The 72,089-nt window shown below is 35.8% G+C and overlaps 1 protein-coding gene across 1 annotated transcript; it reads left to right on the forward strand.

Annotated features, from left to right (window-relative positions):
* Positions 1–10,133: 10,133 nt before the first annotated feature.
* On the forward strand, positions 10,134–35,987 carry LOC131860352 (uncharacterized). The gene is made up of 4 exons (XM_059214748.1): positions 10,134–10,154; positions 10,269–10,549; positions 35,243–35,654; positions 35,823–35,987. The coding sequence occupies exons 1-4, from the start codon at positions 10,134–10,136 to the stop codon at positions 35,985–35,987; spliced, it is 879 nt and encodes a 292-aa protein (XP_059070731.1).
* The last annotated feature ends 36,102 nt before the right edge of the window (positions 35,988–72,089 follow it).

Consider the following 72,089-nt stretch of genomic DNA (forward strand, 5'->3'; position numbering starts at 1 on the left):
ATTTAGATCACCTTTTCTAATCGATTGCTTTGAAAATTCTGTCTTAACCTCTTCAACCTTTTCTTTACCTTTCAAGCTAGTACTTTTGTTATCTACCAGTGTACCTTTACTTCTACAAAATTTAGCAATATGACCAATCTTGTTACATGCATAACAAGTTACATTATTTTTTTGAATAGCTTTCCCATAACCTACGCCGGTTTGTGTTCTGCATTTATTTGATAAATGACCAAATCTTCCACAAACATAACATCTTACATTCATTCTGCAATTTTCAGAGTTATGACCAATTTTGTTGCATTTGGTGCATTGACCAATGGGAGGATTGATGTTCTGATAATTCCTAGATCTACATTCATTTGCCCTATGACCAAATTTATTGCAGTTAAAGCATTTTCCATTGAATTTGTAATTATTAGAAGGTCTTACCGGTTTGCTGTGATCCTGGGTATTTGCAATACTGGAGCTTTCTCCAACTTCAAATCCAATTCCAGAAGTGTCACCTTTGGGTTTTTGATTCTTCAATAAGGTACCAAGTTCTTCTGAGCTTTTCTTGAATTTTTTTTTGTGTGTTGATTTGCAGTTTCCAATTCCCTTTCCAAGATCTCTTTTTGTCTCATTAGTTCATTTGAGTCATTCTGAGTATGCATCAGATCTGTCTTCAATATGTCATTTTCATAGCTAAGTCTTGTGTTCTCATTTGCTGCATCACTTAATCTTCTGGTCAATTCTTCTTCATTCTTCTTTCTATCCTCAATCTCTTTGCAGAATCTCATAGTCATATCCTGCATTTCATTTTTTGTTGTCATGATCTCTTGCTTCAATTTGCTTATCATATCATTTAGTGATTCCTTTTCATTATTCTCATTTTGCAATTTTTCACAAAGTTCTCTTCTCTTGTTTCTTGTAACAGTAAGATTTTCTTGAAGTGCTTGAATAATGTCTTGAGCTGCTTTTAAATCATCTTCTAATTTGATATTTTTCAACTTCTCTGCATCATAGTCAGTAAGAGCTCCTTCAAGTTGCTTCATCAGATTTTCCATCTTTACCGGTGTCAAGATCTTCCTCAAGCTGTTAAGCTTCTGAAAATAGAGAACTAGGCTCTGATACCAATTGTTAGGGTTCTCACAGATACTAAGAGGGGGGGGTGAATCAGTATCTGACAGGTAATATAATTTTCTTAAAACTGAATATGCAGAACATAAAGTAACAGTATACCGGTATGCAAGAATTAATGCAAATAACATAATCAAAAACATCCACATGAAAAGAACACCATAACACAAGAGGTTTAACAAGGAAACCTGGTGTGGGAAAAACCTCGGTGGGATTTGTGACCCACAATATTCACTTACTGGCCAATAAGAGAATATTACTTACAATAGGGGCCTACACATGTAGGAAGGCCAACTGCCTAGAGCTCACTGCTCAATAAGAAGTCACACTGACTTACAATGAGGATTTACACAAATCCAATATTCTGTACTGCTTTACAATAGCATCTTCAATGCCAGATTTAGTACCGGTTCTTGCTCTATTCTTTACATAAACCCTTGACCTACAATTCGCACATTAGGTCTTCCTTATAATTTATTTATGCTTCCTATCCATATCCCACAAATGCCTACAATGATCTCTTTTATATACAAGAGTCATTTTATAGTTTGCCAAGTCGGCTTACAATAATAAACAAAATATTACATATCAAAAATCCTGTCGGCCTTTGTGCCAGTGTACATCTTCTGTGCCGGTGCCGGTGTAGATTGATCTTGCTGATGCCGATGCACTTTTTTGTTTGAGTAATGCTTTGCTGGTATAATGTCTTGCCGGTGCCATAGGATTGCAAGGTTTCCTGAGTAATGCTTTGCCGGTGCCATAGGATTGCAAGGTTGCCTGAGTAATGCTTTGCTGGTGCCATAGGATTGCAAGGTTGCCATCAATGACAAAACCTTCAATCACACACAATGTCTCATTGGAGTGTCCATATGCCAACAAAAGTATGGCAACGTATACAATATGCACAACCATTTTACACTACTTTCATTACATGGATAATTTCTACTACCCAAAATCCCATAATTTTTCATAAATGACATTCTTTTATGTCCATACTCAATAATGTAATCACCTATTATGCAATGGCGCTTCACGATTCTCTTCTCGACCATTGAAACATGTTTTTTGTTGATGATATGGATGATCCATTTTAAGGTAAGCATGATGTCCACAATAAATACACTTGCACAAACTTCTTGAGTGCCTCACAAAATCCTTAAAGTTGCAAGCATGACATCCATGGTATCCATGAACAAAGAGACTAGATAATGTGCCATACGCAGGAAGATCATGAATCGTAAACAATAAGGAAGCTCTTAAAGTGAATTTGATTGAATGACCATCCCTTAAAGGTCCAATTGCTTCAATTACTTTCCACAATTCCATTAGCTCATTATAAAATAGCTCTAGATAAGAATCTATTGCTTCTGAAGTCACACTTTTTTTTCCTGGTATAATCAATGATAACATTAAGAAAAATGGTTTAGTTTCTAACCATGGAGGCAAGTTGTAATTTATTAGAAACACTGACCAAGTTGGCCATTTAGTACTTTGATATGAGAATGGGTTCACCCCATCTAGATCCAAACCCATCCTTATATTATGAGGATCTTGAAAAAAATCAGGTCATCTATTATCAAATTCTATCCACGTCCTTCAATCAAGCACATGTTGTTGTTTTCCATCAGTGCTCTTATTTTGGGCGTGCCACTGCATAAGTTTAACAATGTCTCTGCACCTATACATTCAGAGTAATCATGGGATTATCAAAAAGTGGCGAAGAACTTTTCTAGGAACCACAGCTGATTTCAACCCTTGTCTATACCTCACTTCATGACATTTCAGACATTCACTGTGACTTGAAAGATGTTTGCAAAATAATACACAACCACTCACACATGTGTGGATGTTTTCATACCCCAAGCCAAGCTTATTGATTTTCTTTTTAAATTGACTTCATTTTGTTGGCAATGTGGAGTCAGCTAGTAACAATGAACTTAATAATGCCAATAACTGATCTACACTCTCATTTGTCCAACCATGCACCACTTGCAAGTTAAGAATTTGAAGGATTGTTGTCAAATGACTTAACTTACAATTAGCATAAATAGGCTTTAAAGCATCCTCCATTGACTTGGCCCAATCATCTCTTAGACCCTCATTCAACATTCTATCAACTTCAAAACCTTCATCAAACATTTATGCCTCTTCATCTATGTTTGGTGCCACTTCATCCATGTTTGCTGCCACTTCATCTATGTTTGCTGCCTCTTCATCTTTCACTGTCTGCAATTATATCATATCTTCATAATAATTGTAATCCCAAGGGCTTATACCACTATGCCCACAACTTATCATATGTCGATAAATCACATTTCTTTTTTTCACCTTTCCACCAAGACAATCATTACATGGACATGGATATTTGTCCAAGCTCCTCTCATTAGCTACTCTTTCATCATGTGCATTATATTGCTCCGTAGTCAACCTTTGACACTGATCCATCTGTAATATTCTACAATCTAGTATTGTTTTGAGATCTATCTTACATTCTGAGACCGTAATAGAAAAAAGAGGATACAATGAGTCATTGTTTTGAGATATATCTTACATTCATTTGAATTTTACCTACTAAGTGTGGATTATGTGCGTGTTTCCTATCAGCTTACTTTCAGAAATGAGGGTTTCAAATTACCTTTGAATTTGCTGCAGAGGGCCTCACTGACTTCAAATTCATTGCAGCAAACTCTGATTTCCTTCCCACCTTTCAAAAGTCTCCAGGTCCTATCCAAACAAGATTTATCACCCATGCAAGTGCTTCAATACCTGTCCATGAGAATAACAAATGTAAAAAATAATCCAAAGATAACACATTCAAGTAACTAGTGATATTCAATGACGACACATTAATGATTTATACTCTGATCCAAAGAAATCCAAATACTACATAATCATGAAATTTTTGTTCAATACATAAATTAATGCAAGATTAAAATCTTATTTTACATATCTTACTATACGTAATCGTTGCACTTTATTTGGTACAAGTGCTAGTTATTTTGTGGATGACTAATGGAAAGAAGACGAAAGCTATGTACTTTACAGGGTGCTAGTCTTTTCAAGTTACAGTTAAACTTAATTAGATTAATTGTCGTGACAAGAAAATAGTGGAGTAGTATTGGAAGTTGGAATAGTTGATAGATCCATTCCAGCAGTGGATTCAAAAATTGTCTCACAGGAGTTATACATGAGATTCTAGGAATTAGTGAGGAGGAAGGCATTGATCAGTCATTAAGTTACATTTAATCAATTCAAATATTTACATTTTCTATTTTAGTTTGGAGATATAAGAAGGATTCAAAAATAGGAAGTAGGGATAAATAGAAGAAGCTAAAGAATTTTATCTCAGAAAAGAGATATCATTTTGAGATAAACAATCAAAATCAGAATATAGTAGAGAGGCACAATCTGCTATACAAAACATCATCTTGAAGAATCAGTTGGTGAAGAGGTATACCTGCCTAGGTCCTAGGGAACCTAAAGTGTAGGGAGTGAATAATCCTAAAGGAACACTCTGTAAGTTGGCCAAATTAGTTGGAGGGTTTGAAGATAGGATTTGGTATAACCTTATAACTTTCCAATCTGTTGATTTGGGAACCAACAGGATCCATGAAAATTTAAAATAAATTATCAAAATGGACGAATATAATAATATATATCCTCTTAAATATTTAAAAAATTCACTTGAATCACTAAAAAAGCAACTAATTTTCACATTTCCAAAGAAAGAGCCCAAAACAGATAAGATTCAGATCTGAGTGCCTAATAAAAAAATTGCATAAAAAGACTTGAGATCTAAATAGGAGACATTAAGAGGTTTTTGAATTTCAGCAATGAGGGTTTCAAGTTACCTCTGAATTTGTTGCAGAGGGCCTCACTGACTTCAAATACGTTGCAGCAAACTCTGAAATGCTTTCTCGCCTTTTCAAAAGTCTCCAGGTCCTATCCAAACAAGCTTTATCGCCCATGCAAGTGATTCAATACCTATCCATGAGAATAACAAACGTAACTTGTGATATTCAATGATGACACATTCAAGGCACATTCAAGTAACTAGTGATATTAAATGATGACACATTCAAGGCACTCTTTGATCAAAGAACAATAGTAAGACTTTGGATAAGATAGTGTGTTATCTGCAACAAACTATGCTACGGTCAAATCCAAAGATTATTGACAATAATAAGTCAAAATCAATGACAGAGAACAATAATAAGCCAAGAATCTTAGCTTAATAAATGCAACAACTAATACATAGTAAGAGATTCACTCTTTTAGTACCAAAGAACACTACAAGTTAACATCTCAAAAACTATAGAAGCCAGACAATATAATGAAGAATATGCATCCTTAATCAAAATGACACTATCATATGTTTCCAATATACTTTGATATGATAGTCAAATAATGGTTAATTTAAACTATATATTTTAAATAAGAGTTATTTGATTATATAGAAAATACAAATGGAAATTAGGTCCAATTGACATGAAGATAAACGATAGTCATTGCTAAAATCAGTTTAAAGTGTATTCATTTAGGGACCTTTCATAAAATATTGTCAACTTTCACATCATAAAAAGATCTTAAAATATTCATTATTTATAATGATAATAATTTGGTTGTTCCATACACCTTCCTTTACTATTTTAAAAATCCCATCGACCAAAATATTGTGCAGCAGCAGTATGGAGTGCATTTCATCTATTTTACGCCCAAAGATTTCATCATACCACTTTCTTTTCAAAGACACCCAAAATTTGATGTGTAGTTACTTCCAAAATCTCTAAAATAACCCTACTTCTTGGTGTTGGCATCAGTTATAAAATTTTATAGCAAGGGTTTCTATATTTTAAATGTCTGTATTAAAATATCCATTACACCCCCAACATTCAATTGTTGTGCTGGTATATAAGAAATATATGCATATCAAACCTTGTTCCTAAAATCTTTATTTTTTGAAATCATGAAAACATTACATAATTTAAATGAAGGCAACCAAAAGAATGTAGAGAGATAAAAAAAAATCTATAGAGCAACTATTTTACATACATCAAATACAGAATCGTAGGGTGGAACAATAAAAAATGGAAAATCAAGGAAATAATGAAAGATCCACACCAAATTCTTATACAATGTAGTGCAGTTGAAGGATTTTCATTCAACACAAGGTAGTGAAGGAGTCGTTATGATGATTTGTTTGAACGTTCATAAGTTAAAGGTAGTCACTACCATATAAAGAGTGAATAAATTAAAGAGCCTAATGAATTGCCAGTGTAGCATGAGGATGCATGATGTTAACAATAGAAAAATGATATTATGATGGTGGAAAAATTACAAAAAAGTTTTGATCATATTTTTATTGAGCATGAAAGCAACCAGCTTGAGCCCATGAATGATAGGCATCCTGTTGTAGAGTATCAACCCTTTTTGAACAAGGGTGTTACATTTTTTTGAGGCTTGATCAGTGCAAGGAGCCATCATCTTTGCTTCATAAGCAGGTGAAGAAATATGAATGCACAAAGTTGGTAATGGTGGCTACAGTGATATATTTTAGTTGAAGGATTTTCATTCAGCACAATATAGTAAAGGGGTCGTTACTGACAGTAATATACATGCAAATTTTATTTACATCTTTGTATAAAACATGACACGAGTTGAAAAGTTTGAAAATTAAATATGAAGTGGTTTCGATTCACCATTTTGTATATAAGCAAAGAGGAGAGGTCGATGTCTTTGTTTATTTTCCTACAAAACAATGATGAAATGGGTCATGGTTATTATTACAACCATAAGTTGAATACATGAGATATTCCTTGACTCAAATGAATGATAGTGTATCAATTTCTTCAAAACCTGCTACTTTTTTTCCTAGATCTCTTTCCTCTCAGCTACATAAGACTTTTTTTACTTGTAAAACTATTGATCTGGGTTGGTTGAGTTCTTGTTTCCTTTGTAAGAATGAACATTCCAAAAGGAGCTACCTATGCTTATTAAGGCCCCAGTAGTTTGAGGTCAGAAGATACCAGGGGTTCTAACCACTTTGGGGTGAATATGGATATAGAGTTTAACATGAAGAGTATGGTAGGCTAAGGATCCTTTCAAGGTCAAGAGTTAGAGATGCTACAAGACAATATGATATTTGAATCAAACACAATTAAAAAAAGTATGAAAATGATAGTGATATGTTAGAAAAGGGTATTCTTGCAGTCATGAGGTTTTATCTCAATTTTCACAATCAAGTGACAAAGAGATTTAAAAAAGTCTTTCAATGATAATAACAAAACATAGTCTTTCAAATAGTCACAAATTTTAGAATGGAACAGTCCAGATTCTCACAATCGAGAGTCACTGCCAAAAGACATTAATGCTTGCATGAAAGATTGTAGCAGCATTTGAGACAAACCATTGCAAAACTAGCATAAATAAGAATGAATGAATGAAGGTTTCTTAGAAAATCCATCAAAAGGGTAGAGATATTCAATCATGAGGCCTATCAAAGCATGCATTGCAGAAGATACTATGATTGAACCAAAAGAACACAATGCATAAAATCCTAAAAAAGGTTATAAATCCACAAAAGACAGTTGTGAAGACAAATATATAGTCACTTGAAGGGTCTAATAACCTTGCAGAGTGATAATGGTTAGTCTAAGGGTATAATAATGAAGATCAAAACCCTCAAGGTTAGACAAAGATAATCCAATCATAAAAGTATAGTGAAGAAGGACAAGTAAATGACCTAGAACAGTAATATAGAAGCACTATTAAAGCAAAATTCTTGTCAAAAAGTTAGGACAATCATGGGCAATAGGTCCAGACCTCAAAAGATGAGAGCAATTTTGATGATAATAGTAGAGAAATTTTGAACACTTAAAGAAGATTTGTCCTGAAAAAAGATACTTTATAGATATGCCTATATATTAGCAGCAATTTGCATCCCAAAACTTTCATTTTTGGAACATTTGGGAGTCTCTCTTGGCATGAAATAATTTCTATCTGACATCTGAGCTCTTGGAATCTAATCAATCATTTGATCATCATGCAAAATCAGTTGACTATATATGAATGCATCTCTATATTTATCAATAGGCACACTACCCTTGCTACGACTATTGCTTCAAAAGTAAACAAGGCAAAACCAGGAGCAAACAATACATTTAAATGTTAGAGGCAAGATGAATACATACCCGTAGGAGACAAAGGTAGACACGAGATGAAAGTAGATATTATATGAATAAGCTATTGCCTGGAGATGAAAAACTTGGTGCCATTCATTTGCCGCTTGATATGCTAAATGTTTTTCAGACAAAAATCCACTTGGCGTCATTCATTTTCCCTTAATGAGTAGCTCAATATGCTAAAATTCAAGTTTTTCTATCTTTCATTTTTATTTAAGGCAATCAAAATACTTTTAATTTAAGATAATTTAAATAATAATTTAAATGTTTAAGAAAATAATTATTTTGTCTTTAAAAATTGTCTTAAACCTCCTTTTTATGTAGTAGTGGTGAAATGTTATTACTTTTATTCTTATTATATTTTTAATGAAAATAAAAATATAATATAATATAATATAATACATATGCCAATATAATTATTTATTATTTATAAATAAAATTAATATTTTAAATGATTAATATTTTACAAACAAAAATATTAAAATCGATCATTTTTTAATAAAAATATCTATTATAAACCAAAAGCTATGTATAAATGCACATAGAATATAAAGTACCTAGTTTGAAAGCAATGTTGTTTCATTTTCAATTAAAAGCTAAATAGGGGAAAGTACCTAGTAGTTGAGCGCATTCCAATTCTTGTGATAGAAATTTTTGATTTAATGCCCTGTACTTGCTAATTTAATGTCCAACTTTTGTATAATGTGTTATCAAATGAGGGATACCTCATGACTAATAGTATAGAGGAGTAGTAGTCATTTATTTAGTCATTTATAGTTGTGTTTTCTTACCTGATGACCAAATTAGTCATTTCTTTAGTCATTTTTATTTGTGTGATCTCACCCGATGACCAAATTAGTCATTTATTTAGTCATTCATAGCTTTTTTGTAAAAGGATGCTAAAATTTGGTCTCGTGACTAAATCTTTTGGTCATGTAGTCATTTATTGGCCATATTTCTACTAGTGAGTTCACTCCTCTTGCCTAAAAGAGAAAAGTAACTAAGATGGCAGAAGAAGTAGCTGCTCAAATGGGTTTCACCAAGGAGGAGGCAAAGAAAGAAAGAGAAAAATATTCTCAAAAGGAGGCCAAAGAGGAAACCAAGAAAACCAAGGTTGATCCGGTTCCCTCCAAGGAAAAACCTAAGGCAACTAAGTTTGCTCCTGCTCCGGTGGCACAACCTACAAAACCAAGCCCATCTGGAAAAGGTGTGTTGAAGCAAAAAGAAAAACCCAAAAGAACCTATTTTGCAGTATCCCCGGTGGCCTCAGAAATTGAATCTGAGCAAGAGGCCAGAAGAGCTAAGAAAAAGGGAGAATTTGTCAGACTGGTGAGAAAGCCTCAATCCGGTGGAGCACAGAAAAGAAAAAAGACCAAGTTAGATCCTGCTCCTACCAGAAGATCCCAAAGGGGTAAACAGGTCAAAAGTCAACTTGAAAAAGACCTTGAATCTGGCAATATACAAGGTAAGTACACAATCATTCCTCCACTATCAACAAATTAGTTGATAGATGAAATATTAGTAAATGGAAATTTAAAGAATCTTGAAGAAAATTTTGAAAATTTTGATGATGGTGACCAAAGGAAGGTTAAGGAAGCAGTAGTATTATACTTACATAACTTTAGTAAGACATTAATTGAGTTAGAAAAGTCTATTCCAAAGGACTTGTACAATATAATAGATGCTATAAGAATGAATGCACACAAACTTGATAGAGAAATGAAGGAGAGAGAGCTAGTAAATAGATGTACTTGTATTACTCATAGTGAAGTCAATAGATTAATTGAAGAAGCAAACAAAAAGGAATTTTGAAGTAAGAAAAAAATCAATAGATTAATGATTGGGAATTTTGAGGAGGTAAGGAAAGAGACAGAGGAAATATGGAAAAAAATTATTCAGAATGACCCTCTGTACAAAGATCCATTTAAACCATCTCAGCCATAAGATAAGCAAGGTGATTCTGAAAGTCAGAAGGTTGAGACTCAGTCTGAAGATCAACCAGAAGACCAAGGAAATACCATAATTGATGCTGAGACCAGTGACAATCCTCCGGTGACAGATAGCTCTGCAGCCCTTGTGATTCAACAGACTGATATTGGGGACAAGGGAGAGAAGAAGGATGTTGTGTTAGGAGAAGCTGAGGTAACTAAGGTGGACAAGGGTAAAGGCATAGCTGATCCGATAATTGCCACTCCTTTGGTTATAGGGATCCCACCTCAGATTCCGATCAATCTTGATGGTAATGTCCCCAAGTAAGTTTAACCACTTAAGACATCATAATTCCAACATTCTCAAAGCAAATAGAAATAGAAATAGAAATTAACATCACGACGGAGTTCAAATTAAAAACCTTACTACCAATGTAAGTTTGAAAAGGATTATGATCTTGGATACCTCAGCGTGACGACTCCCTTAGGGTTTTGGATCCAAGTCCAGGCCTGATTTTGGGACGAAACCCTCAAGGTCTTACATGGGTCGCTGATCTCTACCCATCTTGGGATAGACGCCCGATGGTTTTACACAAGCCTTTCCCTATTCATTCATACAACCTTCCGACTACATTCATATTAAGGATTAACAATTTGTTTTTGTCTTGTTTAATTGTTCTAACTTGTTCATTTGCTAGTTATGGATAAGAGTTTGTTTGATAAAGAATACATAGTTTTGGATTCATACATGTGTTACAGATAAGAAATTAATTATTGAATTATTGTGATTTTATTAAAACACTGATATAATTGACATCCCCTTTACAGTTTATTCTAGTAATCATGAATTAAATTACTGATGTTGTATTTAGTTGTATTATGGATTAAATATTTTTTTTTATGTAAATTATGTGTACCTTGGCAGGATCGCAGTGGAATTCTTGTAAATTGATCCCAGACATGTATTCCTAGCCTAAGGAAATCGTATGCAGTGGATGTCAACCAATGACTAGTGATTAGAGCAACGTATATTTGGACTGAAGTCCAGACGTGATTTTTCCTTAGCGATTTCCTCCCCTTTATATCTTTCAATTTGAGGGAGAGGTCACACCTCTTCATGTATGCCCTTTGGCAAGAGACATACCCTTTCACCATTAGCACCCTTTGAAAGAGTGCAACTCTTCATTATTTCTACCCTTTGAAAGGGACACAACCTTTCATAATCAGATGTGCACTTATTATTTAAATCAGATCCACACTTCTCATTTCCAAATTATCCCCCCTCTCAAATGAGGTTCTCTTCTCCCTTTTATATCTCACTGTTGAGGGAGTCACAACTTTTCCTTTCATGTCTTTTGACTTTTCATTAAATTAATTAATTTTTTAATAATCATATTTCATTATATTATTTTATATTTTAATTTAATTTTTAATGTTTTAATTTTATTATTATCATTTATTATTAAATTCTATTTCAAAGTGGGGACATTACAGTCCACCCCTCCCAAATTTCCTTGTCCTCAAGCAATGCCAATTTTAACTTTCTCAAACTAAGTCATCTACCAATATGAATAAAAAACACAGAGCATACACATGAAAAACACGAAGCATACACATGGATAATTGCAAACACGAAGCATACACGTGAATACATGTATTGTCAGATTTCTTCGTATTTAATAGAATGATTCAATGGTTCATCTTTACCTTGTAGGATGGTAGGATCATAGCTCTGATACCATTTGTAATATCCCCAAGTAAGTTTAACCACTGAATACATCATAATTCCAACATTCTCAAAGAAAATAGAAATAGAAATAGAAATTAACATCACGATGGAGTTCATCTTAAAAACCTTACTACAAATGTAAGTTTGGAAAGGATTATGATCTTGAATAGGACGCTTTGATACCTCAGCGTGACAACTCCCTCAGGGTTTTGGATCCAATCCCAGGCCTAATTTTGGGATGACACCCTCAAGGTCTTACATGGGTCGCTGATCTCTACCCATCTTGGGATAGACACCCGATGGTTTTACACAGGCCTTTCCCTATTCATTCATACAACCTTCCGACTACATTCATATTAAGGATTAACAATTTGTTTTTGTCTTGTTTAATTGTTCTAACTTGTTTATTTGCTAGTTACAGATAAGAGTTTGTTTGATAAAGAATACATAGTTTTGGATTCATACATGTGTCATAGATAAGAAACTAATTATTGAATTATTGCGATTTTATTAAAACACTGATATATTTGATATCCCCTTTACGGTTTATTCTAGTAATCATGAATTAAATTACTAATGTTGTATTTTGTTGTATTATGGATTAAATATATATTTGTGTGTAAATTATGTGTACCTTGGCAGGATCACAATGAAATTCCTGTAAACTGATCCCAGACACATATTCCCAGCCTAAGGAAATCATATGCAGTGGATGTCAACCAATGGCTAGTGATTAGAGCAACGTATATTCAGACAGAAGTCCAGATGTGATTTTTCCTCAACGATTTCCTCTCCTTTATATCTCTCAATTTGAGGGAGAGGTCACACCTGTTCATCATGTATGCCCTTTGGCAAGAGACATACCCTTTCACCATTAGCACCCTTTGAAAGAGTGCAAATCTTCATTATTTCTACCCTTTGAAAAGGACACAACCTTACATAATCAGATGTGCACTTATTATTTAAATCAAATCTACACTTCTCATTTCCAAATTATCCCCCCTCTCAAATGAGGTTCTCTTCTCCCTTTTGTATCTCATTGTTGAGGGAGTCACTACTTTTCCTTTCATGTCTTTTGACTTTTCATTAACTTAATTAATTTTTTAATAATCATATTTAATTATATTATTTTATATTTTAATTTAATTTTTAATGTTTTAATTTTATTATTATCATTTATTAATAAATTCTATTTCAAAGTGGGGACATTACAGATCAGTTGATCTTGGGAAAATGTCTCCTGCATAGAAGCTTATGCTTGCTGCTACAGTGTAAACTCAAGCCAGTCAAGATTTGGTAAAATTAGAAAATGAAGACAAAAAGCTAATTTTGACGTCCATAAATGTTTTGCAGAAGGTGGCTTCCAATGTACAATTAGATTCAAATAACAACCCCTCCGGTAAATTATTACAGTTGATTAACAATGTAAATAACAATTTTGATTCCTTGGAAAAGACGTCTACTCAGAAAGTTTTGGACAAATTTAAGGAAGTTAGAAAACATACACTCCTGAAAATGATTGAAGATGATAGGGTAATGTTGAATAAGAGATTGCAAACTATTTCTGACACATTGGCAGAAGCTGGTAAATTATATAAATCTTGTCTTATTTTGCCCAAATTCACTATTGATGTTGATAAACAAATACGTGGCTGCCAGGGAAAGCTTTCTAGTATCTCACAATATTTTGACCTTAATGTAATATTAACCATAAGTATTGAAGGACAGATTATAGCCTTAAATGATCATATCACAAGCCTTCAAGCTGATAAGGAGAAAGTTTTGAGGAAAGTGGGTGAACTCCAGAACCTAATTGCCATCTGGCTAGATACCATGCTAAGTAATAAGGCAAACTATATGAAGAAAATGACTTGACCTGTACCATCAGATTTGAGAGAATTAGAAATTCATGCTACAATATTTAATGCATTTATCATAGTTTTGGATAACCTGAAGAGTGGGTGGGATACTCACCTGGGATCTTTGAAGACTACTTATGCTGGCCTCTTCAAGTATTTGTAAAATGTTTTATCATCTGTATATCAATTTTGGGCAGCACCCCATCTTTTGCATTGCTATCAAAGGGGGAGAGATGAGGTGAGAAATATACAGACTAATTGTGTATAGAGTGTACAGTTCCGTGATGAAGATTCTTGATCTAAGGGAGAGCTTCAAAATTCTTTTATTCATTAGAATTCTTTTATTCTTTCATCCAGTGTATAGGTTTCATAGGTTTCAACACTTAGCCATTTTTCATAGGTGTTGCCATCAATGCCAAAGGGGGAGATTGTTGGCAATTGATACTCATCCGGTGATTTTAGATGATTTTTGGTAGTTGCATATTTGTTTAGGGTTGTCATTGATGGAAACTCTTCTTGGTGATTCGATCTAGTAGTTGTGATTCATCTTATCCCGACGATGGAGTTAACCGGTAGGTAATTAATTGGTAAAATGGGGTATTTCAACAATATTTTGATCCAGAATGATTTCTGATGATTGCGGTGTTTTTGGTGATTATTTTTGTGATCTCAATGATTGGGAAGACCCTTAGGAAGTGTGTGATTATAAATTTTTGGTCTGGTGCTATGTTTTGTTCAAGATTGAAGTCGACTTGAAGCTACACATTATACTTCTTGAAGCCGACTTGAAGGAGATTGATTTTGTGTTAAGACCGGATATATAAGATTGATTTTTGGTGTGTTATTAGTGTGGTGATCGATTTTGGTGTGATTGAGTGCAGTTTCATGTGCACACTTTTCTTTCAGACCAATTGGTAGCTGACAGAGACAGAAACAAAGTATTCAATAGAGCAAAGACAGTCAGAGATTCAATGCTTAAACATAACTCATTCTTTCATGGTTAGATGCTAATTAAGAGTTCATTTCATTATATTTTCTCATTCTAATCAAATTGTAAGTCAGTGAGACTTCCCTAAAGGTTGTAGCCTTTCAAGCAATTGTAATTGACCAGTGAGCTCTAGGAAGCGAGCCTGAATGCAAGTGCATTCCCCATCTATGTAATATTTATGTACACTTGGCCATAGTATATGAATATTGTGGGTTCCATCCCCATTGTAGTTTTTTCCCTTTCCAGGTTTCCAAGTAAAAATTTTGGTGTTGTGGATTTGTGTATTCTTTATTGTATGTTTATATTCTTTTTTGTTATGCATTTCTAACCAATGGATAAAGAATACGTTTGAGGATTTGATTTCTGGTAGATCACTGATTCACCCCCTCCCTCTCTATGATCTTTGATTCTAACAGATTTATTTTTCATAAGTGTGATAACAATTTCACAATCGGGTTGAGTACTTTGCATGTGATGTGACTCTTTCACAATTGTGTTAACTATTTGACATTTGACTGGTATAAAACTTATTTGTTTCACATTTGTAAAATTAGCAATATTTGTTATTGTTTCTTTGGCAATTGATCTCATAATCAAGCATATTGTGTTTTTGTATTGAATCATGCTTGATTTGTTTGTTACTGCAGGAGTTTTTCTCCTTTCTTGGTGCTTGATAGAATAGGCCTAAGGGCCTTGCATTGTGTGATGAGAAAACTAATGATGATCAAGTTCCATTTCTCCAAGTTGGTTTATACAACATTCTATATCTCCCTAAGGTTACAACCAATAGGGGTTTGATCACGATCCTTGTTGAGAGGTGGCATACAAAGAATTGTTCCTTCCACTTGTCAATAATTAAATCTTGAGGATGTGTGGAGGATTCTACACATATCGATCCAGAAAGAGAGAGAGGTGTGTATTATTATAGGGAAAGGATAGAATCTCTATGCAAGTTTTATGAGTGTGGAGAATATGAGATTGGTATTGAGGCACTCTACAAGATCAATTGGGATCATCTAAGCTGAGAGTATGATGATCTAACCATTGTTATGGACAATTTGATAGTAGGGTTATTGGTTTTAGATTAGTGGAATCATGGATTCTCGGTGGGTTGGGGCAGGGTATTAGCAGGTATGCTTGGAGAGGGATGAGTATATGCTTGGGGACCTTGTGTGGTTGCAATGTTATATTACTAGATGCATACAATTGTGTACTTAGGATATCGATCCATCAATTATGGCATCATGCACTTGAAGGTTTGGGCATGAGAGAATATTGCTATTTCTTGTCTAGTGGTTCATGTATAGTTACATGCAAAGCAACAATAGAATTATAGGTACATAGGTGCTATCCGTCATAGAGGCATAGGGAACACTTTATATTGGTACCATGTGATTGATGTTCTATAGAAATTTACTTGGAGACTTTATTTGGATTCCCCCAGATGGGCAAATGACGGACAACATATTCCTTACTACTGACAGTAGCGATATCTTATTGGGAGGATAGTCATGACACAACAAATCATAGATGTGCATCTTCTAGATCAAGTTTTGAGATAGTTTGTAGAAGTGTAAGGTGTGCCAGAGGTGATTGATTATTTTGCGAGATCACATGAGAGGTTTCAGATTGGGGGGATTGCATTAGTCGTCATGTTGCATATGCCAAGTTTAATAGTTTATGACCAATGTAGTGGGGTTGGGCCATAGGAGTTTCTAATCTAGGTACGACTGCATAGTATGTCATCTGGTGGACAACTCATAGTCCTATTCCATTGCCCAATCCTGTAGTACCAACAATAAGACACATTGATCATCATCTGAGATGGTGGGGGGATGATGGGGGTAATGATGTTGTAAGAGGAGGAGATAGAGGGGGTGATGCTGGAGGGTAGGATCTTATGAGAGGGAGAGATGGGAGGAGAGGAGGGTGGGGAGAGGAGGATACTGAGGTGGATATTGGAGGGGATATGAAATCAGATGGAGATGATGATGAGTCTTCTTCTAGATCATCTAGCTCAGAGAGCGATAATGGTGATGAGGATAGTGATAGTAGGGATGATTAGATGCGAGTGGGAGGAGATGAGGGTGGTGATGTAGGTGGAAAACATGGAGGAGATGAAGAGATGCCAGAGTTGGAGGATGTTCCTATTGGCGAGGATGTTGCGTAGATTCTAGATCCTTAGGCCATTGGGGGCCAGATATAGGGCTTACAAAATGCCTTAGGTGTCGACTGACATCATAGGAGGGAAGATAGGGCTAGGTATATGCAGGAGCAGGAGGCTTGGGTGGAGGAGTGGGATGGCCTTGTAGAAGAGAGAGATAGTCTTTGGATAGAGAAAGATTTAGTAATGGCAAAAAGGAATTTATATTGCCGTGAGAGGGATGATTCTATTAGAAGAGATCAACTTTATATCGAGGCATATTAGTAACATTTTTCTCTAGAGATAGAGGCTTATAATTTTGTCGATGATCTATTTGATGCTACATAGAAGGCATTATATTGGCGACATCACTATGAGGATGCGGTTCCTAAAAGTCAAAGAGTTAAGAGCTATAGAGAATATAGGTCATGAAGTAGATCACGATCACAATCACGACACTAGTAGAAAGGGTGTCATGGGACCACCTCGTCCACCACCAGGACACTGAGGAGAAGGATCTAGTGGATAGGCTCTTGATAGGAGTAGTATTGGTTGAGACTTGATTGAGCCTTTGAGCCATGTGTAGATTGTTATACTCTGACACACATTTTTTTTTGAGATATATGCGATGTAGTTTTGGCGATGCTCTATATGATGTGTTATATGATTCCTATATGCATGTTTCTATTATTTTGTGATGTATGATTTCATGATGTTGTTGTTATGACGTGATGTGTGTTAAAATATGAGAAAACAAATTTAAACCAGAATCAAATTGAAAGAGTTAGAACAAAATACTGGAAATAAAATGGACAAAATAACAATAGTAGAGAAACTTGATGTGAATGCTCAACGAAAAAATGGCATCAAGAGAAATCTCCCAATATTCAATAATGAAAATACAAGCAAGGTAGCATGTTTATATAGACTCGAGTGAGGGGTGGAGGTGGCAATACCGACCAATGAGGAGAGACCAACATGATGGTCTAAACATAGTCAATGCACCTCCTCATAGCATGCCGACACCTCAATACCCACTTGTCTTAAGTAAAAATGCTTTATTAACCTAAGCAAGCTTAATTAAAGTGTAGGAAAAACCTAGGAAAAAAGAAAATAATAAACCCAACTAGGAAAATAAAAATCTACACTAACAATGTGGTGGATAATGATGATCTTATGCATTTTCTGTATGCTTTATATGATGTATGATGTGATGATGTTATTATGCTATGTGCAATATTACAATGCAATCTAGTGTATAAATGTAATTATGTGATAAATGATTCTATATGTAATGATGATGAAATGTTCTATATGTAGCTATAATGTAACATAGATGATTGTACATGCAAAATTAATGAGATGCAAATGTGTTTATGCCCCAATAATGAATGCATGATGTGTTGTTTTTTGTGAGGTCAGGAGTACATTTGTTGCTTTTATTGAATTATATTTTGTTATTTTTCAGGATATTTAATGATTTTTAGGATTTTTTTAGGACATTTTTTAATTTTTATGATTGTTTTTTTACCTTAGTGCCCCCGATCTACCAACTCGTATGATGTAACTGACAATAATACATGCTTTATTTATAGACTAGGTACTTAACGTGATGATTACTGACCATGCATCATGACATAAATACTCTTATTATGCAAAGTTGATGCAAAATGAAGATAAATTTTTGTTTGAACAAGGGAAATTGTGCGAGTTTATCATTGTTTCATATGCCAATGGAATTGAGGTTGTAGAACATTTCAGAGATAAGAATTTAATCCATTCTGAAAAACCTTTAGATGACTCAATTTATCACAACCAAATGATTAGGATTTGTATTCAGAGAAGAAGAAGGATCCTTTATTGACTCTTGAGACTTTTATCCTCGATTGCCTATGTGTGTGCACTTGGGTTTATTCCAACTCTTATGACCATTGGCGACCCTTAGAATCCTACGTGACTAGCTATGTGAGGTATCGTAACTCCAAAAGCATCCTGGATGAAGCCTCCCTGCTAGTATATTCTATAGCCCCAATGAGGTTATTACTATAATCTCGCGAATATTGTTCCATTTATGGTTAGGCATGCATAGACCCGATGGAGTTCCTCGCATGTTCCCAAAGCCAAGCTTTTGATATTGCATTCCAACTCATTCTTTTGCTCTTATTTTCTTGATATTTTCTTTTTAGACTCATTCTTTTCATCTTTTGATATGGCTTTGAGCATCTTTTACTTTTCTTGCATTGGCTTGTAAGCAATGAAGCCTACATGGGTTTGAGAATTACAACGACGCAGATGTAAGATTTTAGATTTTTCACTAGCCACGTCATCAACTAGGTATCTACAATGATTTAGAGAAAACAATTAATGTGTGAAAGATATTGTAATCGAGATAATTTGGGTACAAGAGAAATCATGTGGACATTTGCACTGTTTGACTACGGGATAAAATTGGAGATTCACAAGGCGCAGTTTCAATGTTAAGATTTTTAGGTGTGATGTTTGATTATGATTGGAAATGTTTATTTTTGAACACACATAAAACATGACAACATTTTTTTTTATGTTTGCAATAAAAACACATTCAAGTACAAGTCCTAGGCTTGCTGAGACAATATTTGTTGGGTTCCCACTTCAGATTAATCCAAACCACACTTATTCAAAGAGAATAGCTTAGAAGTTTGGTAGCACTAGCTCCCCCACCATGACACTCACTTATCGATCATACCAAACTTTGAATTCCCCAAAGACCCGAAGATGTAGAGGAATTTTCTATCTCTACTTTGAATTGTGAGCGTGGGATGACCTCAGAGGTCTGACCTCCTACGCTAGAAAAAAGAAAGTTTTTGGCTGCTAAAACAATGAATTTCTAGTAAGGGCATCCATTCAGGTGGCCATACATGCAACATTTTGCTAGAATTAAGAGGCCTCCCAATCCTTGTGGGTTTTACGCACCACTATGGGTCTTAGGGGAGATAAATATTGGTATGACACATCGATACCTGTTGCTTGCAAGTTTCCTCACAAACACATATATTTATAGTTGCTTGGAAGGGATTGGACTTAGGCTCATTACCACTTGGGTCGTTTTGTCCCACCGAACCTTAAGGGTGTCTCAGGACGTAGACCTTCTAAATGGTAAAACACAAAAAGCCTATTGCTCAAAACACAAAAGAAACTGATTAATTTTAAAGCACCAAAATGAAATGCTATCTAATCTAGAAATTAGACAATTAGTTTCAAATCACAAGTTCTTCGACAGATGTCCTACATCAAACAACGTCATTAGTTTCAAGATGTGATCTTTCATAAGTTAGAATGGTTACCCTGCACAAGATGCAAGCCAAAAAAAATAAGACTAATTTCAAATCTAATTTAAAAACTCAATAACAAAACAAAAATTAAAATCTAAAATTTAAAAATGATTAACAAAATCTAATCAAAAGGTAAATTTAAAAAATAAATCTAAAATTAAATTAAAAAACTAATCTAAAATCTAATTAAAAAATCTAATCTAAAATCTAAATTAAATTCTAATATAAAATCTAAATCAAAAATCTAATCTAAAATCTGAATTAAAAACTAATTAAAAATAAAATCTAAAACTAAATTAACAAATTAAAATCTAAATTAATCATTTTAAATCTAAAAAAAATCTAAACTAAATTAAAAATTAAAAATCTAAACTAAGTTTAAACTAAACTAAGTTTAAAATTAAAAAATCTAAACTAAGTTTAAAATAAAAAAAATCTAAAACTAAACTTAAAATTAAAAAACCTAAACTAAATAACAGGAAATTTACTAAATCATACGTGGAGCCTACCAAGGCAACAACCACGCAAATTCCTGACAATTTTTTTTTAATTCAGTTTGGAAAAAAAATGACTATGATTGCAGAGAATGCAGAAGATGGATTTTATCATACTTTTTTTTTTCAATTCAAACAAATGCCAAATATATGGTTAAAATGCAAAACGTGGATGAAGACCACCGGGCACAGGGATTGTTTTGGCAGATGTGCATGCAAAATGTGAAGCATAGACAAGGCATGAGAGGATGGGAGTGTGTGGGAGCAATGAAAAGGGACGCTAATTGTTTGATAGAATGTGCAAAAGAAATATGGTCTCAAGGTATGCAAACATTACAAAATATAGTTTGAAACGATTCTAATGCATGCAAGAAACATAGACAATACGTCTGAACTGTTTAGCAGAATGAGGTGTTTGATAGATTGCAGGAAAGACAACATGGACAAAGGCGTGAACTATTTGACAAATCAACATATCAATGTGTTATCTCTTATGATTAGAAACTTCTATCAAGAGAAAAATCAAATCAACAAATCAACTGAAAAGAACTGGGCATGCCAAATGAAGATCATCAACAATAGAGATCCTTTAAATCACACACACATGCAAATACAAATATCTAATCTAGAAACACATGCATGCAAACACAATACTCACTCCATTGCCCTCCTATATTCCTCTCAGAAGCACATGCACAAAAGGCTATGAGGAAACACAGATTTTAAAGATTCAAATGCAAATGGTGTGAAATCTAGAGTGTGAGAAAACAAGAAATCCATGGGTGTAAAGATAAACTAAAATGCTAGATGGTAGAAATGAGAGAGGGGTTGGGCTTAAATAGATGTGCTCAATTGTGAATCCAATTGTAATGGTGAAAAATTAGAGTTTCCTTCATTAAAGAGAGAAAACCACTAATTTTTGCTTAATATGACCATTACATTCAAAAGAGGAGGAATCTAATAGATTCAATCATAAATTGGCAAGGATTAAGACTAAATACTAATTGGATTGATTAATTTGGGGCCCTCTTTTGTAAATTGAATTGCTGAATTTAAATAGTGTGCAAGAAATGAAGGTAAAAACATGAAAATAGTAAGCTATAGATTCTAGATTGAACTATACAATTGGAGGTGAGAAATGAATGCAGACTTGGATCTGATCCTCAAAAGAGTACCTAAAATGTCAGGACTATGGTGCCCGTCGCGATGGTCCTATGAACTTTTTGCACACTAAAGGGGGATTGATTTGTCTCTGCAAATAATGTCAATTCTGAAGATCACTGCTCTGTACCTATTTCCTGCACATAGAAAGAAGGGGAAATAGGTTGGGAATAGTGGTTTACCTAAGTCATTTCCCTGGTTGAGGAATCAACCTTGAATGAAATGTTGCAAATACTGAAATAAATAATGAAAATATATACCTCAGATCTACAATGGCTGATAATGATGCTTTGCTTCTTGAATGTAATCACATATGTTGTATGGAATGACATGAACATGATAAAACCCTAATTACACACACATGCTTGCATAGGAATGATGTAAATTTGCTCCACAATAGATAGATGAAGAATATGTAGCCTTGAAGACCTCTAAAAATTCTTGATGATGAATGCTTGAATACTTGAATGCTTGATTTTTTGTGCTCCCAATTTCACCATCTTATGAATGTATATCAAATTGAGAGGGGAAAGCCTCCTTATATACTTGTTCGTTGAGAAATCATGTTAATTTTTTGACATATGCCAACATGAAGAAAGGTTTCCTGCTCAAATTTGAGATGGCGAAAAGGGTTTAAAATGGGACCCAATTAGGGAGGACCATGGCATGGTACCATGGTCCTAGTGAGGACCAAGGCACCACGCTCTAGTCCTACCCTAATATGGGGCTAGGATAAAGGGGCAATGCAATATTAAGACCATGTTTGCATGATGCAAGCATAAATGGGTCTTAGCCAAGTATAGTGATGCAAACACTAAGGTGAAGGCCCCAAATATGGTTAAATTTTAAGGGGGTAAAATTTAAGATGCTACATTTAGCCCCCACTTTAGTGGGAGTATGAGCTTATGCAAATACTCACAGTAAAGTAGAAGAAAGAGAAATAAAGAAGAGAAGCAATACAAAACAAAATCACAAGGAGTATAAGACATCACTAATTTTGAGGAACCAAGCCCCCAATATTAGGATCTTAACTCACTCAAACATATGCAAGGGTACATAAAACAAGACAAAAAAAGTCAAAAAAATAAAATCAAACAAAGACAAAAAGACAAACAAAGGCAAAAGGCACAAAAAGACACAACAAAAGCTAAAGACTAAAAACAAGACCTCAAGTCAACTAGATGAAGAGACCTCGATATCAAAATGTCTCAACAACTATCATTCTTGAAAAATGGCATCTCAAGAACACAAATTATCACATAAAAGAGAAAAGAACACATCATCCATGAACTACAAATAGCTAAGCTATGAGCACATGAGAAGAAGGAAACAAAGAGAGCATGAATACACCCTACATGTGTTTTTCTAGATGATTCATGAGAAGAATGATGAAAAAGGATAATATAGATACCTCACCCCTAGATATGTTTTCTAGGTGATCGATGTTGGGAAGGAGAGTAAGAATAGTCTAACCATGTTCCACTAGTTCCACTCATCCTCGTGCATGTGTGCAAGTGAATTTTGGTTTCAAGTATATATAACCTTGTATAAGAGTTTCTTTCCTTTGGTTTCAAGCATGCATAATCTTGTTTAAGACATATAATGTAAATGCAAATTCCAAGGGGCAAATATGTAAATTCCAAGGGGCGAATATGTAAATGCCAAGAGGTGAATGACATATACATGCCTAGTTTTGAGGACATCCCATGTAAGAGTTTGTTTTCTCTAGTTTCAGGAATGTATACCCCCGTCTAAGACATATATCAAATGCCGCGTCTAGTTTTGGGCATGAAGTATCTCGTGTAAGAGTTTGTTTCCTCTAGATTCAAGAGTGAACACCCCGTTTAAGACATGCAAAAAGTTATATGCAAAAATATGGTACAATATGGTACAAAGGAAGCAATATGGGCATCCCCCCTTAAGATGTCAACATAGGTCTATGTTGATGTCTTAAGGAAGCTTAGAGACAAGGATACCTATCCTTCAACACCAAGGAGATATCCCTAAAGCAATAATTTTCATAAATCTAAGCTACAGAGGGAATATTCTTATAAGAAAGGATAACATATCTGAAAAAGAGATATCTTGCAACAAGTGTGAAGATGATCCTTGGAGGAGAAGCGATCTTTTCTCAAAATAAATCTACCTCCAAGAGGATTTTCTTGAACAAATAGAGAATCTTCTACCAAAGAAAAGAAGGGGAACAAGAATTCATACCTTCCTCCTATTACTAGGTGAAAGAGATTCCTGATTAAGGATAACACACTTTTGACTTAATGTGAGGGATAAGTTCATAATAGATGTACATTTACAAGTGAAGAAGAGGTTGTAACCAGGGACTTACACTTCTTGCATAAGAGAGAATCCTTGAGAGAACAACAAATTTATACAAGGAATGACATCAAATCATAAGCAAACACCACTCAACAAAGGAAAAGTGAATCCTTAGAAAAAATAAGAGAGAGAGAGAGAGAGAGAGAGAGAGAGAGAGAGAGAGAGAGAGAGAGAGAGAGAGAGAGAGAGAGAGAGAGAGATTATTGCCCCCCAAGTGTAAGGATAATGAGAATAATTACACTTATAAAGATAGATTGAACATAAGAAAATTCACAATATGCTCACATGAATAAATATCCAATGCAAGAAAATACATTAGTATATGTAAAATACAACTCTAAAGAAGTGGTAATCTTCAAAGAGAGAGAGAGAAAGAAATATCATAGATTCTCCTAAGGAGGGATTAGTCAAAAGTGATATACCCTTCCATGCAAGAAAGGATATCAACACATGAAAAATGCAAACCCTAAAGGGAATAGTGACACTTTAGATAGAAAGATAAAGGGAAATACCATCCTTGCCCCCCAAGAAAGAAGACAAGGATAGATTATGGGAAAGAATCACACATTTTCTTAGGAAAGATTATTCATAAGAGACATTCCATTTCAAATAATGAATAGTTCCTAGCCAAGGAAGACACATGCATTCACGTTAAGGACAACTCTATGCAAGCAAGGACATCAAGTTATGAATAATTCAATCCGTAAAGGAAATGGTAAAACTTAAAAATAAGAGATAGGATAGTGATAAAAGAGGATCATGTTGCTACCTCAAGATGTTTGAAATTGAAAAACCACCACCTGTGATGACAAAGAGCCCCCAATTAAGTTAATTTATTGTGTCATAGGGTGAGGAGCAACATGAGGTGAGAGGAGTTATAAGTCACTACCTTTTCACCAAGAAAGAGAGAAAGATCTATTGAAAGACATATACGAGCATGATTGTACAGTTCTTGAACAAATTCCTTGAATGCTTTACACTTGCCAAGAGAATGAGAACCACCATGATGAAAAAGAAAATATGCACTACCTTCTTTATGCTTGGTGCTAAACTTCACAAAGGGAAAAATAACATTCTTGTCATACTTCAAGTTCCAAAAGATTCTAGTAGCCAATTTTTCTTGAACATCAATAGGTGTAGGCTTATTATTTTGAGATCAAGGATAAGAGTTATTATTAGAAGAAGAAGGATTACCATCTATGATTTAACTTTATCACTATCAATAAGTCCTTTGATTACATTTTGAAAATCAAGACAATCATTAGCATGATGATCACGAGTTTGATGAAATGAACAAAAAAGAGTTTTTGAAGAAGAGACACTTTTATGGGAATGAATGTCTTTTTTGTCTTGCAAGATGATATTTGAAGTCTTGAATCCTAAGGAGGTAATCCATAGGAGATTTATTATCATGTCCTAGGCCTTATGTACTAATTTATGTAGGAGGGTTTATAGTAACTCTAATTCCTTGTTTAGTTTTTCCAAGTCCTTGTCATCTAGAACCTTGTTTTGATATTATGTTGAAGTCACTCCTATAAGAATTATTTAATTGATAAGGCAGAAGAACATTATAATAAATTTATTTTAATTTTGTAGTGTAACGATGTTTAGAAGAAATGAAAGGATTAGTAGATGAAGAAGGAATATCTTGTGAAGGAGATTCTATGTTTCTTTCATTATGCACATCCTCTTTGGTTGATTGAGAAGGAAGATACCTATCATATTTACGTAATGTTATGTGGGGAGATAAATCATGAATAAAATGCATAACATTATATTCTCTACAAATGTTTTGATGAATAAGATAGGTTCTAAGAGAATAAGTAGGATCTAGAGAGATGGAAATACCAATATCTTGATTCCCCCCCTTGTGCTAGAGTATGTATATGAGAAGAAGAAAAAGCCATATTGCTCTTCAATTCTTTCTCTCTATTAGAGAGATCATTGATAGGAGTATTATCTTATTCTTTATTATATACTCTAGGAGAGGTACAAGTATTAAGTTTTCCATTAACATCTCTAGGATTGGGATCTATAAAAGACTTTAGGTGATCTACATATGAAATACATTTTCCCAAAAACATCACCATAGCGCAATGCACATGATAGATGAAAGCTTTGAGATCTAATTGATGAAAATGAAGCAACTTGGAAACCCTAAAAATGCAATATGTCCAAGTGATATGAATTGAAAAGAAGTAACATGAAGTGAAAGAAGCCATTATCCAACACATGATTATAATAAATGTAGGTAAAAAGCAATGTAATCATATGTGAAATAACAAATAAATCAAATCCATTAACTGCCATGATGAATATTCAAATTTAGATCCAAGCAAATTAATCAAAATAAATTAGGGTTCTATATATAAAACCTCTTAATATATGTAAATTGATAAGATATATGAATGAAAAAATTGATATTTAGAGTAAAGCTAGACAACCCACATATTTGATTTTATTATTATATATATATATATATAAATTTTTGAAATTAGGATTTAAATTTTGAAGAATGTGAAATTAAGTTTAAAAATGATAATTTGAAATTAAAAATACTTTAGATCTAAAAATCTAGATCAAACAACCCACAAAGTCAATTTTAAATTTAAAAATTAGGGTTCTTGAAATTAATCGCTTAATTTTAAAATTTAAGTTTGAAATTAAACTTGTAAGTGAAATTTTGAATTGTGATATATGAAATGCACTCATATCTGAAATAATTAATTCAAATTAAACAATTGCAAGCTTAATTTTGAATTTAAAAATTAGGGTTTTAGTGAAATTAACCTCTAAATTTTTAAATTTTTCAAGGAAATAAAACTTATAAATGAAAATTTGAATTTTAAATTGAATAAACACTCAAATCTAAGAACATAGATCAGAAGTAAAGGTGTAAGACGTCAGGTTCACCAAAATGTAATGGTGAAAAACTAGGGTTTCCACCATTAGAAGGAGAAAACCACTAATTTTTGCTTAAGATGACCATTATATTTAAAAGAGGTGGAATCCAATAGATGAACAACCATAAATCAAAAAGGAATAAGATTGAATATTGATTGGATTGATTAATTTAGGGTCCTCTTTTGTAAATTGAATTGCTGAATTTAAATTAAGTGCTAGAAATGAAGGTCAAAATAAGAAAATAGTAAGCCACAGATGCGAGATTGAGTTGTACACTTGGAACTGAGAAATGTACGTAGACTCAAATCTGATCCATTAAAGAGAACCTAAAATGTTGGGACCATGGTTCCCATCGCCATGATCCTCCTAAATTTTCGCACATTGAAGGGGGATTGATTTGTCTCTGCAAATAATGTCAATTCTGAAGATCACAACTCTATACCTATTTCTTGCACACAAAAATAAGGGGAAATACATTGGGAATAGGGGTTTGCCAAAGTCAAACACTAGTTGAGGAATCAAATTTGAATGAAATTTTATAAATACTGAAATAAATAATGGAAGGATATACCTCAGATCTACAATGATTGATAATGATGCTTCACTTCTTAAATGTAATCACATATGTTGTATGAAATGGCATGAACATGACAAAACCCTAATCACACACACATGCTTGGATATGAATGATGTAAAGTTTTGGCATTGAAGTTGTCATTGATCTCAACATGTGTGTGTGTAGGGATGAGTTGATGAAGTTGTAGAGAGATGCAAAGGCATGCAAAGACATCAAATTGGATAAAGATGTAGTGGAGAGACTTGCAGAGATTAGTTTGATGGAGATAGTATTGGTGTAACATTACATGGTTATGTTGCAGTCTCCCACAATCATTTTTGATGTGTCTATGAAGTCCCTTTTGAAGGTCCTAAAGTTGGGGTTGTAAGAACAACAAAACAAGTATATCGGCAAGACCCCACTAAGTCATATCGATCATAGTATGGTCTTTTAAACTAGCATCACATGCATGTATCAGTGAGACCCCTGAGATATCTATCTGATCTGAGCAGTGTTGGAGAAGTCTCTCTTGGTGACCTGATCGGTGTAACTTTGGTCGATCTAGGAAAGGCTCTCAAAAGTTTTACAGGCAATTGGATCAGTGGGACTCTAGTCGATCTACGTAGTAATTCTGAAGTATCTTTGGTCTATGTGATTGGCATGACTCTGGCTGATGATGGGGCAGAATAGTGTTATTGGAGTGTGTCTTGCCGATAAGGTTGTGGAGTATTTTTTCTATTCATCGGTGTGAGTTTGACTGGTGTTGGAAGTCGTATTCTCTACATATGATAAATTATGACTGGCAAGACCTCCTCATGTTGCACCGATAGAAGGTCATTGTTGTGGAAAATGAACTTGCACTGACATCGGGGAGAGACATATGGATAGACAGACAAACACATTGGTGTGATGATCTTATTTGGAGTAACCTCAAAGTTGTCAACCTGACTTCATATATCATGCTGATACACATTCATAGGTGGAGGACTATCGGGATGAGTCAAGCTGATGTCGTTTGGCAGTTTTGAAAAAGTTATTGGCTTAACTCATGGTGACAGATTGAGTATAGAGGAACATCAGGAAGAATCTAGTTGATGGATGATCATCGGGGTGAGTTATAAAAGTGGTGTGAGATCCTAGTGGTCAATCCTACGATGAAAGTTATTTTGATAGAGCTACAGGGAGATACATCGAGTTGAGTCACCCCAATGTTAGTAAGAAGTCAAGACAAACTGATCGACGAGACTATTGCTGATAAGTGTTGTCGATTGACTAAAGACAACAAAGTGATTTTTCTCTTTGATGTGACTTCTTGGATCTTTTGCCGATAGTTATTCTCTTGCCGATAAGGCTGATAGTGTTTCTCATCAAAGAGATTGTTGTTGATGTGTTATTACTGGTTGACTAAAGCTATCAGTGTGATAATGGTCTTCAAAATGACTTGAAGAATATCAGTCTGATAGTGCAAGTCATATTGATAGAAAAACATGGAGGCATATCAGTTTGAGTCACTCTGATATGATTAGAAAAGATGAACCAAAGGAAGAAGATCATCGAGAAGAGTTTGGCTGATTAAGTTTGACATCGATAGGAGTTATGAAGTCAAGATGACACCCAGAATGTTGGCCCAACTATACAAGTCACACTGATTGAGAACATAAGTGAACACATCGGGATGTGTCTACCCGATGTGAACAACTAGATGAACTAAAGACATTAGAAAGCTGACAGGAAGAGTTTTTTCTGATGAGGATGGCAACAACAAGAGTTACAAAGTCAAGATGAGATCCCAGAAGTCTACCTGATAGTGAAAGTCATTCCGATAGAGCTACAAAGAGAAACATTGGGTTAAGTCACCCAATGCAAACAACATGACAAGGCAAGTTGATTGGCAAGAATAAGACCATCGAGGTGAAACCATGAAGGATAGTCCTACTATGAAAGTCACCCCAAAAAAGGAGAAGGTGAAATGCATCAACAAGAAATCAGTTCGTCAACCCAATAAGTTAAAAAAAAAATTGAATCTATTGGCTAGACTTGATCAAATCAAGAAGAAACATTTAAGGCTAGCTTGACCACATGAGTCAACACGATAATGATAATGAAGGGACAGTCATCAGTGTGACTCTCAATGATATCTATGTGGAAAGGGAATCCAAGAGACAATGGGTATCGAAGAGAGTTTCCCAGATGAGTAGACCCGCTAAAGCATAAGGTCTGGTGCAGGAGCACCTAAGGGTGAGCAAAGACCATTTTCAAATTTTGGCAATTTTGGCACAAGGACTGGTTCTAGTCCATTAGGTTGTTTGTTTGGAGGTTGGAGTGCATTTTGAATTCTTTTAAAAAATACATGTATCGGCTATACTTAGCCCGATAACCCGATGAGGTGCCATCAGCTATCGATGGAAGTGTTTTCCACCTACCCCGATGAGCCGATGAGGTCGCTAGTGGAGTGGAGGGAGTGGAGTGAGTTTGGAGTGGAGCCATTGGGTATTGGCAAGACATGTTTTCTACTAACCCGATGACCCGATGGGAAAGCATGCGGCTTGGAGCGTACCATCGGCCATCGATAGAACATGTTTGGGGCTATACCGACAACCCGATAAGGAAGCTTTTTGTGGGGAGCGCACCATCGGCCATTGGAAAGACTGTCTTGATGCTAACCCGATGACCCGATGGAAACCAATGTGGAAGTGCACTATGTGCGAAAAACCATCAAACATTGGAGTAAGTGTTTTGAGGCTACTCCGATGACCTGATAGGAAAACAAGTGAGTTGTAAACCACCATTAGATGTCTCGATAAGTGTTGCGGTGCTAACCCGAGGACTCGATGGAGGTTGAAAGAAAGTTACAACAGGAAACCGATTGTGTCGAGTTTGATCTCGTCTGTTAGGGATGATTCATGACAAGTCATAGAGGCTATAAAAGACCAAATGGGCATTCTGTAAAGGGCTGGACAGGTTGGAAAATTGGATGGTTTTGATTCCATGAAGAACATCTATTGAATAACAATTTGAATACCACTTTCTGGTTCCTTTCTTAGAGTTAAATTTCATTTGAAAACTCTAAATAATGGCTTAAATCTCCAAATTCTAGTGTGATAGAATAGATGGTACTTTTCTGTGTTTTGTAAGTTCCAATTTTGAAGTCGTGCCAAGCTTAGCTTTGTAGATAAAGTTATCTTTCTGTTTTGTGTTTTTCTATTGGAGACAAATAATTGTCAACATGGCTCTGCCTTGATTCTCCATCACGGGATCCACATGACCATTGGAGGTTGTCAAGAAGAGCTAGCCCTATAGAGTAGAGTTCTATTTGTAGCAGACCACGGAATGGTGTCGGCCGTTTCAGCAGACTGGTCCTAGGCGAGCTTGATGATAGCCCAACTAGGTATCAGTGACTAAGACGAATCACTTGTAGGATAGACTAGAGTCTAGGCTATTAGCCTCAGACCAGAGGAAGATGAGATCAAAGGGAGAGAAGGTCCAAGCATGAGGAGGAAAACAACTTAGCAAAAGTTGTAGGTATAATCCATGGTAGAGAAAACCCTGGGAGGTATTCGGTTAGATTCAGTGGATTAGTGAGTTGGTGGATTTATGAAAGTGAATTCACAAGGTGCAGAGTATCAACCCTCGGTAGTGAGGACCTAGACTGGATTAGGGGAATAGAGAGAAGTATTCCCGGGTTAGGCTAGGAAGGAAGCCTTGGAGTGAGTCAAGCTGACTCAAGTAATTTAGGATCCTCCCTATCAGATTGGTATTAGAGCAAGTTAAAGATTTGGGGTGAAGAGTGTAAGAATGATCTAGTATCAGAAGAGGGAGTAAAGATGGTTACCAATGCAAAATTGGCTAAGTAGGTCGTCGACCAAAAAGAAGAAAACCGATTGCTCAAGAAAAGGTTGGAGCAGAAACTAGGTGTGATGGAAGTCAAGACAATGGAAGTGACTGAGAAGATAGATGAGAAGGGTAAAATGTTGGCAATAGAGGATGAGGTCCTTGCCCCAGACCATGTTGTTGATCAAGAACCATTCTTGAAGGCTTTGAAGGCAATGAGTGGAATGTCTTTGGAAGGAGTACCATTTTTTAGTGGCAAGATGGAAGAAGAGTCGGTAATGGAATGCATAGAAGGTATGGAAAATAATTTTGAGTGTGAAGGTGTGATTGAGGCCCAAAAGGTTAAAGTGGCTAAGTCAAGAATGAGAGGTTCTATCGTTACTTGGTGTAAGTTTATACAAAATGAGAGAGAGAGAGAAGGTAAGATCCCCATCTCTACTTGGAAAGGGATGGTAAACAAAATTAGAGGGACTTATCTTCCTGAGGACTATGAAGTGAGGTTGCATAGGAAAAGACAAAACCTAAGACAAAATGAGTTACATGTAAGTACCTACACTGAAGAGTTCCAGAAGTTGTGTCTATGGTCAAAAGTGGTGGAGGATGAAACCATCAGAGTAGCAAGATATCTTAATGGTCTGAGATGGAACATACAAGAGGAATTAAGTTTGTTGAGTCCAAATACCATTCACAAATGTTATCAGTTGGCCCTAAAAGTAGAAGAAAAGATTAAGAAGAAACATGAAAGCACTAGTAGAGGCAGAGGTAGAGGCTGAGATTCAAAAGGTTATAAAGGAAGCTACAGTGACAAAGGAAGTGAAGTAAGATCACAAGGAGAGTCAAAATTGACTAAGCAGATTAATGAATCTAGTGGAAGAGGAAATTATGGTAGAGGAAGAGGTCATAACAACAACAACAGAGGTAGATCTGGAAGTTCTAGTGGAGGTTCATACTTTGCAAACATGAAGTGTTATCATTGTAGTAATTTTGGTCATCCTTCCTATAGGTGTCCAGAGAAGGCAACCTCATCATGTTCAGAGAAAAGAATCAATTATGTGCAAGAGGATTCTAGTAGTGTGAAGTCTCTTGAAGCAAACCTTGACTCAGAGAATGGTGAGAATTTGATGGTTAGAAGGGCACTAATAAGGGAACCGGTTAAGGAAGAGCCAAAACAGAGGAGGTCTCTTTTTAGAGTAAAGTGCAAGATACTTGGTAAGGTGTGTAAAGTGATCATTGACTCAGGATCAACAGACAATATCATCTCCGAAGAAGTAGTAAGTAAACTTGGGTTGAGTAGCATGCCACATAGTCATCCTTACAAGGTCACATGGTTGAATAAAAGACAACAAGTGTTAGTAAATGAACACGTATGGGTTGAATTTTCAATTGGGAAATATTCTGACAGAATTTTATGTGATGTTCTACCCATGGATGCCTATCATTTGTTTCTATGCAGACCATGGCAATTTGATAGAAAGGCTATCCATGATGGAGAAAAGAATTCTTATGCATTCACAAAGGAAGGGGTGACATATAGGATTCAATATTTGATAGAGGATGAAGGAACCAAGACTAGTGGTCCTAAAGTGTTGTTGGCCGGAGGAAAATAATTTTTGAGAGATCTCAAGAAAGGAAATGGAGAACATTATGCTCTCTTAGTGAAACCTAGTCAAGAAAAGAAGACTGAACAAGAAGGTTTACCTAAAGAGGTTCAACAGTTGTTAGAACAATTTAAGGACATTGTGAGTGATGGAACACCCACAATGCTACCTCCTCCCAGAGCAGTAAGTCACCAGGTAGACTTTATACCTGGAGCATCATTGCCTAATAAGGCTGCATATTAGATGACTCCTGAAAAAAAAAAGAAAGTGGAAAGACAAGTACAAGAGCTGCTTGACCAAGGTCTAATCAGAAAAAGTATAAGTCCATGTGCTGTACCAGTGGTGTTAGCAACCAAGAAGGGAGGTAAATGGAGATTATGTACTAATTCTCGAGAAACAAAATCACCATAAGATATATATTTCCTATCCCTAGAATTGAGGATTTAATGGATTGTCTTGGAGAAGAGAAGTATTTCACTAAGTTGGATTTAAAGAGTGGTTATCACTAGATTCAGATTAAAGAAGGGGATGAATGGAAAACAACTTTTAAGACTATAGAGGGGTTATATGAGTGGTTAGTTATGTCATTTGGGCTTACTAACGCCCCTAATAACTTCATGAGGTTGATGAATGAGGTGTTGAAGGATTACATAGGTAGATTTGTAGTGATATACCTGGATGATATCCTAATATTCAGCGGAACAAAGGAAGATAACCTTGAACACTTGTAGATTGTATTAAGGAAATTGCATGAGGAACAGTTGGCAATCAATCTTGAAAAATGTGAATTCATGAAACAAGAACTCATTTATCTGGGTTTTGTAGTATCTCAAGGCACTTTGGAAATGGATCCTAGCAAGGTGGAAGCAATATGGAGTTGGCCTACACCAAAAACTGCTACTGAGGTAAGAAGTTTTCATGGACTTGCCCAATTTTATAGGAAGTCCATTCAAGGTTTTAGTGAAATTTGTGCTCCTATTCTTGATACAATTAAGGATGGGTTGAAAACTAAGTTTAGGTGGACTAAAGAAGCCGACCAGGGGTTTGAGTTGATTAAAAAGAGGATAGCTACCCAACCCATCCTAGTTTTACCAAGTTTTGATAAATTGTTTACCCTAGAATGTGATGCTAGTCATATAGCTATACGAGCTGTTTTAAACCAAGAGGGAAGACTAGTAGCATTCTATAGTGAGAAATTGAATGATGCCAAGAAGATATACTCATCCTATGACTTAGAATTTTATGCTTTAGTACAAGCTCTTAGGAAGTGGAGGCATTATCTTTTGCCCAAAGAATTTGTCATGTTTACAGATAACCAAGCCTTGAGTTTTATCAATTCTCAAGACAAGTTGAGCAATAAACACATCAAATGGATATAATACCTGAAGGAATATACTTTCACAATCAATCACAAAAAGGGATAGCTGAATAAGGTAGTAGATGCCTTAAGTAGGCAACCTCTCATTGTCCAAGAAGTGACTTTGCAGAGCATAGGTGTGGAGAGTTTCAAGTAGCTTTATAGAGAAGATGAAGAATTTTCTAAGGTATACAAGGTATGCAGTGAGTTTAATAATCATTTCAATAGCCAGTATGCAGATTACACATTGTAGAGTGGTCTTTTGTTTAAGGGATGTTAGTTATGTGTGCCAAGAGGATCTATGAGGGAAAATCTCATATAGGACAAATATAATGGAAGTCTTAGTGGACATTTTGGTCTGAATAAAACACTTGAAGATTCTATTATTGGCCAAAAATGCATAAAGATATCAGGAAGTATGTGGAGCAGTGTATTGTATGTCAGAAAGCCAAGGGTACTAGTTCAAATGGTGGACTATACCAACCTTTACCAATTCCCAAAAGACAATGGGAGTGCATCAACATGGATTTTGTTATGGGTTTACCAAAACCAAGACTGGCCTGGATAGTATTTTTGTCATTGTTGTCCGGTTTAGTAAAATGAGTCATTTTGTTCCATGCAAGACTACTCATGATGCTAGTTACATTGCACAATTATTTTTCAAAGAGGGTAAAACTCATGGGCTGCCTCTTAGCATAGTTTCAGATAGGGATGTGAAGTTTATGGGACACTTTTGGAACTCTGTGGACAAGACTGGGAACTAACCTTTTTGTTGGTTCTGCTTATCATCCGCAGACAGATGGTCAAACTGAGGACACTAACCATGTATTGGGTAATCTTCTAAGGTGTCTGACAAAAGAATATGGACAAATATGCGATCAAGTGTTACCACAGGCAGAATTTTCCTATAATGACAGTGTCAATAGAACTACAGGCAAGAGTCCTTTTGAGATTGTTTATGGACTCCACCCATGCAGTGTTTGTGAACTTAGAGATTTAAGAATCCTGGAAGGAAAAAGTGGACATGCAGAGGATTTCACTCAGTCTATGAAAGAGGTGCATGAGAAAGTGCAGAAAACATTGATTGATGCTATGCAAAGGATTAAGGCTAAAGAAGATGAGAGGAGAAAGGACATTCAATTTGCAGTGGGAGACATGGTTATGGTACATCTGAACAAGGAAATATTGTAGAAGGGAGTCCCTAGTAAGATTCAGATGAGGAGAATGGGTCCTTGCAAAATTTTGGCTAAGTATGGCTCAAATGCTTATAAGGTAGATTTACCCACAAATTTGGCATTATCCCCTGTGTTTAATGTCCAAGACTTGATTTAGTTTAAAGGTCCCGTAGCAGTGCCAGATGGACCGAATCAAGAAGGGGAAACTACTCTCAGTGATATTCCAGTACCACCCATTTCGAAACCACAGGCAGAACAAATTTTAGATTCTAGGGTGCAAAAGCAAATGAGGCGTGGCGTTTATATGGAACACTTAATCTAGTGGCACAACTTACTTGAAGCCGAAGCCACTTGGGTTGCAGAATTTGATTTCAAGCGATTGGGCATTGATGTCGCCTTGTTGCCACCAGGGGGGACTTGATTTTTCGTCTGGGGAGTATGGCGCAGGAGCACCTAAGGGTGAGCAAAGACCCTTTTCAAATTTTGGCAATTTTGGCATAAGGACTAGTTCTAGTCCATTAGGTTGTCTGTTTGGAGCTTGGAGTGCATTTTGACTTCTTTTGAAAAATACATGTATCGACTATACTTATCCTGATAACCCAATGAGGTGCCATCAGCTATCGACGGAAGTGTTTTCCACCTACCCCGATGAGCCGATGAGGTCGCCAATGGAGTGGAGCGAGTGGAGTGAGTTGGGAGTGGAGCCATTGGGTATCGGCAAGACATGTTTTCTACTAACTCGATGACTCGATGGGAAAGCATGCAGCTTGGAGCACACCATCAGCCATCGACATAACATGTTTGGGGCTATAGCGACAACCTGATAAGGAAGCTTTTTGTAGGGAATGCACCATCGGCCATCAGAAATACTGTCTTGATGCTAACCCGATGACCCGATGGAAACCAATGTGGAAGTGCGCAATATGCAAAATGCCATTGGATATCAGAGTAAGTGTTTTGAGCCTACTCTGATGACGTGATAAGAAAATAAATGATTTGTAAAACGCCATCGGATGTCCCGATAAGTGTTGCAGTGTTAACCTGATGACCCGATGGAGGTTGAAAGATAGTTACAGTAGGAAACCAATTGTGTCGAGTTTGATCTTGTCTGTTAGGGATGATTCATGACAAGTTGTAGAGGCTATAAAAGACCAAATGTGCATTCTGTAAAGGGTTGGATAGGTTGGAAAATTGGATGGTTTTGATTCCATGAATAACATCTTTTGAATAACAATTTGAATATGATTTTCTAGTTCCTTTCTCAGAGTTCAATTTTTGTTTGAAATAATTAAATAATGGCTTAAATATCAAAATGCCAGTGTGATAGAATAGATGGTACTTTTTTGTGTTTTGTAAGTTCCAATTTTGAAGTCGTGCCAAGCTCGGCTCTATAGATAAAGTTATCTTTCTCGTTTGTGTTTTTCTATTGGTGACAAGAAATTGTCAACATGGCTCTATCTTGATTCTCCATCGTGGGATCCACATGACCATTGGAGGTTCTCAAGAAGAGCTAGCCATGTATAGTAGAGTTCTATTTGTAGTAGACTAGGGAATGGCGTCGACTGTTTCAGTAGACTGGCCCTAGGTGAGCTTGATGATAGCCCAACTAGGTATCAGTGACCAAGAGGAATCACTTGCAGGATAGACTAGAGTCTAGGCTTTTAGCCTCAAACCAGAGAAAGATGGGATCAAAGGGAGAGAAGATCCAAGCATGAGGAGGAAAACAACTTGGTAGAAGTTGTAGGTATAATCCATGGTAGAGAAAACCCTACAAGGTGTCTGGTTAGATTTAGTGGATTTGTGAGTTGGTGGATTTACAAAAGTGAATTCACAAGGTGCAGAGTATCAACCCTCGATAGTGAGGACCTAGAGTGGATTAGGGGAATAGAGAGAAGTATTCTTGGGTTAGGCTAGGAAGGAAGCCTTGGAGTGAGTCAAGCTGACTCAAGTAATCTAGGATCCTCCCTATCAAGGTCCCAGAGAGATTTGACATGACTGCTAGTTGTTAGTCTGATGTGTATCTGTTGAACATACCACCATACAACCAAATTGATGTAGAGGTCCACATGGTGGTTGACCAGACTTGACCGAGTGACTTGGACGTTGAAGGAGATGCTTTTAGCCACATGTTTGTATGCTGATAGGAAAAATGGTCTACATGGTGGGTGACTAAGCTTGACTAGATGATCTGGATGCCGATTGTGAAGACTTATGATTTCCTATTAGTTGAATGACGAATTCGATATGCTAGAGTTGGTGTTGGTGGTGGTTTTGCATTCAAGTGAGGTAGTTGTTGATCCAATTAATGCCAGAGGTAGGATAACACATTAATGGCAACTTGAGTGCAGTCTGTTGTGAGACTCAAGAAGTTTGAAAGGTCTCTAGTCGATAGGAAGTCACTTGTAGGGGCAGGTGAAGTTTGGAAAATTAGATCTTATGGACATGTGATGAGTTATGAACTAACCAAAAAGTAGAGTAAGTGGGAGTAGTAGTTGAGGTATGCAACAACAAAGAAAAGAGTTTTGAGATTAGAAAAAGGGTCAAACTATTAACGAGATATTGAAGGACAAAGATAGAGAGGTGTGTATACCAAAAAAAGATAGAAAGAGAAGCAAAGACCGGCGATGAGAATGCAAAGAGCCAAGGAAGATAACCCGATGGGTTATATACACTGTGAGAGAATAGGAAATTGCATAGAGAAGGGTAGAACAATGAGTTGGGAGTAGAGAAGAACAAAAAGAGGAGAGTAGAGAACAAGAGTAGAGAGAAGAAAGATAAAGAGAAGAATAGTAAGGTGTTGCAAAACCTCATTTGCAACAAGGCATATAATTTGTATTTGAAATATTTACTCTTTGTAATCATCTGAGTGGGTGCTCAGAGATAGGGGTTGGTGCTCCTTTGGGTTGTTGCCCATAAACTTCAAGGGTTGGTTCCCTAAACATTATAATCGGTTTTACCTATGAGGCTAGATTGGAGCAGTAGACATCAACAACTATTGTCACCGAGGTTTTTCCCACATTGGGTTTTCCTCGTACATCTAGTGTTATGAGTATGCTTTGTATGTATGTGCTTAAATGTGTTTGATCTCCATGCTCATAGTTTTATGATTACTACTAGCACAACTTAGATCATCTACAAAGTTAAAGTTTTTATTAACACTGATTCACCCCCCTCTTAGTGGTCCATTGTGTTCCTTCAATTGGTATTAGAGCCCTAGGTTCCTTGTTAGATAAGCTTTCTCTAGCTTGGGTAGACTATTTTCTGAACACAATGGGTAAAGTTGAGTCAATCCCTACACCAATGTTAGATGGTTTAAAGTATTCCATTTGGTCTTGTAGAATGGAAGTCTAGTTGTTTGCCTTAGGCTATGATGTCTAGATGTCAATCATGAATGGATAATCTGTCCCTACTAGTTCTGCAACTGACCTTAATGCCAAAAGTGAATATGAATGCAATGCTAAAGTAATGAAGGCTATTCTTAGAAGTTTACCTGATACAATGTATTCAGAGGTAAAAAGATGAAAGTATGAAAAGAGCATATGGGACAGACTGAAAAAACTCTATGGAAATGAACCTAGCACTACTGAACCTTATTGTGGAAGCAAGAAGAATAATGTGTGAGGCCATACCCTGACTCATCCTAGCATTTCAATATTTTTCATGTTGAGACTATTATGGATGCTTTATTTTTATGCATTATGGATTTGGAACTTATATGATTTCATGATTTGGATAACATTGATATATATTGATGCTTCATTTCTATGCATTATAGATATATAACTCTATATGATTCTAGAATAAGATTACTTTGTGATGATGTATGTCATTATTGGAATTGCAGGACTTTACTATGATGATAGAAATAGGATGCATGTTTTATGTATGGATCAAAATTATGTGGATTATGATAATTGCTTATGTGGATTTATTTGGATATAATATATATCGATTTATTTAAATGTAAATTGTATGCAGAGTGTTTGCTGTGTATTCTTATTCATGTGTTTAATATTATATGAGGTTATTGGAATTACTAATGTGTAATTGAGATGCACAGGAAAATTATCCATATGACCATGGAAATATTATCGAGAACCAAACCTAGACCTATGTACGTTCGTAAAACCAGGGGTTGTCTATTTGGAGAGACAACACCCCGTATGTATCGTATTTTATTTGTAATAGTGAATGATGCATGTGTGTTAAATTTTATTATTGATTTATTTAAATCCAACAAGAGACAATTCCCATGTGTAATTTTGTAATGTATTTTATTGTGTCACTTGACACGTGTTGATTTATGTCTTGAATTTTGACTTGTCTCTTGAAGGGAGTTGTTCAACTATAGCTTTTTCAAACATTTGAATGTGGTTCTAAAATTTCCTTGGGTAGAGAGTCTTTGGAGTGGTCAACTTAGGTTGGACCCGAAATTTAACTTCAGATGGGTTTATAAGGGGTCAAATGGACTCCTAGGGGTAGTCTAAAGGTGTTTCCTAAAGCCCATAAGGTATACCTATGAGTTAGGAGTGTTTTTAGACATGTGTCTACTCCCATGTGATTGTTTAGTCATCCCAAAAAGTGGGTTTTCTAAGATATGCGAAAATTCAAAATTAGAAGGTGCCATCTAGGTTAGATAACCTTCCCTTTTGCTGAGAGATCCCTTTTGATCCTTTTCTTACTTTTTCCTTTTTCAAATTTAGAAACCAGTGAGAACTCTCACTGAGGTCTTCTTAGGCAAGAATGAGAGATTTGGTGGGTAATCACCCACTCTCCATTTTTGGAGACTATGCATTTTTGAAAAGTTGGTTTTTGGATTCGAAATTTGGCTAAGTGTAGAAGGGAGGATTGTGGATTTGGGATGCTCATCCTCAAACTAGTTCTAGCATACCTTTGGGAAGATTGAAGGTTGGTTCATCTCTTTGTTTTTATGTTGCATGTCTATGTTGGAAAGTTTGGTTGTATGTGAAAGTGATTCTCTTGTATTTTCTTTTGTGAACATTATTATTATGCGATCTGTCTTTTATTTTCTTGTATGCATTTTTGGTGTTTTGGGAGTAACTAAGGCCTTCTACTCTTGGGAGAGTAGGATGGTCTTGCGGATGGTAGAAGTTTGACAACCCTCTAGTGAGAGACTCTCATTATGAGAGTGAACTCAAGGGGTGTATATGTGACCCTTGCTGCATGACTTGGTTTGTGCATTTGGGGGTCATAAGGGGAGAAAGTATGGCAGGAATGCCTCGGGGGGCATAAAGAATGTGGGGTTAATGAACTTATGATATATCTTTGTTTTGCCATGAGTTGGCTTTGTTAACTACTATTCTTGCAGTCTCCTCAGGGTATTTGGTCCTCTAGCACCCATGTAAAATCATCACATTTTGTGGTGAAGTGTAGCCTTGGTTGGGAATATGTTATTGTGTTTGTTTTCCCTTGCTTGTTGTGTTTGCATGTGTGTAACCTGTCTAGGGCTTGGTTCTCCAAGCTCGGGGGTGGCTTCTAGTAAGCCTAGGCTAGGAGGTGAGCACTCCATGGTCATAGCCTATGATTTATTTGCAAGTTGTTTGGAAGACAAGAAAATGACAAGTAGAAGTTGTTGGATTTATTTGTTTGTAGAAAAAGATTTGGGAATGGAATATTTTATATTTTAAGTTGCAACAATGTAAAGGGAAACTATATGTTGTATCTATTTTGAAAGGAAATGTATCTATTTTATTTAAAGCCCTCATTTAATAGAAATGAGGGACTAGTTTGGGTATCTCACCCTCTTGTTATGATGACTATATTGTATTTTAAAAATGCCTTAAATAAATGCATTATTTCTGTTGAATTAGTATTGTATAAATGAAATATTTCTGTTGGGCTTTAGCTATGAAATGTTCTTAAAATATTAATGGTTGTATGCATCTTACTTTAGAAATCTAAAAGTTCATTTTACCCCTTTAAGCATAGGAATTATTGGAAAAGAAAGAAATAAGGAAGCTTGCATGTTAGTGAAAGAAAAATTAAGCATCTAGTCCTAACCATTTATTCTCCAATACAAATCATGGTTTAAAGAAATTACATGCATATCTCTAAGGTTAAAATCAAATGATTCTAGATTAATATAGCTGCTATTTAAGTTTATTTAATTCTATCATTTACTTATTTGCAGAAATTAAAATCTAAAGATAAATAGTCTATCTAATTTAAATAAAAACATATTTATATAGTTGTTGTATAAATTTATTGAATTCTGCCAATTATTTATTTGCAGGAAATAAATCTAAGGTTATATAGTTTATCTCAGATTTTAGCAACATGGAATTTAAAATAAAGAAAAAAAATACATTGATCTAAATCTGAATAGATTAATTAATCTGTCAAAAAGTTAAAAAAATAATAATATATACTACATAGTAAAGTTAGCTCTAGTTTTCATATGCATCAAATACACACACACACACACACACACACACACACACACACACACACACACACACACACACACACACACACACACACACACACACACACACACACACACACACACACACACACACTTATATTTATATTTAAAATACATTTATATATATATATATATAATATTTTTTTTTAAATAAAAAAAAGGAAATTAATTTTTAAGAAATAAAAAAACGGACTTTAGGTTTCGGGGAGCTCGGTCCCCCCGCACAGTGGGCGACGACCCCCAGCGGTGGCTGCAACCGCCACTGTGGGCCGCAACCCACAGTTGGGGAGCCTTCGGGACCCCCTTGTGGGTGGCACCCCACAGCGGCGGCGCTGCCGGGCTACGGGCCGCGTCCCATAGCAGCGGCCAAGGCCGCCTCTGTGGGCTGTGACTCGCAGGCTCGGTAGTGGCCGTCCCTACGGGGAGCCCTCCCCCATGAATTTCCCTTCAAGGCTGCCGCCTTAAACCACCACCGCTCCCCCTGCGTGAAACCTCGGCCCTGGACAACAAGAGAAAATTTAAACCCTAACCCGGTTAGGGTTAGGGTAGCACAAAAATAAAAGAGAAGAGATTTTAAAATGTAAGGGGGCATTTTAATATATATATTTTAGTTAGGGTTTTCATGGATATTTTATAATAATGTGAAAACTTTTATACACACACACACACACACACACACACACACACACACACACACACACACACATATCTATAGAGATAAAAATATGAATGAATAGGGCAAATTGTAGATTAAACATTCTATTAGGTGTTTATATTTTATATAGGTATCATATAAACATATGGGTATATTTAAGAATGATGTTTAAATTTAAAATATTTATGAAGTTTAAACTTTTAGAAAATTTTATAACAAATTTGGTAAGTTATTTTGGCTATGGGAAAAATATTTTTTTAGTCCACCTAAATGAAGGTTTTTGTTGAGATTAAACTTTATAGGACAATTTTCATTATGGATTTAACTGACCCTTTAGTCGAAATAGTTTAATCACATTTTAATTATTGTAAAATAAAATATAGACATTTATAAACTAAGTGCTAGGACTAAATTATTTAGTTCCTTAAAGCAATTAATGGTTATTGGAGATTAATATTAAATTCGTCAATTAATTTAGGGAGTTTGATTAAAATAAGTTATTGATTAAATTTGATGAGATAATAAAATAATTTATTTGGTATTCCGCATTTAATTTTAAATTATTTTCGCTTACTTGAAGTTAGTGGTTAGAGTTAACTCAAAACATAGTTAAGACAAAACTTGATAGTGTGTTTCGTTTTAGACAAATTTAATGTTATAGGTTGTTATTTAAATTTTTTTTTTATCCCGTTCGTGCCCAAAAGTTTGGGATGACATAATGGAATAGAAAAATGTATAGATGATAAAAGAAGATCATATAGTAGCTGCAGTGAAGATGAAAACAAAAATTTGACATTCATGGCACAAGAGGTCCAAGGTGAGGAACATACATCAAGCAATGACTGTAGAGCTCAATCTAGAAAGAAATATGTATTTGACAGTGATGATGAAAAAGAAGATGAAGAAGAAGTTGAAGCTAAAGTGGATCTTGAAGGAGATCTTATTTATGCACTTGAAGAACTCAGAATGGTGAGGAGAGAATACAAAAAGTATAAGAATGTTGTTGTTGAAGAACAAGACACATTAAATACAAGTCTTGAAGAGTCTAATAAGAATATTAGCACAATGGAAACACAACTGGAAGAAGTTGGAAGAATGTACAAAGTAACAAAATTAGATTTGGAGGCCAAGGAGAAGGGGTATCAAAAGATGGAGGAAGAAATTATGGGTCTCAAAAAGGAACTTAAGAAGTGCCAGGATGAACTTAAGACAAGAACCAAATATGAGGGCAGCATTGAGGCTTTGGATAAAATGTTGAGTAAACAAAAGCACTCCAAGGATACATGAGGTGTTGGGTTTGATGCTGGTCAATTTTCTACCAGCAAGGAATCATCAAGCAAAGATATACACTTTGTCTCCTCAAGTGATAATGGTAATAAACAAACCTTCACAGTCAGGAATGCCCCAAGAAAGAAGATAGATTTGACTACAACAACTAAAGACACAAAGATGAATGCTATTGCTACAAGGAAGAATAATGTCGATCCAAAAGGAAAAGGGAAGCTTAATCAAGATGACTTCATTAGAGATAAGAACCCAAGAAGGAGATATCAAAGTTCCGAATATGTTTTTGCTCACAAGAATAAACAAGTTTGGAAAGAGAAGGGATAAGATGAAAGGACTGTTGTAGAACTACAACCCAAGATCAACCACAAAAGAAGAAGGAATGGAGCAAACAAGCCTACAATATCTCCACACTTATGGAAAAACAAATTTGTAAGTTACAAGCCCTCTTTCTCTGGTTATTGTTTTCCATGTAAAAGTTATGGCCATAGGGCAAGTGAATGTATAAAGGGGTTTAGGAAAGGTCCAGTTGCATTCTTTGGAAATAGAAGTGTGGTTAGTCACAAGTGTAATGCATATGGACATAAAGTCTTGAAAGATAGAATCATGCATAGACTTGCCCAAATCTATAAAAGGAAGAGTCCATTTGCTGCCCCAAGAAATAGGAATGTCAATGTTATAATTGTAACAAAGTTGGTCATAGAAGTCATGAATGTAGAAAGAAATGTTTTTAGTCATATGGAAGCCCCTACTCTTCCTCCAACAAAAATGTAAAGTATAACAATTATGGTCAGCATGGAAGAGTTGGCAGAATAGATGAGAAATAAAGGCATGCATGGAAAAAAATAAATAATGCTCCTAGAATGTCAAGAAATCATTTGGTTCCATCAACTGGTCACACTAGTATGGTTTGGGGAAGGAGAACAAATCAATTCAGTAGAAAATCCTTTATTCCTCTGTTTGGGATGAACACAGTATGCTACAACTGCAACAACCTTGGCCACACTACAAAGCTTTGTAGATCAAGGGTAGTCAATCAAAGGAAGTTGATCAATGCTTCTCCAAATGTTGCACCAAAGAAAAGGGAGATTAAGCAAGTTTGGAGAAGAAAACAAGAGGATATGGCCATGGGCAAGAAATGTGCATTCCATGCATAGGTGATATCTCCTAAAGCCTAAGAAGAAGCATGACTCTAGGGGGAGTTACATATTGATCATGTCATCCACCCCCTAAAATTTTGAAAAGGGTTAGTATAAGGACATGATGCTGCAGATATGAGGATGACTGGGTTTAAGAAGATGATATGGAGGAAGAACAAACACTTCAAGATGATTGATTATTGCAATAGACATGAAGGATAAAGGAGACAGGGGATCATCATAATGATAATAGGTGTAGTAGATGTGAAGTAGCTATGGAATAAAAAATAACAAATCTAATTAGAATTCCTATAGAAGTTACTAGAGGTCCAAATTGTAGGTATTGAGGACTAATCAACAATATGAAGGATCATCCAACATGCAATTTGCAGTTCTTAGAGGGAGATAAATAATTTTCATAAGCAATATTTACACTGCTCTTATATTGTAATAATGGTTCATCTAGCATGAAGGTAGAAGAAGTGCACATAATCATATTGATTTTACTTAGGAACAACAAATGAATCAAAGGGGGAGAAGTGTTTCTATTATATAATACAGTCCTATTACAAAATGAATGTATCCTAGCAGAATATATGGCCTGAGGGGGAGCATATTGTATCCATGGTTGGCAGTTAATTTGAAAATCAGATGAGTTTTAACATACAGCTAGACCCCTTTTCCATTGTTGTCAAAGGGGGAGAGTGATGATGGGTGTTGACATCAATGCCAAAGGGGGAGATTATTGGCATTGAAGTTGTCATTGATGTCAACATTGTTAGACACAATGCACCACTGAGAGGGGGGTGAATCAGTGGTTCTCAAACTTTTCCCATTAACTATCCTATGTGAGCATATTGATTAACACATTTGGTTGAATGCAGACTTATCGATTAGAGAGGAGACTAAAAAAAATGCATTCACACAAATGAACATCACATAACACCAGGATGTATGAGGAAAACCCAAGATAGGAAAAACCTCGGTGAGCAATGCTGTTGGAGACTACTGCTCCAATACAACCTCACAATCAAAACTATTACAATGTTTAGGGCACCAACCCAAGGAGCACCAACCCCTAACTGAATTATGGGTAACAACCCAAAGGAGCTACAACCCCTGCACCGAGATACAACTCAGTGATCACAATGTAAACATCAATTACAAAATTAGTTATCTTGTTATAAGTGAATCTTGCAACCATTTCATATACCTTACTCTACCGGTGAGATACCTTCTGTGCTACACTGATACACTTCTCCTACTGCTCTCATCTGCTGCTTCACTATTGCTAAACTCTACTGGTTCACCTCTACTCTCCTTCTGTTTTGCTCTTCACCAGTACTACACTCAGTTGGTCCACTGTCTACCTTCTCTGTAGCTTCCTTCACTTTTGCTATGCCGGTATGGACACTACTAGTTTTGCTCTGCCACCAGTTGAACACTTCAACTAAGTTCACCCTCACACTTAGTCTCCTCTCAGATATGCTTTGTGCACTTGAATGATTTGCTTTTCACATGTAGAAATAATACACTTCGCAGCAACATGATACTCTTCTATATAGCAGCACCTTAACTATGTCTTTGTCTTTCATATTTATAGCTTGGTTTTCTTGCCAAAAGCCTATTCAAATTCTAGGTGGTTAGGGTTTCCTCATCATCCTCAAGGCAAACCAAATCCAATTAGTGTTGAACATAGAGTACCATTGAGAGGGGGTGAATCAGTGGTTCCTAACCTTTTTGAATTTCCAACCAAACTTTATAATATCAGTTGTTCACTTAAACACTAAACAATCATACCGGTAGAACAAGAAAGAAAGCCAAAGAGATCATTCACACAAATGTAACTCACAACACCAGATTTATAAGGAAAACCCAATATGGGAAAAACCTCGATGAGAAAAGCTGCTGGAGACTACTGTTCCAATCCAACATCATAGGTAAAATATTGACTTACAAAGATTTAGGGCACCAAGCCAAGGGGCACCAACTCCTATAGTTTTAGGGCACCAACCCAAGGAGTACCAACCCCTGTAGAAAGCTTCAACTTGGTGATGTATATTGAAATACTATTTGAATACAATTAGGGCTTCTTGTTGCAATTGGAATTTTGCAACTCTTTGATCAAATAACTCACTGTTGGTTGATAGGCTTTTCTTCTCCACTGAATCTCACACTACTGGTTGTGAGGTTGCTGTCTTTGATTCTCGGCCTCTATTATCTTTCTCTCCCTCTCTCATGCTGTCTCTCAACACAATGTGTCACACTTGTATGCTACCTTCTTTGCCACACCTTTCCGGTTAGGGTCAATTGCAAAACTACAGTTATACCATTAGAATCCTCTCACCGGTATGCTTGCTCATGCACCCTGCAATTTTCTTAGAAATATTTCTAAGGCTATAAATTCTTCTCCGCAGCATTATCGACTTCTGTCTTGAGCTTGCATCTCTTATCCCATGATTTCTTGCTAGAAAGCAATTCAAATTTCGAAGTGGTTAGGAATTCCTCTTCCCAACACGATCTTCATGAGATCCGATCCAGCCTATCTTGGATCGATCACCTGTCCTTCAAGGATGCATTTGTACATGGTTTCCATTGTCCAATGCACATTTTTTGGAAATAACAATCTTGAACAAGATCTTCTTCCTTGAAATTTGTCAACACATAAAAAAAACTTCAACTGTTTCCTTTTCGAGGTCTTCCTAAATTGGATTTCCTTTGCATTGATCCAGGTGCCAACTACTCCTTGATATTTCTTTGTTATCCTTTCTTCATCAAGCCACAACAGTCAGATACAATCCCATTATTTTTGGCTGTTTCATTAATGGTGATTATTTGTTTCAACAACTCTGTCGATGGGGCTTCACCGACCCAAACATGTTTACGACCTCTCCTCCACATGGCATCACAACAATCAAGATGTGGCCCATCAACACACAGTCGGTCTAGCAAGCTCATACCAGTACATCCCTTTGTTGGTAGAACCTTCTTCTTCTGTGAACTGGTAGAGAACACTACACCTATAACACATGTTTGCCTCTGGTGGTTTGTGATAACTTTCACATTCTGCCTTTTCATCATAAATAAGCAACCAACCTTCACACCGGTTTGTACCTTACCGATAGACCTTCATTCTTTATGTTCTCACTCATGTGAATATCCATCATGCCGGTTGACATCAATGGCAACTTAGTGCCAAAATGCCAACAATATCCCCCTTTGGCATTGATGTCAACTTCTAGCGAGACACTTCATACCAGTAGATTTCTCCCCCTTTGACACAATGACAAAGGGTACTATGCACTCCCCCTTTGTTCCATACCAAACTCCCCTTGTGACCTCTATCAGCTCCCCCTGAACCACATAAAAATTCCTAGACAGATGACACAACCCCCAACTTGTGTCTGAGGTACTCAAAAGTGTTTACTAGTTATGTCTTGGTGAAGATGTCTGCTACTTGTTCACCACTAGGAACATAATCCATTCTTACCTCCTGTCCTTCAACCTTCTCTTTGAGAAAGTGATACTTGATAGCAATGTGCTTAGTTATGGAATGTATGACTGGATTCTTTTCTATGTTGATTGCACTCGAATTGTTACACTGGATGAGAATAGGATCAGTGATGTCCACCTATATATCTTTGAGAGTCTGCTTCATCTAAAGCACCTAAGAGAAACATGTAGCCACATCAATGTATTTAGCTTCAAGAGTAGATAGAGAGATTGAGTCCTGCTTCTTGCTATGCCATGAGACCAACCGATCACCTAGAAAGAATGCACCACCACTTATGCTCTTTCGATCATCAATGCAACCTGCCCAATCAGCATCAGTGTATGCTTCCAAGATAAAATCTCCTTGTTTAGGATACCACAAACCATAGCTAAGCGTTCCCTATAGGTACCTAAAAATTCTGCTAACAACATTCATATGTGACTGCTTTGTTGCTGCTTGGAATCTGGTCACCATGCATATTTCCTGAACTACATCCTGTCTTGAAGTAGTTAGATACAGTAGACTGCCTATCATGGATCTGTACAGAGTTTGATCCACCAATGGTGATTCATCATTCTTTCTCAATTTGTTGATGATCACCATGAGAGTACTTACCGGTTTACAATTTTCCAGTTGGAATTTCTTTATCTCCTTCGCATACTTGATTTGAGAGATAAAGATTCATTTATCTTGCTGTAATATTTGCAAACCAAGGAAGTATTTCAATTCACCAAGCATTGACATCTCAAATTTTGACTGCATTTGATCAGCAAATTCTTTGCAGAGGGTGTCCTTGTTGCCTCCAAAGATAATGTCATCTACATACACAACCACAATGATCATGTGGTTTCCATCTTTCTTTATGTACAAGTTTCTATCTACACTTCCCTTTTTGAATCCCTTCTCCTTCAAGTACTGATCTAATCTTGAATACCATGCTCTAGGAGATTGCTTAGACTATACAAGGCCTTCTTCAACCTGCACACAAATGTCTCATCATCATCAAATAGAAACCCTTCCGGTTGCTTCATGTACACTTCTTCTTCCAAATTTCCACTTAGGAAAGCAAATTTTACATCCATTTGGTATAGTTAATAACCTTTGTAGGTAGAGAAGGCTACAAACATTCTAATTGCTTCTAATCTAGCTATCGGTGCAAATGTTTCTTCAAAGTCAATTCCCTCTACCTAAGAATATCCTTTGCACACTAGTATAGCTTTATGCCTAACAATCTTACCTTCTTCATTCATCTTATTCCGGTATACCCATTTTGTGCCAATGATGTTCTTGTCTTCCGGTCTAGGGACTAATTCCCAAGTCTTGTTCTTCTCAATTTGTTGCAGTTTTTCTTCCATGGCATCCATCCATTCTTTTCTTTTGTTGGCCTCATTGAATGTTTTGGGTTCAACTTTAGTCATGAGACATAGGTTGACTTGTTCATCATTCTAAGAAAGTCTTCTTCTAGTTTACACACCGTCACTCTTATTTCCCATAATTTTCTTTTCCGAGTGATTCAACTATACATACCGATTGGGGGCTTTCTTGGATGCTACCTCTAGTTCATTATCTGACTGAATTTTATCCTGTTCATCACCAGAGTCATCATACAGGTTAATCTATGGTTGACATCCTTTGTGCACATCTTCATCAACTTTTACAAGCACACTCTCAATGACTCTTAGTATTTTATTGCAACATTTGTAGGCCTTGCTATTAGATGAGTAACCAAGGAAGATTCCTTCATCACTCCTGGAGTCAAAACTTCCTAGACCATCCATATGTTTCTTGATAAAACACTCCTTCCAAATACTTTGAAGTATTTGATTGATGGCTTCCAGTCATACCACAACTCATAAGGTGTCATCGTGTTGTTTGTTCTTAATTATACTTGGTTCAAAGTATATACAACAGTATGAACAACTTCTTTCCAATATGTGTCTGGTAGACTGGCCTCATTTAATATAGTTCTGGCTATCTCCTTGACTGTCCTATTATTCCTTTCTACCACACCATTTTGCTGTGGTGTCCTAGGAGCAGAGTATTGCCTTCTAATTCCATGTTTTTCACAATAATATTCAAATTAATTTGATGTAAACTCTCCACCCTTGTCTGATCTTAGACATTTTAACTTGTACCCACTTTAGTTTTCCCCATCTTCCGAAAGATTTTGAATCTTTCAAATGCTTGTGATTTATCTTGTAGAAAGGTGACCCATGTCATTCTTGAGTAGTCATCAATGAAGAGCATAAAGTATCTTTCACCGACAAGTGCTCTTGTTCAAGTTGGACCACACAAGTCTATATGCACGATTTCAAGTGGTCTTGAGGTGTTGTGCTCTTTTGTCCTAATGCTTACTTTAGTTTGCTTACCTTTTACACATTTATCACAAAATGTGTTTACCAGTTTGATAATGGGTGGAATATTCCTCACACACCCCTTTTTGTTTACTAAAACTAGGTTATCAAAATTTATGTGGCCTAACCTTCAGTGCCACAACCAACTTTCATCTACTTTTCCTAACATACATTGGGATTCATAGAATTCCTTCAAATTATAAACATTTCCATCTGTTCTCTTTCCTTCTACCATAACTTTATCGGTATTGTCTTTCTTTATCTGGAAACCGGTTGAGTCAAAGGTGAATTTGTAACCTTTGTCACACATGTGACTCACACTCAACAGATTATGTTTTAGGCCTTCTACATAATATACATCATGTGCCTTCAGTTTTCCATCAATGTTTAGAGTTCCTTTTCCCTTTATTTTGATGGAAGAATTGTCTCCAAACCTTACCAATCAACCATTCTAGTCTTCAAGTTTGATGAATTTATTTTTTTCACCAGTCATGTGGTTGGAACAACCACTATCTACAACCCATAGATTCTTCCTCTCAGCATGTAGGGCAGTTTGTACTATGAGACTTGATTTTGCCTTTTCTTTTTCTTTTTCAACCCAAACAGGTTTGGCCTCCTTCTTGTCGGCTGGTAAATGTTGGTATTTTGGTATGGTTTTGTCATTGATGTCAACACCTACTAAAACACTAGCACTTTAGAGATCTAGCAGCATTCACTGGCAAGCAAGTAACTATTGCATAGTTACTGGTATATGGTTCGCCGACAGGATGTAATGATCACCGACACATGGAATGATATGGAAGACACCTGGTAATGTCGAAAACATCATGTGGACATCTTATCCTAATGAATTAATCATTGGTATATTCATATTTGCATATTTCCTTTTACCGACAAATAGGTCCAGGGTTACCTAGGGTTACACCGGTAGGTTTATCTTTTCCAAATCAGCATGACACGCTATGGAGATGATTAATTATTGTTGTAAATGCATTAAGCCGACATGTTTAACCAGTTATTGCATCAGATATTATATTATTTGTAAAATGTTTTATTGTAATATCTTGTAGAGCCGACCTACTAAAATTGGTCTTAGGTTATGGTATAAATGTAAGATCTTATTTGTAAGATCGAATGTGGAATGCGAAAAAGAAGTGTGTGAAGGTATATGCGAGATTAAGCAGAGCTATGCATGAAGACATCATTTGAAGGTGAAGTTAGGTTTTTGTGAAAGCATATCAGCATTACACCGGTACTAAATCCAACATATGAAGATGCTATCATGTGCAGTACATTCTTATTGGATTTAACCATCCAACTGTAGTCAGTGTGACTCCCTTTTTGTGATTGAGCAGTGAGCTCTAGGCAGTTGGCCTTTCTACATGTGCAGACCCCATTTATGTACACTTACCATTTGCAATAGTATCATCTGATTGTGGGTAAGGTTTCCCACCGTGGTTTTTCCCCTTACAGGGTTTCCACATACAAATATTGGTGTCATGTGTTGTGGATGACTTTGTGTTTATGTTTCATGCATTAATCTTTACTAGTATAGCAAATAACTGTTAACACTGTCTACTAACATACTTAACCGATTTATCGGTATTAAGCATTAAGTTGGTTAAGTAGTTTTTGGTTTGAATTTATTTGACGACTGATTCACCCCCCCTCTCTCAATTGTCTCCGGGACCTAACAATTGGTATCAGAGCATAGTCCTCTTTTGCATAAGTTTAACAGCTTGAGGAGATCCAATATCTACTAATTATTTCAGAAAGGACAGTCCTAAACTTGATGGAACCAACTATGGCATATGGAAGATCAGTACAGAGACACATCTGAATTGCATTGGTAAAGACATCTGGGAAGTTACAAAGAAAGGTTATACTGTTGCTGTAGCTGGTCAGCCTAGTCCAACTACCTTAGCTAAAGATGAGGAGAATGATTGTAAAGCAAGAGAAGCACTTTTGAGCACATTATTAGATCAACAAATCATGGGATTATCAGATAGGTCTACTACTAAATCTATTTGGGATCATTTGGAAAAACTGAATGAAGGAGATTCCACAATCAAAATTGCAAAACTTGAGAGCTTCTGAGTCAGGTATGAACATCTGAAAATGGAAGAAGATGAAAGGATTTATGCTTTTATGGAAAGAGTAAATGAAATTGTTTTGGGTATTAAATGTTGTGGAGGAACCTTAAGTAAGGATTAAATTGTTTCAAAATTTTTAAGAGGATTGCCACCGGCATATAAAATGAATGTTACTGCTATAAATGAGTTGAGAACAATGCCTAATACATCAGTAACTAGGGATACATTGATTGGAAAACTTTCAGCTTTTGAAATTGAGGAATTTGGTCCTGTAGCTACTATAAAGACAGATTTGGCCTTTAAAGCATCAACATCATCTGCTCCATCATTTGACAAATCAGATTAGGAAGCCTTTTATGCAAGAGAACTTGAAGAAACTAGGAAGGAGAATGAAGAACTTGAAGCACTATTTGCAAGGAAAATGCCTAAAGGTCCAATTGGAAGTAAGTATGAAGGTAAAGCACCCTTTAAATGTTTTAAGTGCAATAAGATTAGTCATATGGCTTCAAGATGCCCTGATAGACATGCTAGACTAAGAGAAGAAGCTAGAAGGACATACAAGCCTAATCCTGAATATCAGAGATACAGATTTAAGAAGAACAAAGACAAATCTTGTTACATTGCTGATGAAGGTGTGACTAATGATTCTGATGAGGATCTAGTAGACAATGGATGGGTTTTTGTTGCTATAATAGAAGATCAACTGACACCTATTGCTCAACCAGTAGAACAAGCCCTAGCAGCTACAGTTGAAGTAAAGGATGAATGGATCATTGACTCAAGATGCTCACATCATATGACAGGAGACAAAGGTAATTTCTTAAACTTTCAAGAATACAATGGAGGTTTAGTAAGATTTGGAGATGACAAATCCTGTTCAATCAAAGGTAAGGGTACAATATCTCTTGATGGTAAGCATAACACTGACAATGTTTACTATGTTGAAGGATTAAAGCATAATCTTTTGAGTGTTGGTCAATTAGTTGAGAAAGGATTTCAGTTACAATTTAAAAATGGAAAATGCAAAATCATGAACAAAATTGGTTTGCATATGGCAACTGGTAATCAGACTAGAGGTAATATCTTTCATTTGAATAATAGTGAAAAGACATGCTTGATTGCACATATAGATGAAAGTAGGTTATGGCATAAGAGACTCTGTCATGTAAACTTTGATTGCATGGTGAAGATCAGTACTTCTAACACAGTTAGAGATCTACCTAAAATTGTGAAACCTCAGAATACCATATGTAAGGACTGTCAATTTGGAAAGCAAGTTAGAGCTAGTTTTAAAATTATTCCAGAAAAATCCAATAATGCTCTTGATTTGATTCACACTGATTTATGTGGTCCAACTAGAACTAAAATCTTACAAGGTGATAGATATTTAATGCTAATTATTGATGATTATTCTAGAATGTGTTGGGTTAGTTTTCTCAGAGAAAAATCAGAAGCACTTGGAAAGTTCAAACTATTCAAAGCAATGGTTGAAAATGAAACTGGTAAGAAAATCAAATGTTTAAGATCAGATCAAGGAGGAGAATTCACATCTAAGGACTTTAATACATTCTGTGAAGTGAATGGAATTAGAAGACAACTATCAGCACCTCAGACACCACAACAGAATGGAGTTGTTGAAAGGAAAAATGGAACTATCTTGGATACAACAAGAAGTATGTTATCAGAAGCAAATCTACCACATGTGTATTGGAGAGAAGCAGTCAGCATAGCGGTCTATACATTCAACAAAGTTCACATCAAAGGTGAAACCGGTAAGACCCCTCATGAACTATGGTTTGGTAATACTCCTACTCTTAAGTATTTAAGAATTTTTGGAAGTAAATGTTATATCAGAAGAGATGAGTATATTGGTAAATTTGATCCTAGAACTAATGAAGGAATATTTCTTGGTTATTCATCTAAGAGAAAGACATATAGATGTTTTAACAAGAGATTGCAGAAAATTTTTGAGAGTACAAATGTAAAGATTGATGAACAATTCAGAGGAACTTCAAGGTATATAGACTCTAAATCAGCAACAAATTTTTTGACAAATGAACCTACTCTAATCCACCGGTATAGAATGAAGATTCAGTTACCCTGGTACCATCTGAGGATTCCATAATAATTGAAGAATAACAACAAACTAAGACACCCCGGTATGTAAGATTGAATCATTCTGAAGATCAAATAATTGGAAACAAATTTAAAGGAGTTATGACAAGAGGAAGATTTGAAAATGAAGAGGTATGTCTTATTTCTCAAATTGAAACATCATCTGTCAATGAGGCATGTGAAGATAAATTTTGGATTAAAGCTATGGAAGAAGAATTAGAAAAAATTGAGAAAAAAAACACTTGGACATTAGTTCCCCGGCCTAAAAATAAAAATGTAATTGGAACCAAATGGGTATTTAGAAACAAACTTAATGAAGATGGTAAGGTTGTCAGAAATAAAGCAAGACTAGTGTCTAAGGGATATTCTCAAAAGGAAGGAGTTGATTACAATGAAACCTTTGCACCGATAGCTAGAATTGAGGCAGTCAAATTATTCTTGGCTTTTGCAGCACACAAGAACTACAAAGTTTATCAAATGGATATTAAATGTGCATTTTTGAATGGAGATCTTGAAGAGGAAGTATACATTGAACAACCTGATGGATTTTATTTGATAGATGACAATGATATGGTATGCAGGTTAAGGAAAGCTCTGTATAGACTAAAACAAGCCCCAAGAGCTTGGTATGCAAGATTGGATAAATACCTTTTGAAGATTGGTTTTACTAAAGGAAATGCAGACAACACTTTATATTACAAAATAACTAATGATGACATCTTGATTATAGAAGTATTTGTTGATGATATAATCTTTGGAGGAGAAGATGGATTATGTAAGGAATTTTCTATTAAAATGCAACAATAATTTGAAATGTTTATGATTGGTGAAATAAAATTCTTTTTAGGATTGCAGATTTCATAGACTGACAAAGGTATATTTTTGAGTCAATCCAAGTACTTGAAAGAGTTACTAAATAAATTTGGGATGGAAAACTCTAAACTAGTAAGCACACCTATGACTACAAATGACAAATTATCTCAAAGGCATGAATCTACACCTGTTAATCCAACTAGATACAAATCTATGATAGGAGGTTTACTATATTTGACACAAACCAGACATGATATTATGAATGCAGTATGTATTGTTTCAAGATTTCAAAGTAATCCTAGAGAAAATCATGAATTAGTAGTAAAAAGGATTTTTTGGTACTTACAAGGCATTGCAAATCTTGGATTATGGTATCTTAGAGATGAAAATTTTGATCTATGTGCATACATAGATGCAAATTGGGTAGGAGATGTGGATGATAGAAAAAACACCACCGACAGAGCATTCTTTCTTGGTAACAAACTAGTTTCTTGGTTGAGTAAGAAACAGTGTTGTACATCTTTATCAACAGCAGAATCAGAATATGTGTTATCACTATTTAAGAAATGGGTTTTTGTTTCCCATGATTGGCTAGGTTTTTGAAATTTTGAGTCAGGTATGCTATTAATTGCTTCAAATCTGTGTTAGGTCTTTAAGGGTTAAGGGTTTTTAGTTTTAATCGCTCAAATGTATGATCAAAACCCTCTGGTTTCTATTCATGCATTACTTTATTCACTTAAGTAATGGGTCTTGGGATCATGTGAAGTGTCCCCCCTTGTTATCTACCTAGGCTTTCATTAAATAATTGTAAAAAATCTATGCCTTATGTCTTTTTCCTTCTAATATTGTCGGGTCCAGTAAGTGTCATGCAATTTCCAGATGAATCTACGACTTTCATCATTTCATTAGGTGAAGTTGCGGGTGTGTTAAGCTATGCAAAATAGCGAATGGAAAAGCATGTTCAATTGTGTGCATTAGATCAAGTTCAACGAGACTCCATCTCGCTCAAGATCTAATGGCTGGCGTTGATTCATTGCCGAAACAAGCAAGTAAATTACCTTTTGCAAAATGGTGAAAAGGTTTGGTGGGACCTAGCGGTGAAGACTTTTCCATGGCTAAAAGGCGATCAAGTTCAAAAGAAATCTATGGCTTGCGTTGTTTCGTGGTTGATAGATGCTCACATGTTATGCTCTGTGAAATAGCGAAAGGTTTTTGGCCTAGGCAAAAGAGGTTTATAAGAAGCAAAATAGATGCGCAGGTTCTCAAAGATCTAACGGCTAGCACAGTTTCACAGGAGAAAAATGCTCGAAAGATAGCTTTCATGAAACAGCGAAATGACATGGCATTCCAAGCAAGCAGTCCAGCTAGTTGAGATAGCAAGTAAGATAATGACACGTGGCCGAAAATCAAAGTGGTCAGCAAATTGGATTTAAGGATTAAAAGGTGGGTCCAAGAAGATGAGTCATGCTAGAGGATAAGAAGTGACCTGGCAGATACAAGTGGCAAGGATAAAGTGGATCCTGATGTTTTCTCTCAGCGAATAAAAAGTTGACATGTCAGTTCGGGAATGACTAGACACCAAGTGGATAAAGCTGAGTCAGACGACCCACGTAGGTCGGATTCAAGTAGGTTGTTAAGCATCAGGCAAGTTTGATATGATCTAACGGTCCGTGTGTGTTCGTGAAGGTAAGATGCTTGTGTTTTAAAGCCTGCAAAATGGCGAAAGAGCTAGTGGGCCCGAAGAATAGATAAAGCATAACGATAAAAGGAGATCAACTCTGTTTTGATCCAAGGGTTCTCATTGCTTTGTGGCCACAAATCAACTGAGGATTAAGGCCCGTGAAATGGTGAAAGAGAAAAAGAAGTTCTTCTCGGCATGACGTGGAATGATAGCTATTACTTTTGGTAAAGCTTGATGGTGATGTGTCGATTGACATGTAGTTTCCAAAGGTGATTAAGGGCCCACCAAGGTGTAACTGGTGGTTATGCAGGAAGTAAGACACATGGTTGACTTTGAACTAAACCCGAAGAGTTTTCTAGGGCTAATGGCCGAATGCCATGTGGCATTTGTTAACTGGTGAATAAGCAGGGTAAGCAATGTCTGGATAAAGGTCTCACTTAAAAGATGGCCATCTCAAGATTGATCCAATGCTTATTGTTGTTTCGTGGCCCAAAGATGCAAGTGGATTAACCTCTGTGAAATAACAAAAAACTGTTAGCTGTCAAGATGAGGCATGGTTAGTGAAAAGGTTGACGGTCCCGGTAGGAGTTAAAGGCCGAGCGATTAGAATTCCATCTAACGCATGGCGTAGCTTCACGAAAGGAAAGTGCTCGCAGGATAAAGCTTGCGAAATGGTAAAAAAGAGGTAGGGCCCGACACAAAGGAAAAGAGGTTAAAATAGTGTAAAGATCGATCAAGTCTCATTTGATCGGACGGCTGGCGTGATTTTGTTTGGCGAAATTGATAGGATGTTATGCTCTGTGAAATGGCAAAAGAGCAAAAAGAAAATACATAGGCATGTTGTGACCCGTTGGAGTGAAATTTTTGAATTCTTCCATGAATTCAATTCTGAAAAGATGACCAAAGCATGTGGTATCAATGTCGCAGTTAAGAGCTCGACTACCATATATGATCTCGCATCAATTGAATGAAGGCATCATTTTAAAAAATTGTTACAGAGAAGCGGTTGTAGAGCATATTTCTTGAGTTGTAGAGTGGATTTCTTCAAGTCAAAAATAGGTTCTCTTTTACTCTTGCTTGGCAATTACTTGACAGTGTGTTTTAATTGAGGTTTTGATTTATTACAGAGTAGTTGGGGCTAGTAATTAAATTGCTTGCATAGTTTTTTAAGATGGCACCCAAAAGAGAATTCTTAGGAAAGGTTAATTACCAGGAGAGGGCTATCTGTGATGATTTCCTAGAACAGTTGACATTGTCAACTAATGTGGCAGCAAAGGTAAAGGAATTAGTGCCAAGAGCTCCTCGCCTAAACATAGGAGAAGGATCGTATGACAAGAGCAACTGGCTAAGAGACCCTCAAGTTGGGTTGTCTGGGCTGGGATTATTTAAAGTTGGATTTGGTATGAGAAACTCTCAACCCCGATGAATAGTATCTGGGAGTTGGACGTAGGTAGATTGGTGGTCCCTGGAGTATTCATGGATGTGGATCTCTTAACTCAGATTGCACACAACTATGACCCAATCACCAGAAGTGTTACGGATATAAGTGGGAAAACTCTCATTGAAATAAATAACGAGGAGTTTAGAAATGCTTTTGGGCTTAGTGAGTTTACCAATTTTTTAGAGCCTGTTAACTTTAAATCACTAGCTCAGGTTTACAGTGTGCAGAGGAATCACCTTAGAAATGGGCCTCTCAAAGAATTCTTTGTGAAGATAGGTGGGTTAACAGTTGTAGGACCTAACACTGAAGAGCCTTTCTCTTTAAATCTGTTCACCCTTAGGGCCAAAGGATTATACTGGTCACTTTGCCAAATTTTAGGAGAAGATGCTGAAGCAAATATGCCAACTCACTACTTGCTAATGATTGCTCAAATCTTGAATCCCTCTTTGGTAATGAATTTTGATTATGCTTCCTATATCACTGATGCCATCCATGATGGCTTGATAGGAATAAAGAATGAGAAAGTTGATAGGCCTTTTGGATGGTACTCCCTCCTTATGCATTTATTTTTATTCAAGGGTGGTGACTATTTTGCAAGTGGAATGAATATTGTGAAAGAGAAAGATGGAGAGAAGATGCCAGTGCAATTATGGAGTACAGTGCTGTCATGGGACAGAGAAGATGCAAGCTTCTTAAAGTTTGATAAGTGTTTTACATCTAAGATTAGGACTCTTATCTATTTAGAGAATCCAAGAGTCCCTAAAGTTCTTTTGGAATTCATTAGGCCAAAAGAGTTTGCTGGGAATATTAAAATTGTCCATAATTGGGGTGATATCTACTTATACCTTATCTCCACAATTTTAAAAGTATATGGTTTCAAAGGTACTCCATTTTTGTTACCCTATCAGGTCCCTCTTAAAGTGGGAATTGCAGAGATCCTCAGGTAGATTGGTAGTGTGCAAGAGGAAGAGTTAACAGGCAGAGGTAAAGGGACCATTTTCCCTACAGTTACCATAGCACATCAATTTGTGATAATTAAAGGAGGTTGGAAATGTTTTGAATATTTCCTTCAACCATACCATTTGTCAACTACAGTATCCTAGTGTGCTGACCTTGAAGATTTCTTCAACGACATGTTCAGAAAGAGGGCAATATGAAGAGGTAGACTCCACCAATTCTAGTTTCCTAAAGACCTCATTAGAAATGAATTTGATTTAGATGAGAAAGAGCCGAGGAAGGAAAAGTGGGTGGCCTACAAGAAGGCTTTAGACTTTGTGCACCAATTTGACACCATTTATGACCTTTTGTCTAGCTTTCACCCCTTTGAAGAGAAGATAAAGTTCTTAATTCTTTGTTTTGAGGATGTGATGCAAACATTGAAAGAAAAGAGGGAGGTTGTAATTAAGAACAACCCTGAGAAAGAAATACTAGTTCTAAATAGGTCTGCATCTACCAGAGCAATCCCTCCTGGTGATTACATGTTGCATAAGAAATCCAACTACAGTGTGTTGATGCCTACAATAGGGGAGCCCTCTACCTCAAAAGGGAAGAGGAAGATATAGGATGTCATTGACATTCAAGATAGCCCAAAGAAGCAAAGAGTGGGAAAGAAAATACAATCTGATGAACCTTTGTATTCCCCATCTCAATCCCCTATTCATATAGGAGATGAACAGGCAGCAGTTGAGCAACTGTTACAGTTAGGCATTCTCTGAGAGATAGCATACACATATGATGAAGTGGAAGAGGGAATGCCAGAAGAGCCCCTTACTGCTGAGATGAACATTACTACTAGTGAGTTCAAAGGTCTGGAGTGGGATCCTGAGATCAAGAAAGCCAGTGAAGATTTCTTGGCTGATAATAATTTTGTCACATCAAGAGCTTTCATGCAAATTGTGTGGAAGCAAAATATTGATAAATTTAATGCTAGGTGTGAAAAGAGGAAAGGTGAGAAGCCCCACAAAGATCCAGCTGTGGTGGAGGAAGAGATAAAGAAAGAAATGGTTGATGAGTTTAAGACCATCACTCCCGAACAGGGAAGAGACATGGTAGCATAGGGTGGGGCACTCATTCTCCAATAATGGGACATAGCAGATGCCTTGGTTCTAGAGGCAGTAAGAAAAGAGACCAAACCTATGGAGGGAGTCACTTTCAGCAAAGATAATACTACACTGGTCATGTGGTCTCTTAAAAGAGATGAAAATAAGAGGAATAAGGACTCCCCAAGGTCAAGTTACCTTGGAGGAATGATAGTGAAAAGAGTGCAGAGCACTGGGGTAGTGGAAGCTACTAGCACTGTGCTAGAGACTGCAAAGTTTAGTGTTGCAGCAGTAGAAAGAGAGGCTAAGGAAAAGACAGATCTCCAAGTTAAGTTGGAGACAATTTTGAAAGCTTACAACAGTGCCAAGGAAGAGGTAAGGGGTAAAGATAGCATCATCGCCAAGTGACAAAGCCAGTTGGCAGGACAATACCATCAAGGCGAGTCCTCAACATTGATGATCTCCTCTTCTCCTGCAAGACCTCCACCTACTAGCCCCATTATTTAGTTCCCACCATCTCCAACACCTTCTAGTTCTCAGTTGATTGGGATCACTCCCCATGAATTGGAGAATTTAAAACAGGCTTAAGCCTTATATGCAAAGAAATATGAAGAGAGGGTAAAGGCTACAATTTTAAATTTTGCTGACACTATAGGGTCTTCACTAATGTATAACAACATGAGTAAGATTATGGAAATGTGAAATGAGTTAAATGGGGACAAGGCTGTTTTAACGCCTATTTTTGATAAATGGAGACCGAGAGAGCAGGATATAGAACTGATTTGTGAATCCTATGATGAGGCAGGGGCTGACCCTATTATTAAATCTACAAATGATATGACAAAGGATTTAGTAAAATTGGTAGAAGGAGTAGATAATGTAGATAGAAAGATCAACTTGTACAGGAAAGAGTACATTGATCAAGTTTTTGAATTACTCCCAGGAGGTTTTGTCAGCCCAACCCAATTAAAGGACAAACAAATATGGCTTACGGAATTGGAAGCCAAATTGTCACTAAGAATAAAAGGAATTGTTAAATCAGAGGATGCCACCATATTTGTCAAAACAATTGAAGAGATTGAGAAAATCAAATCTCATTATGGCTTCCTGAATTCAGAGGTCAATAAAATGAGGAATTCTTGGAAAAAATTAGCCAAGACAAAAGCAAAAGTAATTAACTTCTCATGGCCTGTTGATGAGGTGTATCAGGAATGGACAAGAAAGTATGCAGTGCTTGATGTGGAGCAGTTAGAAAAAGTTACAACAGAACAATAAGAGGAAGAAGCCGCAGATGTTGAAAGAGACTTGTAACTGCATTTGTAAAAGGTTTTGTAACTTCTTCTTAAAAAGTAATGATTGGAACAAACTCTCCTAGGAAAGTCCGATGCTATGTGTGCATCCATATTGTTATAAACGGATACCAGGACTAGTAAAAAAAAAGATCACAAGGAATTGTAAGAAAATGCTACAAAAATTTATCTGAGCTTTTCCAAGTTTAATGGAGAATATTCGAAGGTTTTTGTAATACTTTTTTGAAGAAAATATCAATATATAGACCATTGGTTTTGAGTTTAAACTTTGTGTTGTCTTCAAGTATGTTTGCAAGTGTTTACTGTTTCATTTTGAGTAATCTAGGGTTATTTCATTTGAATATGGGTTGTAAGGCAACTTTCAGTAGATATGTTTCTTAGCTTTTCTCTTTAGGAGGGGAATTAAATACGCAGGAATCATTTCTACCAGTAAATTTTTTGCGGGACACTTTGAATTTTGATGAACACAGTTTAGTTTGATATGAATAAATTCTTATGTGTGTTAGGCATGTACAAGGATCTGCAGAAGCCAAAATGATGGAATATGTAGAGATATTTGATTGTGGAAGTATTGTTTGAACTTAGATGACTCTGTGACCTTGGATAAGGCACTGGTGTAGATCAAGGTTGTCTACTACATATCTTGTAGGTCAATACTGAACATGAGTACAATTTTGATTCCTTTGTTTCAGTTAGTTTTAAGGTGATTAGATCCACTGGTTTTTGGACTGGTTTGTTGTGGATTTATCTTGTAAAAGTGTGAATTTAGTTCACAAAGGTATACCCACCTGAACTTTGAATAAGTTCGAAGTGTAGAAGGTTAATCAAACCTTGTCATATGTTGTCCTGAAGGTTTCCTTCTCTTTAATCTCTCTTCTGCATACAGAGTTATCATACCATTATAAGGATTTTAAAGTGAATCAGATTTTGAGAACAACAATATGTTGCGACAACAACTAACTGTACACAGGTACTATGGCTTAAGCAAATGTTGAAAGACATAAAGGTAAAATGCAAGGAACCTATTACTATATATTGTGGTAACACTACAACAATTGATATATCTAAGAATCCTTTACTACATTCTAAAACAAAACATGTTTCTATCAAACTGAATTTTCTAAGGGAAAAAGTTGAAGAAAAGGAGATAAAACTGTTTTATGTGAACACTAAAGAACAACTTGCAGATATTTTGACAAAACCTTTGCCTAAGGATACTTTTGAATATCTCAGAGATCAGCTTGGAGCCATACCACCACTGGTAGAGACTTAGACAGTTGATGATTGTCATCAACTGACAGAATTTACAGAGAAATCTTTTACTCCGGTCTTTGATGGGGAAGCTGCTTCTCAGGGGGAGTAGTTGGTATATTGAATTGATTAGTATTTTGTATATGAACTTGGTTTTATTAGAACTTTGGTAGTTGATGTCAAAGGGGGAGAGATATCTATGGAAAAACACATTATCTTTTAAGGAATTTTGGATAACACATGTTGCTCCCAGGGGGAGAGATTGTTACTCTTTGTATTCTGGTTATGATCTTTTTGGAGATTGTTGGTTTTTAGCATTTTTGTTTTGGTACTTTGATGGTTTTTCCATCTTGTGTTGCCATCAATGCCAAAGGGGGAGATTGTTGGTATTTTGGTATGGTTTTGTCATTGATGTCAACACCTACTAAAACACTAGCACTTTGGAGATCCATCAGCATTCACCGGCAAGCAAGTAACTATTGCACAGTTACTGGTATATGGTTCACCGACAGGATATAATGATCACCGACACTTGGAATGATATGGAAGACACCTGGTAATGTCGAAAACATCATGTGGACATCTTATCCTAATGAAATAATCATTGGTATATTCATATTTGCATATTTGCTTTTACCGACAAATAGGTCCAGGGCTACCTAGGGTTACACTGATAGGTTTATCTTTTCCAAATCAGCATGGCACGCTATGGAGATGATTAATTATTGTTGTAAATGCATTAAGCCAACATATTTAAGTGGTTATTGCATCAGATATTATATTGTTTGTAAAATGTTTTATTGTAATATCTTGTAGAGCCGACCTACTAAAATTGGTCTTAGGTTATGGTATAAATGTAAGATCTTATTTGTAAGATCGAATGTGGAATGCGAAAAAGAAGTGTGTGAAGGTATATGCGAGATTAAGTAGAGCTATACATGAAGACATCATTTGAAGGTGAAGTTAGGTTTTTGTGAAAGCATATCAGTATTACACCGGTACTGAATCCAGCATATGAAGATGCTATCTTATGCAGTACATTCTTATTGGATTTAACCATCCACCTATAGTCAGTGTGACTCCCTTTTTGTGATTGAGTAGTGAGCTCTAGGTAGTTGGCCTTTCTGCATGTGCAGACCCCATTTATGTACACTTACTATCTGCAGTAGTATCATCTGATTGTGGGTAAGGTTTCCCACCATGGTTTTTCCCCTTACAGAGTTTCCACGTACAAATATTGGTGTCATGTGTTGTGGATGACTTTGTGTTTATGTTTCATGCATTAATCTTGAAGACAACATTCATATCCATTGCAATGATAGAAGACAACATTCATATCTTGAAGTGCATTAAATGGATTTTAACTTTCACAACTCATAGAGGGGTTATTGATAAATCTACAGTCAACTATTCTATGCCCAAATTTGTTAAACCGATAACACTAACCATGAAAGTTTGAAACATACTGGTTAGGTTATCTTGGTTTTGAATGAAATTGCCTTATTGGGGGTCTTCCCCTCATGTTGTTGAATCTGGTAAATCCTTCACGGTCAATTCTTGCATTTCTCCTTGGGTTTGCATGATGGCACAAGAAGTGTGACCTCCTGTTCATTGTTGTATACCAATTTGAGTGGCGATTTCCAACAACATCCGCATATGTTTGTCACAAACCATATTTTTGATAATGAGTTATTAGGAGAAATACTGTAGGTTTTTATTTATGAATTAAAATTGAAACAAATATGAACATTCATATTGATGATAATGCAGTTTGTATGCAAATAATAAGAAACGATGTATGCATTTACACATGCAATATGAAATTAGATAGCTAGTATTATCTTAATTGGGGATCGTCTTTACTGATGAACTATTGAGTGCAAGTGATGTAGGGACAGGTGAATGAAGATGAAGGCGAGAACAGGACTTAGGTAGAGTTGTTTTTAGCTTATGACTTCGGTAGACTAGAGGAATCTCACACACCACAATAGAAAAATTGTTTGTATTATGACTTTGTCGATGCATTATTTTAAATTGAAATGATTTGAGTAAAAAGTAGTCATTACGTTGATTTCATATATAAAAATGACTATTAGTTGAAAAATTAGAGTTAATAAATTAACGACTTAACATTTCTATTAAATATGATTTATAATACAAATTTTATGTTGACATGATTGCAATCGTATGAAGTTGATTATTGTTTTATAAGTTATTTTTCGTTTGAAAATGAGAATAATGGTCTCATCGATTTAAGTAATAGTTTATGAGTATACACACACACACACACATATATTATTAGTTTATTAATATCATAGAAGATCAAATTAGAATTTAATTCTATGGTTAAAATGCAAGTGTTAATTATAAATATGTTATCGTTTATGTTAAGTTAACATTAATGCTATAGGTTAAATAGTAGAAGTCGACAAAGTCAACTTCCCCACCAAACAACAATTACATGATTATGTCGAAGACATCGTTTGGACACTTTGTATTGAAGGTTTGTTAATTGGCATATTCATATTTGCATATTTGCTATTACTGGCAAATAGGTCCAGGTTACACCTTCCAGATTAGCATGGAACGCTATGGAGATGACTTATTATTGTTGTAAATGCATTAAAGTCAACATGTTGAATCAGTTATTGCATTGGGTATTAATTAATTTGTAAATTAATTTTATTGTATTATCCTTTAGAACCGACCTACTAAAATTGGTCCTAGGTTATGGAATAAATGTAAGACCTTATTTGTAAGATCAAGTGTGGAATGCGAAAAAGAATTGTGTGAAGGTATATGCAAGAATAAGTAGAGCTATATATGTAGACATTATTTGAAGGTTAAAGGAGGGTTTCATGAAAGCATATCAGCACTACACCGGTACTGAATCCAGTGTACAAAGATACTATTTTGAGCAGTACATTATTATTGGATTTAATCATCCAATTGTAGTCAGTGTGACTCCCATTTTGTGTTTGAGCAATGAGCTCTAGGTGCTTGGTCTTTCTGCATGTGCAGACTATTGGTATTTTGGTATGGTTTTGTCATTGATGTCAACACATACTAAACACTTATCAACTCTGACACTTTGGAGAATCAACAACATTCACCGGCAAGCAAGTGACTTATACACAGTCACCAGTATTTGGTACACTGGCAGGATATAATGATCATTGACACTTGGAAGGGCATGGAAAACACTTGGTTATGTTGAAGACATGGTGTGAACACCTTGTCTTGGAGTTTTGTTAATTGGCATATTCATATTTACATATTTGTTGTTACCGGCAAATAGGTCCAGGTTATATACTGACAGGTTTATCTTTTCTAGATCAGCACGACATGCTATGAAGATGACTTATTATTGTTGTAAATGCATTAAGCCGACATGGTGAATCGGTTATTGCATTGGGTATCAATTGATTTGTAAAATGATTTTATTGTATTATCCTTTAGAGCCAGCCTACTAAAATTGGTCTTAGGGTATGGTATAAATGTGAGATCTTATTTGTAAGATCGAGTGTGTAATGTGAAAAAGGATTGTGTGAGGGTATATGCGAGAATAAGCAGAGCTATACACGCATACATAATTTGAAGTTGAAGGAGGGTTTTTGTGAAGACAATCAGAACTACACCAGTACTGAATCCAGCATATGAAGATGCTATTTTGAGCAGTACATTCTTATTGGATTTAACCATCCAATTGTAATCAGTGTGACTCCCATTTTGTGTTTGAGCAGTGAGCTCTAAGCGCTTGGCCTTTCTGCATGTGCAGACCCCATTTGTATACACTTACTATCTGCAATAGTATCATCTGATTGTGGGTAAGGTTTCCCACCATGGTTTTTCCCCTTACAGGATTTCCACGTACAAATATTGGTGTTATGTGTTGTGGTTGACTTTGTCTTTTTGTTTCATGCATTAATCTTTACCGGTATTGCAATTATCTGATAAAACTGTGCACAGGTATAACAAACTATTTCACCGGTAATAAGCAGAAAGTTGATTAAGTTGTTTTTGGTTTAAATTTATTTAACAACTGATTCACCCCCCCCTCTCAGTTTTCTCCGAGACCTAACAATTGGTATCAGAGCCTAGTCCTCTTTTTGCAGAAGTTTAACAGCTTGAGGAGATCAAATGTCCACTAACTATTTCAGGAAGGATAGTCCTAAGCTTGATGGAACCAACTATGGCATATGGAAGATCAGAATGGAGACACATCTAAACTGCATTGGAAAGGACATCTGGGATGTTACAGAGAATGGTTATACTGCTCCTACTCTTGGTCAGCCTAATCCACCTACCTTGGGAAAAGATGAAGAAAATGATTGCAAAGCAAGAGAAGAACTTTTGAGCACATTAACAGATCAGCAAATCATGGGACTATCGGATAGGTCTACTACTAAAGCTATTTGGGATCATTTGGAAACATTGAATGAAGGAGATTCCACTGTCAAGATTGCAAAAATTGAAAGCTTTCGGGTCAGGTATGAACATCTAAAAATAGAAGAAGATGAAAGGATTTCTGCTTTTATGGAAAGAGTAAATGAAATTGTTTTGAGTATTAAATGTTGTGGAGGAACTTTAAGTGAAGATGAAATTGTTTCAAAATTTTTAAGAGGTTTACCACCAGCATATAAAATGAAGGTTATTGCTATAAATGAGTTAAGAACAATGCCTAATACATCAGTAACTAGGGATACATTGATTGGAAAACTTTCAGCTTTTGAAATTGAGGAATTTGGTCCTATTGCTACTATAAAGATAGATTTAGCTTTTAAAGCATCAACATCATCTGCATCATCATTTGAAAAATCTTATTGGAAATCCTTTTATGCAAGAGAACTTGAAGAAAGCAGGAAAGAAAATGAAGAACTTGAAGAACTTGAAGCACTATTTGCAAGGAAAATGCCTAAAGGTCCAGTTGGAAGTAAGTATAAAGGTAAAGAACCCTTTAAATGTTTCAATTGCAATAAGATTGGTCATATGGCTTCAAGATGCCCTGATAGACATGCTAGACTAAGAGAGGAAGCTAGAAGAACATACAAGCCTAACCCTGAATATCAAAGATACAGATTTAAGAAGAATAAAGACAAATCTTGTTACATTGCTGATGAAGGTGTGACTGATGATTCTGATGAGGATCTGATAGACAATGGATGGGTTTTTGTTGCTATAACAGAATATCAACCAACACCTACTGCTTAAATGGTAGAATAGGCCTTGGTAGCTAAAGTTGAAGTAAAGGATGAGTGGATCATTGATTCAGGATGCTCACATCATATGACAGGAGATAAAGGTAAATTCTTGAACTTTCAAGAATACAATGGAGGCTTCGTAAGTTTTGGAGATGATAAAGCTTGTTTGATCAAAGGTAAGGGTATAATATCTCTTGATGGTAAGCATAATACTGACAATGTTTACTATGTTGAAGGTTTAAAGCATAATCTTTTGAGTGTTGGTCAATTAGTTGAGAAAGGATTTCAGTTACATTTCAAAAATGGAAATTGCAACCGGTAATCAGACTAGAGGTAATATCTTTCATTTGAATAACAGTGAAAATACATGCTTGATTGCACATATTGATGAAAGTTGGCTATGGCATAAGAGACTCTGTCATGTAAACTTTGATTGCATAGTAAAAATTAGTACTACTAAGGCAGTTAGAGATTTACCTAAAATTGTCAAACCTCACAATACAGTATGTAAGGAATGTCAATTTGGAAAACAAGTTAGAGCTAGTTTCAAAGTATTCCAGAAAAATCCAATAATGCTCTTGATTTAATTCACACTGATTTATGTGGTCCAGCTAGAACTAAAAGCTTACAAGGTGATAGATATTTCATGTTAATCATTGATGACTATTCTAGAATGTGTTGGGTTACTTTTCTCAGAGAAAAATCAGAAGCACTTGGAAAGTTCAAACTGTTCAAAGCAATGGTAGAAAATGACACCGGTAAGAAAACCAAATGTTTAACATTAGGTCAAGGAGGAGAATTTACATCTAAGGAATTTAATACATTCTCTGAGGTGAATGGAATCAGAAGATAGCTATCAACACCTCGGACACCACAACAGAATGGAGTTGTCGAAAGGAAAAACAAAACTATCCTGGATGCAGCTAGAAGTATGTTATCAGAAGTAAACCTACCACATGCATATTGGAGAGAGGTAGTAAGTACAATGGTCTATACATTCAACAAAGTTCATTTCAAAGGTGAAACCGGTAAGGCCCCTCATGAACCATGGTTTGGTATTACTCCTACTCTTAAATATTTCAAAATATTTGGAAGCAAATGTTATATCAAAAGAGATGAGTATATTGAAAAATTTTATCCTACAAGTGATGAAGGAATATTTCTTGGTTATTCATCTAAGAGCAAGGCATATAGATGTTTTAACAAAAAGATTGCTGAAAATTGTTGAGAGTACAAATGTAAAGATTGATGAACAATTCAGAGGAACTTCAAAGTATATAGACTCTGAACTGGCAACATAAATCTTGACAAATGAACCTACGTTGAATTCACCAATATAGAATGAAGATCCAGTTACAACAGTATCATTTGAAAATTCCACAGTAACTAAGGAACAACAACAAACAAAGACACCCCGGTATGTAAGACTGAATCATTCTGAAGATTAGATAATTGGAAACAAGTACAAAGAAGTTATGACAAGAGGAAGATTGGAAAATGAAGAGGTATGTCTTATTTCTCAAATTGAACCATCATTTGTTAATGAGGCATGTGAAGATAAATATTGGACTAAATCTATGGAAGAAGAATTAGAACAAATTGAGAAGAATAACACTTGGACCCAGCCTAAAGATAAAAATGTAATTGGAACCAAATGGGTATTTAGAAAGAAACTTAATGAAGATGGTAAGGTTATTAGAAATAAATCAAGACTAGTGTGTAAGGGATATTCTCAGAAAGAAGGAATTGATTACAATGAAACCTTTGCACTGGTAGCTAGAATTGAAGCAGTCAGATTATTTTTGGCTTTTGCAGCACACAAGAACTACAAAGTATATCAAATGGATATTAAATGTGCATTTTTGAATGGAGATCTTGAAGAATAATTTTACATTGAACAACCTGATGGATTTTCTTTGACAGATAACAAAGATATGGTTTGCAGGTTAAGAAAAGCTTTGTATGGATTAAAGCAAGCTCCAAGAGCTTGATATGCAAGATTGGATAAGTATCTTTTGAAAATTGGTTTTTCTAAAGGTAATGCTGACAACAACTTATACTATAAAGTGACTAATGATGACAACTTAGTTATAGAAGTTTTTGTTGATGATATAATCTTTGGAGGAGAAGATGGATTGTGTAAAGACTTTTCTATTAAAATACAACAAGAATTTGAAATGTCTATGATTGGAGAAAGAAAATTATTTTTAGGATTGCAGATTTCATAGACTGACAAAGGTATATTCTTGAGTCAATCCAAGTATTTAAAAGAGTTACTAAAGAAATTTGGGATGGAGAACTCTAAACCGGTAAGCACACCTATGACTACAAATGACAAACTATCACTAAGGGATGAATCTACACCTGTTAATCCAACTAGATAAAAATCTATGATAGGAGGTTTACTGTATTTGACACAAACCAGACCTGATATTATGAATGCAGTATGTATTGTTTCAAGATCTCAGAGTAATCCTAGAGAAAATCATGAATCAACAGTAAAAAGGATTTTCCGGTACTTACAAGGCACTATAAATCTTGGATTATGGTATCCTAGAGATGAAAAATTTGAATTATGTGCATACATAGATGCAAATTGGACAGAAGATGTGGATGATAGAAAAAGCACCACCGACAGAGCATTTTTCTTGGAAGCAAACTAGTTTCTTGGTTGAGTAAGAAACAAAGTTGTACATCTTTATCAACAACAGAATCAGAATATGTTGCAGCAGCAACTAACTATACACTGGTATTATGGCTTAAGCAAATGTTGAAAGACATAAAGGTAAAATGCAAGGAACCTATTACTATCTATTGTGATAACACTGCAACAATTGACATATCTAAGAATCTGGTATTACATTCTAAAACCAACCATGTTTCTATCAAATTGAATTTTCTAAGGGAAAATGTTGAAGCAAAAGAGATAAAACTGGTTTATGTGAATACTAAAGAGCAGATTGCAGATATCTTCACTAAACCTCTGCCTAAGGAGACTTTTGAATATCTCAGAGACCAGCTTGGGGTCATACCCCCATTGGTAGAGTCTTAGGAAGTTGATGTTGGTCATCAACCGACATAATTAAAAGAGAAATATTTTACTCCGGCTT

Source organism: Cryptomeria japonica, chromosome 11 (assembly GCF_030272615.1).
Source record: "Cryptomeria japonica chromosome 11, Sugi_1.0, whole genome shotgun sequence".
In the NCBI taxonomy this organism is placed as follows: Eukaryota; Viridiplantae; Streptophyta; class Pinopsida; order Cupressales; family Cupressaceae; genus Cryptomeria; species Cryptomeria japonica.

Excerpts from the sequence above, each read along its gene's own strand:
- LOC131860352 (XM_059214748.1), top strand. The coding sequence starts at position 10,134 with ATGATTGGGAATTTTGAGGAG. Across the intron at positions 10,155-10,268 it reads TGATTGGGAATTTTGAGGAG|AAGGTTGAGACTCAGTCTGA; the intron begins GTAAGGAAAGAG and ends TCTGAAAGTCAG. Across the intron at positions 35,655-35,822 it reads CAGTGGGAGACATGGTTATG|TTTAAAGGTCCCGTAGCAGT; the intron begins GTACATCTGAAC and ends GACTTGATTTAG.